General features: G+C 39.2%; 1 long non-coding RNA gene across 1 annotated transcript; it reads right to left on the reverse strand.

Annotated features, from left to right (window-relative positions):
* Window positions 1-18670: 18670 nt before the first annotated feature.
* Window positions 18671-48598, reverse strand: LOC107517282. The gene is made up of 5 exons (XR_004954707.1): window positions 48469-48598; window positions 44296-44452; window positions 38830-38956; window positions 33894-33957; window positions 18671-23834 (listed from the first exon to the last, which is right to left on the reverse strand). It is a non-coding gene; the product is annotated as an uncharacterized LOC107517282 (long non-coding RNA).
* Between the last annotated feature and the right edge of the window lie 23491 nt (window positions 48599-72089).

The following is a 72089-nucleotide window of genomic DNA, read 5'->3' on the forward strand; positions in this document are numbered from 1 at the left end:
AGTTGAGTGGCATGCAAGAAAATGTATGTAAGATAGTCCATGAAGTCTCAACTGGATAAGGAGAAAAGAGATGGCAAAGTAAAAGAATACAATGGATTGGAGGCCTGAGAGGGACCAAAGAATTATTATCAGAGTTGGATTCCTGGAGGGAACAGGATAGAATAGGAGATGATGGCCAGAAAGCCCTTCAAGTGAAGTTGAGACTTTGAGGTGGTGAGGAATGGGCAATACAAAGTCTAGGGTATGGCCCCAGGAATAAAAGGCTAATGTGGGACAGAGCATGAAATCCTTGCAACTGAGAGGCCAAGTGTTGGATGAATTATCTATATGGATATTAAAAACGCTGAAAATGATGACAAAAGCAGTGGTGAAAAGATTGAAATACAGGCGTTAAAGTTATCAACGAATGAGGGGGCATGAGGAGGAGAAAGGTAAAGGACAGGAAAGTGGAAGTAGAACATGATGGAGCAAGATGACATGTGTTTCAAATGAACTGGAATAATTTAGAGAATGAAAAGGACAAAGAACTGGAAGCAGCAGTAGGAAGCAAAAAGGAGACCTTGCCCACATCTAAGCCCAGAGTTTGAAGAAGGTAGGGGAGAAAAAAAGAAAGAAAGATTACTTGAGAGGGCAATAGCACATTTCAGTTGGGGCTGCAAGAAGATGAAGAAAATGTTCAGAAAATAATTTGAGGATCTAGGAGATTTTGCTGATGACAGATCATGAGTCCAGAAGGTATAGTGGAAGGATTTGGAAGACTGAGGAGGGTACAAGCTCACGTCAAAAAAGGAGCTGAAACAGCAAGAAGATAGGGGTGACATGGCGTGATCTGGGATGTTGGGTTTCTCATGGCTTCTGAGGTAAACAGGCTATGCTGTAGAAAGGGCATGATGGGAAATGAGACCGAATGGCTGACTGTTCATAACTGATGCCTCTTTTGAGACTGGGCGTCCAGTGCTGAGTTGGGGAGTGCTGAGGGGAAAGAAGTAAGGATCCCCCGAGAAATACAAATTGAAGTCAAAATGTTTCGTTTGTGATCTGAATTATTCAGGAGGTTTTCCTATTCTCAATTTCTCTTTGCTGACAGTGTCCTGACTTCCTGGCCTAGTTAAGCCAGTGTGAGCATCCAAGCATTCTGCTACTTGAACTGACTTTCAAATTTGAGCTAATCTTGGCACCAGCAAAATACAGTTCTTTCAATCTACCTAGAATAAACAGGCTGTGGAAATAAATATTTTGGGGACAGTTCTGGTTGCATTCTGCCTGACCTGACCCAACACTATGGGCTTTTCATAGCATGCAGAGTAAATAAAATTATTTGAGCTTTATTTTCACTGAAAATATTCAGATGCCCATGTATGACGGACAAATGCAAAGGAAAGAAAACACAAAATGGGGAAATATAACCAGAGGCCATGGTATTAATTTTTTTTCTAAAGAATCCCAGAAAAAAGCTGAGCATCCCAGATCATGTCTTTTTACCTCTCTCTGCCTTTAAGCAAGCTGTTTTGCCCCTGGAATGTGCTTATTTGCCTTACCTGCCCGAAGAATTCCTACTCAAGCTTTAGAGCCCAGTTCAAATGCCATCTGCTTTCCGAAGCCCTCCTAGGTCAGCCTCACTCCTTTGGCTAAGTCAATTGTTTCTTCAACATATTCCCACGTTGCTTTTCAGTTTGTTATAACGGGGCTCTTTGTGTCTCCAACTCATACTGCACCAGTCTGGCCCCTTCCTTTGGCTCATTCTCACCTAATCCTTTACAACTCCTCCCCAATCCTCACCATACTTCCTGGGCCAGCTCATTTTCTTATCCTTAAAGTTTCTGCTTATAAACCAGTCCTTCAAAGAGGCTTTCCTGGCCTCTTATTTTGAGTAGGTCCTCCCTCTTATTCTTTCTCAGTCCTCTGTTTGTTTTCTGCAAGCCCTGGCCATAGCTCACCATTGTTGCGTGCTCCACCTCCGTTGCAGACATCACTATTGACAGGGGTGCTCCTTCTGCTAAGTCCAGATGTTGTTCCACTCTCTTTCTCAACACAACATCCCACATAACTACTCCCAATTGTTAAATGTTGGCGAGGTAAGATCTTTTTGCCTTTTAGCATTAAATAAGTCTTAGGTTCCCTTTCTATAATTCTTTGATTCTGAGATTTTCTCTATTACTAATAAGTGAAAAATGACAATGGAATTCATAAGTTAACTTACAGAGTGTTTGCATCATTTTTTCTTGTTTCCTCACTGATGCTTACACGTTATAGTGATAACACTGACGAGTTAATCAATATTAAGGTAACCAGTCTGTGCTTATCCAGATACTTGGCCAATAAATTGTACTCTATTTTCTGGAATCGAGAGCTCATATACTCATTGTGATCATATTAATAAACCAAATCCATTATAAGCCTCCTATAGATAATAATACAAAATTGGTTGTTTGAATGGCAGAGAAACAAATCCAATCACAGCAGAAAAATAATGATAATTAACAATATGGTTGTATCTAAGTACATTTAAAGTTACCAAATGTAAAACAATTTTCTGAGCTTGAAATAAATTTCTTGAAAATTTTTTGCTTTGTTAATTTTGTTTATGAAGGAGAAGGGTATGGACTGTAAATTAATTTACCGCTGAGCACATGAGTAAAGAAAAGGTTTCACCTTCAGTTACAGCATCACACTTGTCTTTCTGTGTTCCCAGGATATGAATATGAAGAAAATATGCCTATAACAACAAATTATAATAAACAATATAATTGTGTGTATGCAAATTAATCAATAAATGGTACCTCCTGAAACAATTTCTAAGCAACATCTGATAACACCACATTACTTATGACCATAGTTTTAAGTGGTTAATCGAGTAATGAAAAACTGTTGACTCTCATTTTAAAAGTCTTCAGTCCTTTTAAAGGCTGAAGTTTTAAGAGCAGAGATTCTCAATGTCCAAGTTTCAGAGATGCTCAGGTGACAACTTCAGACTCAATCTTTTTCAGGTTTTGATTTATTTCAAAAAAATAAAATCAGAACCAGTCAATATCTTCTCATTACGTACACCAAGGAAGTGCCAGATACACTTAAGGCAGTGTTTCTCAACTTTGACTACACTTAAAAATTACCTGAAAAGCTTTTAAAAATTTAATGCTTAGGTACCAGTATAGAGATTCTAATGTAATTGGGCTTAGCCCTTTTGATGTAATTGCGTCTGGCCATCAAGAGATTTTTTTTTTTCAATTGCAGTTGACATTCAATATTGTATTACTTTAAGGTGCACAGCATAGTGGTTAGACACTTATATAACTTACAAAGTGATCCCCCACCCAACAAGTCTTGCACTTACCTGACACCACATGTAGTTTATTACAATATTATTGACTATATCACCTAAGCTATACTTTAGATTCCCCATAGCTATTCTACAACTACCAATTTATACTTCTTAATCTCTTTACCTTATTCACCCAGTCCCCAACTCCTTTCCCATCTGACAACTATCAATTTGTTCTCTGAATCTATGAGTTCACTTCTGTCTTGCTTATTTGTTGATTTTGTTTTTGAAATTCCACATATAAGCAAAATCATATGGTATTTGTCTTTGTCTGACTTATTTTAGTGAGCACAATACCCTCTAGGTCCATTCATGTTGTCGCAAGACTTCACTCTTTTTTTGTGGTAAGACTTCACTTTTTTATGGCCAAGTAATATTCCATTGTATTATGTATCACTTCTTTTTTTATCTATTTGTCTTTTGATTGAGGAATTTAATCTATTTCCGTTTAAAGTAAATATTGATAGATATGTGGTTATTGCCACTTATTGTTTTCTGATTGTTTTTATAGTTGTTTCTTATTCTCTTGCTCGCTTCTCCTGTATGTTGATGACTCACTGTAGGGTTGTGTTTGGATTCTTTTTTCTTTATTTCTTGTATATATCTTGTAAATTTTTGGTTTATTGTTACTATATGCTTCATATATACCAAGCTATGTTTATAGCAGTTTATTTTAAGTTGATGATCACTTAAGTTTGAATATAGTCTATAATTATTACCATTATTATTCATCCCCTCCATGTTTAATTTTTTGTCTTCTTGAGTGTGTGTGCATGTATCCCTTAATTTGTGATTACACATGGTCACCCTGTTTTTCCCTTTTAGCCTTTGTACTAACTTTAATGTTGTTTGATACATTGCTTTTGTTATGTATTTGCCTTTGTCAGTAAGACCTTTTTTTCTTTGCAATATTTTTTTATTTATATATTTTTATTTAAAAAGTCCCTCTAACATTTCTTATAATACTGATTTGGTGGTGATGAACTCCTTCAGCTTTTTCTTTTCTGGGAAGGTCTTTATCTCTCCTTCGATCCTAAACAATAGCTTTGCTGTGTAAAATAATCTTGGTTGTATATCCTGGGTTTTCATCACTGTGAATATTTTGTGCCAAGATCTTCTATCTGCGATGTTTCTGTTGAGAAATCAGTTGACAGTCTTATGGGAACTCCTTTGTGAATAACTAACTGCTTTTCTCTTGCTGTTTTTAATATTTGTTCTTTGTCTTTAACCTTTGGCATTTTAATTATGACATGTATGGTGTGGGTCTCTTTGAGTTCATCTTGTATGGGACTGTCTGCACTCCCTGGGCTTGTATATCTGTTTTCTTCTTCAAGTTAGGAAAGTTTTCCACCATTATTTCTTCAAATAGGTTTTCAGTTCCTTGCTCTCTCTCTTCTCCTTCTGGTACCTCTATGATATGAATGTTGGAACCCTCGATGTTATAACTATCCTCATTTTTTAAATTCTTTTTTCTTGTAGCTGTTCCAATTGAGTGTTTTCTGCTAATTTGTCTTTCAAATCACTTATTCGATCCTCTGCTTCATCTGGTCTGCTTTTGACTCTACCTAATGTATTCTTCATTTCATTTGTATTCTTCATTTCTGCCTGGGTTTTTTTGTTTGTTTGTTTTCTATGTCCACTTTTATGTTTCCTATCACTTTGTTGAAGTTCTCACTCTCTTCTTCCCCTAAGTTCATTGAGCATCCTATAACCAGTGTTTTCAAATATGTATCTGGTAGATTGTTTGCCTATATTTTTGTTTAGCTAATTTTCTGGAGTTTTGTCCTGTTCTTTCATTTGGGGTATGTTTCTTTGTTTCATCATTTTGACTGCCTCCCTGTGTTCATTTCTATATATTAGATAGGGCTACTATGTCTCATAGTCTTGGCAGAGTGGCCTTGTGTAGTAGGTGTCCTGTGGAGCCAGGTGGCACAATTTCTCTGTTCATTCAAACCAGGTGATCCAGGTTTGTCCCTCATGTAGTTGTGTGTGCCTTCCTGTTGTAGTTGAGCCTTGATTGCAGCTGACATGTCAGTGGGTGAGATTAACTCTCAGGCTGACTGGCTATGAGGACTGGTCGTGACTTTAGTGGACAAGTTTTTATGTGGAATTTCCTTTAGCAGGGCTCAGGTGCTTGCCAAGTCCATCTTTTGGTTGTGTCTTTTGTGGCACTAACTGGATGGTGTTCTGGCATGGTCTGAACCCAGCCACCTGTTTTGTTGGTTGTGGAGCCTCGTGGGAGGGTCTCTGGTGCAGGCCAAGATTAGCCACTGCCCATGTCCAGCTAGAGCCATTTGGTAGGAGATAGAAAGTGATCTTTAAGTTAGTAGCTGCCTGTGCGTGGCTTAGAGGCACCCAGGACAAGTTATGCTGTGAACTGGGCCCAGCTGCCTCTAGAGTATAGCTTGGGGCCACTCAGCAAGAGGCACAGAGCATGCAAAGGCCAGTTTCTGATTATTTGGGGTTTGTGGACCTTTAAGATATTTTAGGAAAGCCTATAACACAAGCCTGGGCTGGCCCCTTGTGTGGGTTAACCTCTGAAAGAAGTTCCAGCCAGGTCTGTGAATTGGGTGGGGTAGAGTCTCAGAGAATCACCAGGGTGAGGTGAGATCGATGTTAGCCAGGTTAGTAGAGACTGAGACTTGGCCCACACCTGTGCCTGCAGGCTGAGTGGAGGGAGGGCTCAACAAAGGAACAATGGCATCTAATAGTACCTGGGAGAGCTTCCCCACGAGCCCTTGCTCTGAAGCCAGACAATTCAGTTTCTCTCCATGTGTCCCTGACACTTTACAAGCTGCTCTTGCTTTTCTGGAGTTTAGCAAAAGTGTTTGTGAGTGAGTGAGTCTTTGCTTAAGCCCTTTAAGAAGACACCTGGGTTCCTACTGATTTTCACAGTCAGATCTTCCTGGTACTAGTGCTCTGGGTTGGTGGAACAGGTCTGGGGGTGGGACCCCTTGCTCTTCAGTGGGCACTTCTATAGCCAAGATATCCCTCCTGACTTTTAACCAGCAAACGTGGGTGTGGGACCAGCCCGTTTTGTATCTCCATCCCTCCTACCAATCCTGATGTGGTATATTCTTATATTCTGTATATTCTTATAGAAGTTCTGTTCAACAAGTCTTCAGATGGTTCTCAAGAGTGGTTGTTCCATAATTTTGTTGTAATTCTGATATAGTTGTAAGAGGAAGCAAGCACATCATTTCCTACTCTGCCATCTTGAACGAAAGTGGTCATCAAGAGTTTTAAAGTCTCCACCTGTGACTCTAAGTGCACCTAAGGTCAAGGACCAGAGTCTCAGGAAAACATCATCCACCTTAAAAGGAGAGAGGGTGACAGGAACAAAGACATGCTCTTTATATCCTCGTCTTTAATTATCAGTGCCCACTGTTATCTGGCTGAACTGAGTTAAAAACCATGAGGTAGGGAACTCTGGGGGAAAGAATGATAAAAAAAAAAATCCCAGCAATGATTAGCTAAACCACAAAAGCCAACACTGCAGCTCATCCTTTGTTCTAGCAGAAAGCCAAGGTGCTAGTTTTAGAACTTGGGGACTAAGCTCCAAGAGAAGCAATATTTGGATCCAAAAGGGTCAGAAATCCTTAAGGGGAGAGAACTCTACTCATCTATTCACTCACTCTGCTAAAATGATCCCCAAATGAGAGACAACTGATTCCTGTAGTGAGAGCAGGAGGCTGTAATGAAAGCAATAAATGGGAAATTCTGAAAACTGATGAACGAGTATGTCTGTTTATATTTTGTCCCTGAAACAGGGAAACCTTTGAATATCTTTTTTGCTCAAAGTGTCTGTTTTCCACGTGTCACACTAGAGGCTAAAAGAAAAAAGAAAATGGAATGTTAAGAAGTACAGGCCATAAAACCCTATTGATCAAATACCCCGTTTGCCTGGTGCCAGACATTTACCTTTCATGTAGTCATGGCAGCTTGGAATGAAAAACACTGACCTATAAAAATCACTTTATAGTTAACAATCCCAAAGGTGACCTTGTTGGAACAATTTTGCCATCATCTGGGAGCCGCATTTTCTAACCAAGCACTGAGTTAATTTAAAATAAATAACCACTTCAGTGTATTTGTGCCATAGAAGATGGGAAGTAATTTCAAGGGAAAGGTAGATGCTTAACAGAGCAATGAAACATATACTGAGCTGACACCTGTTACATACAAAATTTCTGGGATTTATGCAAATGTATCATTATGTTATAAAATTTGTTGAGAGTGAGTTTTGCCATACAAACAATCCTAGCTTCTTTGAGAATTTTTTTTTTTTTGATTTGAAAATGCATTAAAGATCTATGAGGGCAAAAGGAAAATGCCAAAATCCATCATAAAATGATAATTCCCAGGTTCAACATGGGGAAATAATAACATATCACTTTGTGTTTGTCTAGACTCTCTCCAATAAGGTTGCATGATTCTATAGCAATGTAGAGAATTGTCTTTGAATAAATAATTATCCCTAAGTTAGCTCTTGAACAAACAGTGGGTGAGGGGAGATTTTTCTGTGTCTTTACACATCTTTCCTCCTGACTCTTCACTCATTCTTCCATTCTCTTATTTTTATGACTTCCCATTAGAACCCACTTTCAACTAGATAGGGCAATATAACATTCCTTTACTATCTTTTTTTGTAAATTAATTCTTGTTTTAGGTACCAAAGAGGCACTGGTTCTCATTACTGTAAGAGAAAAATCTCAGAATAATCTTTGAGTTCAGACATTCACTTTGAAGCTGCAAACGACCAAAAGATTCCATTGTTGGACCTGATTCTGACCCCTTTAGGGCCATGAGAGCAATGAGATTACCAACGTACCAGTTCTTCCTTTTACTATTCAAGGCCACATCTCTCCGGCAATTTAGTTTGGCCAAGTATGAATCAGTGCAGTAAGACTTTTCATTGTCTTCCCTCCTTTGATTTGTCACTGGCTTTTGTCATTTCTTTCTTTGTGACATTGGCAAAAAATATGTCCTTGATTCCACATTTAATCCTACACTTCCAGCTGGGAAGGTAGGTGGACTTATACTTACCTAGATGTGTGAGAGGCCTGAGCAATCAACAATTTGATGATCCTTAAATATTTGTTCATTTATTTTATGGAAGTAAAGAGAAACTCATTTTCTATTAATAAAAATTGCATTCTTTTCTATGTTCAAAAATGAGAGATTAATTATTATGGTCTTCAGAATCAGAAAACACCTCAGAAGCAAATTTAACCATGTAAAGATAGAGACAATAAAATAAATCACTCTAAAATAAATTAGTTATTCTCAATAAACAGTGCCATATCATGTATTACTGAGTTTCAAAATAGCCAATCACTACAAATTTCAGCTTTCACAACTGTCTACAGGAGCTAGTTCCAGCTAGAACATGAAATTTACACATACATGTTGTAAAGATTTTCAGAGATGACAGTGCAGAGTGGGTCATTAACTTCTACTTTAGACCTTGCCTGTTCTAGTGGAAGTAAAATCAGTTCACATTAGACCAGTTATAGAAGGTGTTGTGGAAACCTGAGTTACTCTGCACCATATTTCCAAGTTTCTCATCCTCAGATTGGCACCTGGGCAGCTTCTCTGTCAACAACTCCCTAAATCTACCTCTGACCCCAGTACAAGCTGTATTCATCTACCGCGAGGACTGCTACTAATTTCTCGTCATTCACTTTCATTAGTGAATTGAAGTTCCTGCCTCCATTTTCTCTCCCTTCAAATAAATTCCAGTTAATCTGGAATTACCTTGTCCTGACTGTCATTCAGTCTGAAATCCAAAATGGGCTTCCTTGTGATTCATACAGTTTGTGAGGAAAGAGGTGATTTAAAAACCCAGCTCCCTGAACCAATGCAGCTGCCGGGACTTCTGTGGCATTTTATGAATACCTGGGATCCCATAACTACAAGAAAAGGGAACCAGCAATCACTGAAGACCACTCACTGGCTCTGTTGCCTCCAGGGCATAGTGGGAGGTCTTCACCACTGCAAGGACTCTATTTCAGTAGAAACAGGTACAGCTAGAGCTCAACACTCCAAAATGAAAAGAGGGTATATTAAGCTGATGAGATAATAATTTCATCTATCATATATGCAACTTGGGAGAAAAAGGAATGAGATCCCCTCTTTAACTGAGGTAAATCCATTAAGGGCCTCTCTGGGATGAGCCTACCTAAAAATAGGTCACTTGCCTCAGAAACACAGGCAAAGATTGTGCTGCATGAATTCCCAAGAGCCCGCAATATTGGCCAGAACAACAAGAAGAGAACTGAGACCTAATGCTGACTCTGACGGTTGATGGATCACCCATGGGCAGCCCACTTAGCCTCCTTGAGTGGGCCTTCTCATTTGTATCATAGGAAGAAAAATATTAATCATCTCCCAAACATGCATTTTAAGATATCGAAAAAAGATATATAATAAAATTTATATATATATGTTTTATATTTATATATTTAAAAATTATATATTTTTCTCATAACCCACCACTTTTAATTGGTACATCATTAAGCAAACTAAATTAATTCTCATTCAGTCTAATCACTCTAAGGAAAAATAATACATGCTTAATGCAAAAAGGAACACCACAGCTGGCAATTCTAAACAGAAAAATAATGTTTTTATAATAACAAAAACCCTTTGCAGGAAAACCACAACAAGGGCATAAACTTCCTTGTCTGTTGACTTGAACTCTCTACCCAATTCACTGTCACCTCCTTTGTTAAGGAGGTTTCTGAAACTGTTCAAATGTCGATTGGGTAAAGAACCATTTCTCTACCTGCTTCTCTTTCTTTCCAGTTTAATCAGGCATTAGCCTCACTTCCCACTGCACACCTGCTGCTGAGACAGCCGTTCTCTGAAGAGCTCCCTCCCCACTCCTTCCCCACCTTTCTATGGCTTAGGGGAGTATAGACAGCTATGCAGCACAGCTCTATCGAGCCTGCCTCCTGCTCACTGCCCTCCCCATGCCCAAAACTGGAAGTTAGGGGTTGAGGGGTGGAAAATGTTCGCTATTCCTTAAAAGCAAGAGCCCTTAGACCTTGTTCCCTTTTTCTCATAGGTCCTGCTTCTGGCTACTCTGTGCTCATAGGGCCTAGGCAAGGGCTGGCTCCTTGGGGCACACCAACTATCCTCACTCTCTCCTAGGCCAAGAGGCTGGATAGATAAGAAAATCCTCGGAGTCCAACAGAGGCCTCGGAATCATTCTCCCATTGCGTATGTACGCATGTGTCCTCACCTGCCCTTTCTCCTCCATCCCTATCAAACTCCCTGTTACTTGCCCCCAAACATTAATCCTGGCTATCCTAAATGTTTCTGTCTCTCTAGGGGGAAGCAATTTTGGCAGAGCATTAGATTAGGCTTTGCCACTTAGTAACACTCTTATGATTCTCTTTGAGCCCATGTAATGGGTAGGAAAGATGTCTCAGGGCCCTTAAGAGCAGCCTCCCTCTCTTTTCTATCTCACCCTTGCATGCATCTGGGTGACAGGTAAACCAGGGTCTGCTCTCAGGTCAACTCACAATCTCTCCCTCTCTCTTAAACACTCTTCCTTCAGGCATCAGTCAGTGTCTAAATTTGGGGGTAAATAGAGAATAGTACATAGGCCCCAAGCCAAAATGGCATGATCCCACCCAGACTTTACCAAGCTTCTTCTTGGGTTTTAGCTGGCACACTTATTACTTAAGAAGTTATTTATTCTCATTCATCTATTGTTTTCTTAGAAATTCTTTGGGTGTCAGGGGCAAGGGCTATTATTGGAGGCCAGAATCATACCGTATCATGTTGTGAGATAAAAGGCAGGAATTGTAGTGGACTGACATGCAGAGATGTTACAATTTAGGGAAATGAGCATGGCCTTTATAATAACACTGGTCTGAGTTCAAGTACCCCAAAGTAACTTAAATGCAGTTGATACATAGTATAGTTGTTTGAATTAATTGAGATATGTAACTATTTTCACATTCTAAGCATTCAGTGGCCTAGGGACAACAATGCATCTACCCCTTTAGGGGGACGGTAGATACCACCTAGAAAAGGGGAACTTTGATCAGCTTTTGTACTCCAACCTTTGGGCCATTTAGATCAGTGCTTCTCAAACTATCTCTGGAGAACCAGTGCTTTTGTTCTATTTATTTTATCTTCTGTCATTCCACATGCATATGTGGTCCTGCTGTGCATGATGAGTATCTACAGAAAACTTAACACATGGATTTGAGGACAACCAAACTAATCTAGACCTTGTTCAATGAAATGAGCCCACTGATCTATACTTGGATATTGTACCAATGTCAAATTGTTAAAGTAGCACTGCTTGATGTCATATTTTGGAGGAAGTAAGATTCCACACAATTTCCTTTAGGTATCAAAGGCGAAATTTTGAAGTCTGACTGTCATGTTTTACTTCGAGCCACTCTGAGAAGTAGTGGAGAGGTTTCTAGTGTGCAGAGGGGAAAAAAGAATACGAAGAAAAAAAGTCAGACACTTCCTGGTCACTCTCCCCCTCCACCACCACATCCATAACCACCAGGCAAAAAATCCTGGGGCAAAAATAGGAGTTTGCTAGTGATAGTGGAAATGTTCAGACACATATGGAGAAACCAGAGCACCGGAATGAGTGGCCAGCTTCTTGAGAACAGCTGGGGGAGGGGGAGTTCTGCAAGCTCTCAGAGCATTCTCACATCTGGCAGGGCACTGCATCCAGTTCGGCATAATTGCAGGGGTGTACCTTGGCAAAGGGAAAAGCAGGTGTGGTTCCAGGAGAAGAGGTCAACTGGAGACCCCTGACCTGATTCCCTTTTTGTTCCCATTCCTGGCTCCATTTTGCACCACAATGGGGGTCACGCACATTTCCACAGACCCTCCAATCTGTTGCCCCTTGGCCTCCCTGGGCCGAGGTACAAATACATTGGCCGTCTGGGAAAAAGTATGCAAAGCCCTGGAAGCAGCCTCAGAGCTGTTTGCATGGGGAATTTCAGGGTCCCCAATGTGTAATCTAGAAAAAGAGCACATTCTCTTGGCTCCATGGACTCCTGGCTGGTGGGAAGGGGCACAGCCAGTGGGAAGGGGCACATAGCCAAAGTGCAGGGCCCTGGGGTAGGGGCCCAGGTTGGCTGAGTCTGAGGGTAATAAGGGGAGGAGTCTGGATAGATAGCCTGAGATAGCACTGGTGGTTTTTCATGGCTGGTACACAATGTACAGGCATTTCAGAAGTTCCCATATGCACTTGGGGAGCGGAGAGCTCAGAGGTTAAAAGAGGTGAAGAAGACTGAAAAAGCCTGGAGTAGAGAAGACGAGACTCTCAAAGGCAGAGACCTTAAGACTGAAGGCAAAAGAAGGGCTCGTAGTCAGCAACCGCTGATACAAGCACGTGACCCAGAGACAGACAGGACCAGTGACACTAGCAGTGGACACGGTGAGTACAGAGCTGGTACACAGGAACAAGCAGGCCACAACGTTTCAACCAAATCCAGCAAGGATCCAAAATACGTGGGCTAACAAACCACACTGGGAGCCATCATGGAGTGAAAAAGGGAGAATGGGAGAAATGCTGAAGATCTGAGCATTCACATGAAAGACACTGAGCTAACTTGAAAGAGGCAAATTAAACTGGAAAAGACTGCTATATTATTACACCATAAATTAGGAAGCATAAGCGCACTTCACCCACCCTCCCCACCTTTTTCACCAGCAGGGTGGTCTCAAGAGAAAGATCAGTTTACAGCATGACTTCCAACTGTTTTCACATGATGGCACACAGAGAAAATGATAATGCTTGCATGAAACATGGGGGAAAGCAGACAAGGTGACTGGCAAGGGTGCCCCTGCCCCTGCCCAGCTGCCTGGAGCATAGACGGCCTCAGTATTTGTGCACCTCTGCAATTCACCCTGTGCCACAGAGTGAGAAGTCCTAATAAATAAAGTCCCAGAAAATAAAGAATCTACATGTTTCTCTGCACATACAAGTAATTGCTCATAAAAGTGTAGACTCCAGCTGCAGGAAGAATAAAGGACTGAATGAAATGAATGGACAAATTAATCTATATCTCATCACTTTCCAACTAACTTTCTGACTGAGTAACTGAGATACTCAACCTCCTAGTTTCCCTTGGAAAAGTAGAGAAAACACTCGCTACCTTTAAATACTACTTTGTGAGGATGAAATGAGGCAAAGTGTACAAAGCTGTCCCTTTGTGGGGGATTAGGGCCAGGACTGCCACAGATACAAACTCTTATGACACTCAAGCCCCTTATATAAAATGGCATAGGATTTGCATATAACCCATGCACAACCTCTCGTACGCTTAAATCATCTCTATATTGCTTATAATATCCTGATATCTGTGAGCCATCTCAACAAATCACCACTAAGAAAGCTCTGAGACTGAATATCCCTACACCATGGCATTAATGAGTGGCAGAAATATAATTAAGGCTTTTCATTTAACAATGAATCAACCAAAGTGCTTGGGAAAGATGTGACATTTACAAGAACATTCACATTTTTGTGCTAAAATGTTATTTTAAACTTCACACTGTATCACCAAATATAGTCCTGGGTGGAATTAAACACCTCATTTCATGTAACTCAGTATCAGGTTTTGTTAAACCTGGCATTCATGAAATGTCTGAGTGTACTGGAATCAAGGCAGGAAAGGTGGCTCAGGAGGGCCACACCTCAAACATGTCTTCAATCCTTACATGTCTAGCAAACCAGGGCCAATGTGAGTGAATTAGATGACCCAAATGACTGAACTGGACCCACTGCCCTGAGGATAACACACAGTTCGTTGGAAGAACTGAGACGCAGAAAAGTTTGCCTCCTTGACAAGAACATGGCTGAAGATCCTAACTAGTCAGTCAATTGCTTCTAAACTGCCCATCCCGACAGCTCATTACTTTCTTTCCTAAACATGCCATGTATTAGACTGCCTTCTCTGCGGCTGAGGAAAAATAAAGTGAATCTTATGAATTTTGGAGCTGAGCCACTTCCCTCAATAGATATCCAAAAGGATCATTGCTTAGGGAGCTCCTAGAGAGACAAGTGGTGGCCAAACTTGATAACGAATGGTGTGGGACTCACGGCCCCGGCTAGAATTGCTCCCTGGATTTTAATGCCTTGCACATTTCTCTTTTTGCTTTGAATTTATGACTTAAGCAAAGCAACTGATGCACATAATTCAGAAACCCAACTTTTCTGGGAGACGCTTTGAACATATAGACATAACTAATGTCTTATTTTAAACAAATTATTCCTAGTGAATCATGCATGAAACATGGAGATGTCTCCTTTTTAGAATCCTGAATTATATAGCATGTGGCTACCATTTTGTTCTTCTCAGTGGAATGGTTTGTTTCTGTGTTTATCTCTCTCACTTAGTTGAGGTGTCTGTCATGACCAAGTGTGGCTAACCTACTGCACCTGTGCTTCAGGGACCCTTTTTACTGCTTGATTTTCTTGTGTTCCATTTCTACTTAGCTATGTTATGTACTCAAATTAGATTACTTTTAACAAAAAGTTGGCAATTAAGTCATTATGTTGCAAGTCAAGTTTTCTTCCCAATCCCCCTTCCTAGAACCAAGTACCTATGGAAGATTTTTATAATGTTACTTAAGATTCTGAGGGACTATGTGTTACTTAGGATATGAGTTTAGTTGTCTGTGACAGAGAACCAGAACAATACTGGTTCAAACAAGATGAGAATATATTTCACTATCACATGAAAGTGGTCCTCAACTGTATGTCCTTGATGGCTTCATGGAGTCCTCATTCTAGCCAGTAGGAAGGGGAAAGAGAGAGGACTATCCTTCCATCTGAGGTTTATAACCTGAAAGTATCACATATCAGTTTTGCTTATATATCATGAGCCAAGATTTAATGACATGGCTACACCTGAATATGAGGAAATCTGGGAAGTGTAGTCTTCAGTTTGGAATAGCTTGCTGGATAAGGTACTTGAAGGCTACCATTACATCAAGATAATTTCCCACATGACAATGGTGAAACCAAAACAATTTTTGTCTTTGGACCAGATTCTTCCCATGAATTGTATTATGATGAGTACTCCCTTCATTTTACAACCCACGTGTGCAGGATGTACATAATATTCGATGCTCTATATTTTTTTATCTGGATTTCTTGATCCAAGGAAAAGTCAGTATACAGAACGGAGTACATAAAAAAATTATCCAGGTAATTCAAGGAAAAAGACATCAAATTCTTAGAAACAAGACTTCTTATTTTGTGGGGCTTAAATAAAAGTCTTTCTTTGGGCAGAAAAATCTATTTCAAGTAGCTGAGTACAGCTCCCTCAATTGCCTAATCAATGTTATGTGTTGAGAGAAGGAAGTGCTAGTTATATTGTGAATTCTGAAGTCATTGTGTAGTAACACAAATGTTCAGGAAGAAAAGGCAGCAATTTGTCATAAGTCACAATCTTGACATTAGCCTGCCTGGGGTCCCTGTGTTGGGCAAATGCTATCTTTGTCATTCCATGCAGAAAGGCCGTTTGCTGGCTGTTATTGTAAACAACACTTGGATAGGAACTTCACCTGAAAGATTACTCTTGAATTTTACCCCAAATTCAGGAAAAGATATCAAAATGGGGAATGTGGGATTCCTAGACTGCTGAATTTTTCTGTTTCCTGGCAGAAATTATTAAAACAGTGGTTCCTAACTCTCCCCATACATTGGATTCACCAGAGGAAAATTTTGAATGCCAATGTCCAGCCAGCCCCAGTCCCAGGGCTCCTGATTTGGTTACCAAGAGAGGGACCAAAGGATCGGCATTTTTTAAACTTCATCGAGTGATTCTAATGTGCAGCTAGGGTTGAAAACCAACAGTCTAAGGAACCTCCTCTCTGTTTTTTTGAAGTGAGCCCTGATTTAGTCCAATCATTACAGGACTGTGCAACCAAGATTAAGAGATTTCAAATGGACTGAGAAAGGAGTGCCTTTGTCTTCAATAGTTGTAGGCAGTTGTCACATACCCACGGCTCTGATGTTGAGCCCTGGAAAGGGTAGATAAAACAAATAAAGGGAAAATAACAAAAGGAGAAGAATAGTTTTGGTCATGCACCTTTTATACAAGGAATCCACTTAAAGCACTCCACAAAAGATGTAGATTTAATATAATTCTAGGTAAGGACCTGAAATGGATGTGGAAAATGAGATAATCCTAGGGACCAGCCCCTCTGTCAGTTTCTATCAAGGGCCTAATATTGAAGACTGCCTGCAATGTTGCCTGAACTATTTAACTTTCCCTCTTGTTTCTTACTCCTTCCCTACAGGAACCCAGCCTCTAGCCAGCTGAACCTCTCTTAGTTGCCAGTGTCCCAGCTTCTTCATTGACTCTTTTTTTATTTCCCCCAATAGATGTGATCTAGGTCTCTTCTTAATACAACATGTTGTATCTTTATTATGACACAAGTTATAGTCTACCTTATTTTATACTTACAGTTGACCCTTTAATAACACATGTTTGAACTGTGTGGGGTCACTTACATGTGGACTTTTTTTAATAAATACATTGGAAAAATTTTTGGAGATTTGTAACAATTTGATAAAACAGAAAAACTACGTAGACTAGAAATATCAAAAACCAAGAAAAGTTTGGCATGTCATGAATGTATAAAATATATGTAAGATACTAGTCTATTTTATCACTTATTACCATAAAATATATATAATTATGATAAAATGTATACAAATCTATTATAAAAAGTAAAAATTTATTAAAACTTATGCACACAAACACAGACCATACATAGTACCATTGGCAGTAGAGAGAAATATAAACAAATGTAAAGATGTAGTTTTATCACAACTGCACAAAATTAACTGTAGTACATATTGTACTACTGTAATAATTTCATAGCCACCTCGTATTGCTTTTGAAGTGAGCTCAAGTGTTGTGAAAATGTTACACGTGGATTTTTTACTGTATGAGTGCCCCTAACCCCTCTGTTATTTGAAGGTCAATTGTACTTGTACTTATATTTTAGCCTTTTCCTCTTAACGGTGAAAAAGCATCTTGCAAACAAGTCCTGTGTCTTACTCATTTTTGCATTCTACAGTTCCTAACATGGTTCTTTCCATGTAATTGGGCATAGAATAGACATGAATTTCTAGAAGTTTCTCCAGGTGGTTCTTTGATTAAGTCTGTTGGTCTCAGGAAAAGGTACCTCAAACTTTATCTCCTGCTTCTGAGCCATGAGAGTCTTAACAACTCACTCAGACTCTTAGAATGAAGGTTCTTCTCGGCCCACTCATAAAAGAAATCACCATACACATGCCATCTATTATTTATTCAGTACTACAGCAGTCTAGAATTCTAGATGGCTCTCTTTCAGCTACAGTTAGTCACTTGAAATTTCAAGCTAAAATAAATATCTCTTTTAGGCAAGAAAAAGTCCCACAGTTCCTCTTTAAAAACCTTAGGGTTATTGTGGGGAAAAAGAAATTAAAGAATGGGTGTGGGCGGAGTTCAGCGGTGAACACTCAAAGAAAGTACTTCCAATGACAACAGAGCTTTAAATAGTTATGGCAAAGGAAAGAATGCTTTCCAGGTGCCAAGTTGTTTTTCAGTTAAACAAAACTCCCCATCTCCAGGGACTACTGGGCCTCTGACTTGAGCTGCAGGGAAAAGGAATCAGGGGCAAAGGATTTTACTCCTACACACATTCCTGTTTTTTAAACTTGAAAAAGCCAGTAAAACACTGTCTACTTGAGAAACAGAAATAATAACTATATCCACTGACTTTGTGAAGATTGACTGATTAATATTATTGTCATAATAAAATTAGCATAATTGATTTTTACAAATGTATTTACATTAGTATAATTGACTCCTTACACTTTGCAAAATTTTTACATTGACTCCTTATACTTTGCAACATTTTTCTTACGCACTGTCTCACTTAAGACTCACAACAAGTCTGTGAGTAATAGGAATTATGATCCCCATTTTACAGAGCATGAAGCTGAGGTGCTAGTTGCTGGTGACCACCGCTTAATTCCAATCACACTACACCTGGTTAACGCACACGGCAAGGCTGAGCAGACAGATCCCTACGCAAATGCCTCTCGCTCGGCACTGGGTAGGCTCGGTAACTGAGGGCACCGGGGTGAGGGTCGGACGGGTGGAACCAGGTTATAAGTAACCTTGGGCAGGATACTTATAAACTTCATTTGGTAGCAGGCTCCTAATTTTTTAACGAGCATAAAAATACCCACAGGGCTTTCCTCAGAATTAAATGAGTTTTCGAAGCACTTAACACAGAGCTGGGCACAAGACAAACCCTTAACGAATGATAGTTGATATTAGTATAAGCCTCGTATATGAGCAATAGCAAAGTGCTCTCTCATTACGGCTTCTAGTTAAATGTGTGATTTAATGGAGAAAAAAACATCTGGGAGTTTTCTCTGGCTGAGAGTAAACACTAATTTCAAATGAGAAATCTGTGCTAAACCATTGTACCTCAAATGGAACTCCAATATTTTTTCAAGATTATGTATTCCGTTACCAAAGGTACACACACTAATCAAAGCTGTGTTTTATTTATTTTAAAACACCCTGTGTTTTAAAATTTTCACCAATAAACCATGTCCACTAGATTACCCCGTATTTCACTGCACATTTCAATAATATTTAAACATTAATCAACCACCTTGGATTTGCCCCTCTGTATTTATTGTGCCTGTATTTTATTATTTCCTTGGTAAACCTTGTGTTTCAAAGGCTTTCCTGAACAACTCAATCACAAAAATTTGCTTCTGGGTGACACTTAAGATATAAGGTTTTAACCCAGTGGTGAAATAATTTTAATTATAAAAACAAAAGCATGAAATGGAATCCTAGTGATAGTTAAACAAATTATTAATTATCCAGACAGCTTGTAATTCCCTTCTCTCTCCCTTCTCATTCAGTTTGCAGACCTGGATGTCATCTCATTAAATCAACAGCTCAGATATGCACATAAATGTCGTACACCAAATACACATTTCTTTTTCCACCTCTCTCTCAACCTCTAAGCTTTTCATAGTGGCAACATCAAATTAAATCGGGAGGGGTGGGAGTAAATAAAGAAAATCAGGTAGTCAAAGCAAAAACAAGCTACTGCAGCTGGTACTTCAGGCCAACAGTCCCCAGGTGTCAAAAGAAAATTATGTGAATGTAAATACAGTGTGCGCGGTCGCATGTGTGTGTGTGCGCACGTGCGCACACACGCATACTTATTCAATTCAATAATTATCAAATTTCTCCCATTTACTAAGTATATTTCCAGCACTAAGCTACATGCCTGGCACATACCAGTCTTAATAAATGTTAATCAAATAAATCAATGAATTACAACTATTCCACTGAATATTTGGTCTGTGCATGAAGTTATGATCCCACTTAGCATCTATATTTAAGAGTTTGTTTTAGCAATTAAAAGTTTTAACTAGTATACTTTGTTCAAGCCCCAAATACCATTAAGATTAGATAAATGTGCTTCTTGTACATTCCAATCCCAAGGAAACTCTTGTACTTCTTGTATCGGCTTCTATATGTCATCCATCCATTTTCACCCCTTACACCAAGAGCTTGCCAAAGTTTCTGCAAGACATGGAAATGTGTGTCACCGATAAAAGGAAAATGGAGACTGGGCTGGCCGATGTGTTCTGAAAAACAAACCAACTCTCTCACTTCCCTCACATCCATGACTTTGTGGAATGAGTTGCCCATGATTCCCAGCTGTAAGCCCTCACTCTCCACGAGCTGGGCCTAGAGAAAGGAGCCCAGAGCTTATGCCTTGGGAATGGCTTGCAATAGTAAGAAATAATACAAGGCATTTGCTTCTAGGAATTTTGGTCTCTGATGCTCCAGGGAGTCCTGAGATGTCATTGTGGGAACAGACTCTCACTGAGGAAATAGGAATTGGTCCCAAAGTCATTTAAAAAATACATTTGCTATTGAAAAGAAAAATGAATCTAACATCTTTCTCCTGGAACTGACTTGCAGGTAAGTGGGAACTTTAGTGTCAGGCCTGGGGTTGCTTCCAACTACTACACAGCTGGAGTTGCTCCTTATACTCCTGTACAAAACTCATACAAAAACCCAAAGCTATTGTGTCATTCACTTCTCCATTTAATTATCAGGCTTTTTTTTTTTTTTTTTTTTACTTTTAATAACCTTTCATTCTCACCATCTGCAATTGATACCTGAGAGGTGTTAGGATCTTTAATATCTTCCTCTGAGTTGGTGAAATTAGAAGAATTTCTTTAGGATTGGAATTAATTTGGGAGGCATGGTTTCCTTTAATTAAAGACTCAAACCAGAATTTTTAATAAGCAAAAGAATTATGTTCAGAATTAGAGTGGTTCAGCCAGATTTGGTCCTTTTGACTTCCTGAGAATATAAATGTGTCCTTTCCTCACTGTCAGAAAACAGATGGATGCTTGCTTGTCACAAAAGGGCTCTAGTTGATATCAATTTATTAACAAGCATGTTTTGGGTAAATTGTCTGTGCTCTGATCTCTGGATATAAATTAAGAAAGAGGCTTCCTTCTCACCATAACAGAGACTGGAATGAGCCCTGCACGTGTGGATCAATGGGGAGGTGGGTCAGTTAGATAAAAAGGCTCTGACCACGAAAGCAGGCAACGAATATGGCAGATGATTAAGGAGTTGCAGGATGAGCTCTGTTGTAAGAGTTAATCTGGCAACAGTAAAGAGAGAAGGTGAAAATGGGAAAGTATGGAGCCTCCAGTGGAAACCCTGGCACCAACGTGTCAGGGTCTGGCCTAGAGAGTTGGCAGTAGGAAGAAAGGGTGAATGACACCCCCGTCCCGACCCCCCGCAAGGGGATATTCTAAAGAAATACAACAATTGGGACTTGTCAAGGTTACTGACAAGATAGAGGTGAACCTAAGGCAAGCCTGAATCAATGCTAGAAATAAAGGAGTTAGGAAGTGAGTAGGCGTGAAGGGTTCTGGCAGACTAAATTCCAGCAAGCAACTGAGACATGGCAGAGCCTCACGTCAACTTATTAGTAAGTATTTCTGGGGCGAATACTTGTTATGGGTTGAATATGTTTCTAAAAAAAAGATATATTGGAGTCCTAACTGATAAAAGCACCCAGTCCACCAGTGGTTGCCTCACATTGTTAAGCATGGCTCCAGGGAAAGTGGCTGGCCACATTCCTTTTGAGGGGTTCTGCATATCTAACAGCATTCAAAGAGATACAGAATTGAAGCCACTGCTCTGAAGAAACAGCTTTTCAGGTAGCAGCCACCAAGCTACCCAACTTCCTCAGACCTTCCAGTTTACGTATTTTAAGATAGATTTCTCTGACAACATGGCACTCATCCAGAGAAGAATAACCAATGTAGGAAAGTCCTTGAAGCCACTGTTTTAAAAAAGCTGTTGTCTATAAAGAGCTATCATGTGGAGGAAGGAGGGATTATTCAGAGAACCAAACAAGGAGAAAAAGGTAGGAGCTGCAGGGGAACCAATGTTGATTCATTATAGACTTTTCCTTTATTTGGAGCTTGCTATCATATCTGTCAGAGTAAAGCATTCCCTAGATATGTTCAAATTATCATAGAATTATTGGATTAGGTTAGTACAGACTATGGAGCCCAATTCTTCATTTTACAAAAAACAGAATTTCAGCATAGAAATACTACAGGCACATCATTGGTCCTGGAGGTTAGAGTATGGGCTCCTGCATTGAAGGGGGTGTTGATTGACATGATCTTCAAAGCCCCTTCCAACATATGAGCCTCTCAAAACATAATGCAAAATATGAACAGAGAGGCAGAGTTTCATGGAGGCTAACCACATTGGCTTTAGTCTCAGGACTGGGCTCAAATCCTGGCTTCACCATACAGCAGCTACGTGACCCCGGACAACCTGACACCTAACTATATTGCAGCCATCATGCTTCCTTATCCACAAAATGGGACCAATACTGGTACCTACCTCAAAGGACTATTGTGAGGTACAATGAGAAAATATGGGTTAGCTATTATTATCTTAGCTTGGCCCCCATACCTGATTTATACAGGTGTTTCATCGGGTACAAAGTATACTTTAACTTATTGCTGCTACATTGAAAAATACTATACTAAATGTTAGGCCAATTTGCATGAACCTAGCTATCACTTTGTGGAATTCAATCTTTTTAGAGCCTTTGGAGTTTTCTGTTATGCCAAGTTTCTCTTAAGAAAAGTGGTATCTGAATAAATATATATAGTCAATCATTCACTTATTGAGAAACTACAGTATGCTATACCCAGAGCTACATACTGGGAATAGAAAAGTAAATCAGACACACCTTGCCCTTCATAAAGCCAACCTAGAGAATAATATAGAAAATAGATGGGTGCTTTTTTCACAAAAGACTTCAGTTCATATCGACTCATTAATGAGTATTTTGAGGTAAACAGTTGTTATAAATCGTATTGTACCCCCCCCAATAGAAGATATGTTGGAGTCCTAATTCCCAGAACCTCAGAATGTGACTTTATGAATATAGGGTCTTTTATGTAATCAAGTTAGAAAGAAGTTATTAGGGTGGGCTCTAATCCAATATAACTGATATCTATATTTAAAAAAAAAAAAAAAGGAAAAATTTGGATATGGAGAAAGACACACACACAGGGAGAACTCCATGTAAAGGTAAAGGCAGACATTGGGGTGATGCTTCTAAAAGCCAAATAACATCAAAGGTTGGCAGCAAACCACCAGAAGCTTGACGAGAGGCATGGATTTTCCTTCACAGCCTCTGAAGGAACTAACCCTGCTCATACCTGGAAATTGACTGTCTAGCTTCCATAACTGTGAGACATAAATATCTGTTTTTAAGGCACCCAGTTTGTGGTACTTTGTTACTGCAGGCCTAGCAAACTAATGCATACTCTATGCTAAATTCTCTGCTAGGCACTTTGGGAGATATAAAATAAGAGATGAAAATAAGGGATACAACTGGTTGTAACACAGTATCATGTTGCAGTAGCATGATGAAGAAAGTATTAAAGTAGCATGGAATAGAAAGTGATTAATTCAGATTAGGGAGGGAAGAAAGCAAGAGAGTCTTTATTTAAAAAATATGACATTTGAGCTAGCTCCTAAAGGATGGATATCATCTCATGAGGTGGCAAGATGGGGAAAGGATACTTTAGGCCAGAACGGCATAAGTGAAGGCAATTCAAGGACATGGTATGTTCAGGGGAGTCCAGTGCAGATAGAGAGGGGGCCAGAGACATGAAGTGATTGAGGAAGACACCATGGTCAATCTGAGAATGTCAGCCTAGTGGATTTTACTGTAATTCTATCAACAGTAGGGGATCATCAACAATTGAGGAGGCTGTGTTATAATTTTCAAAATTACAATTTTTCCCCAAAGTGCCTCCAAATTGACACTGACCTCATGATGAATTCAAACATCTTGTCTTCACAGGGAACTCATTAGCTGAGGAAACCACTAGGTGGGTCTGGATCCCCAAATCCTTGACCAATAGCTGAAAAAAGAAACAGGATGCATATCTAGCTCAGTGCCAGATACAAAATAGGTGCTTGTTAGCAGTTGATATCCATGTATCCATGCAATAACAATTTAATGAGTACCTATTATATCCATTCCGGTGAAGAGACTGGTATCTAGGCAAAATGACAAGATGGTAAAAATGACAAACAAAAGTTTTCCCCTTTGTTCTAGCAAAAAGAGGCTTAGAATAAGCACATAAACAGATGAATACATTTTCAGATAGAGTGATGAGGAAAATAGAATAAGTTAAGCACTATAGAGAATAACAGAGGGTTAGAAGGGTGCTGAGCAAACAAGTCCTCTAAGGAGGTGACATTTTTGTTGACTACAGAATGATATTAAGAAGCTATTCATACAAAGATCTAGGGGAGATTTCCAAGCAGAGGTGGAAATGAGTTTGGAGCTTCAATAAACAGAGAAGCATGGTGTGGTGGAAAACAAGGGCTGGCACACTTAAGGTCTTGCAGGCTACCTAAGAAGTCTGGATTTTATTCTGACTGTAGTTAAACTATTGTGAGTGAGCCCAGTAGTTAGGAGAGCTCTTTGACGTTTACTCTTAAAAGCACAGGAGTAGGATGAGAAAATGAGTTAAGAGTTGTCACAATAGTCCAGGTGATGGAGGGAGGTGACTTGTCCAGGTGGAAGCCATAGCGAGGAGTGGTAGAATTTTTTAGACATTTTTAGAGGAGAATCACAGGGCTTGATGAAGAATAGTTCACGGGCATAGTGTGTTCAGAAGATGAGAACTGAGTTGCATCACTAAATTGGTAAATTGTAGTAAATGGTGGTGTCACTAAATAAGAGGGCGAGGTTGGGAAAGAACAAGTTTGATTGGAAGAGAATAAAGTCAAGAGTTCTATTTTGAATGTTTTAATTTTGAAGAACTTATTAGACATCCAAGTGGAGATTTCTATTACCTGTACCCAGGATTAGGAATCATCTTATTGTGTCTATTTAATTATACTCAGTCTTACCTAGAGGCCACACAAGCTAATCATTCTTGAATTTTAAGTAGTCATTGTCTCAAGGCCTGATGTTCCCAGTGTAATAAATAAAACCCTCTGAGCTCCTTATCCTGCCTTCACATTCCTGCCTCTCTGACTTACAGTTTCATTCTCATCCTTCCTTCAGGTCATCTGAGTTGGATGACTACTCAGTCTGTCTCACTGCTGCAGAATTGGAAGTATAGGTTCTCTGTCTAATAGCTGGGATTGGATTATGGGTTAGCAGTTGGTAATTTCTTGCTCTTGGAATTCTGAAGGAAGGGCTATAGAGGAAGAGCCTGACCCTGGAGTGGATTCAGAAGCTCCTCAAGGCAGGCAGAGGGAAGTAAGCTATCACTGGCCATCAGAGATGAGGGAGTCCCTGCAGCTGGACTCCATGAAAGAGATGTGCTGAACATCTCCACAGCCTTCTGAGCTTCCCTGAGGGATCCAAGCACACTGGAAAGCAGAATGGAAAATTACACTCATAGGTTATTCCTTTAAAAGAAGTTTATGAAATTGATTGGTACGTTGTGATAAATTCTGGACTCACAGGATAGGAAAAACATAAAACTAAGCTTTGTCAGTCTGGAAGCAAGGAAAAATTGTTAAAAAAAAAAAATGTAAAACCTGCACCATGCCCTAAGCTATTCCAGGAAATCAACCCTGATTCACTAATTCAGCTCCCCCCCTTCTGAGCCCCCTTTCTCTCTTGCTTTCCTCTTTCTTCCTTCCTGCTCTCTTGCATTAATTTAATTTTTCAGAGGAAATGGTTTATGCACTTGATGAGTTGTTAAAGTGTTTGCTGATGAGCCAACTGCATTCTCTCCTGTTGTGTCAGACTCTGATTCTCAGGGGCAGGAGGGATGAGTAGAGTTCTTCCAATTACTAGGAACAGCCTCTATGCATACATGTTGGGTTTTGAGGGGCTAATAAATAGCATCCCTGTTCACCACAAGAGTTCTGAAACAGTTCAGAGGTATACACAGGAGTCTGGCAGATGAAGATGAAAATATTATCTTCAATATAGATGAAAAGCTCTATCTGAAGGCATAGCTTTGGTCTGTTGTTACTGCCACTCACCAGTGACAGGTACAGCTGGAAAATGACAGGCTCCTTTTTGGAGACAATCCTACAGAACTTTCCTCATAACCAAGAACAAATGAGACATCATTCTATCTAAAGGCTCATCCCTTAAGTAGGACCCTCCCTCTCAGGGAAGTGTAACACAAAGAGAGAAAGGCCAAAGTGGTTTGTCCCTCTAAGGAAGGACCCTCTATATAGAGGAACCACCAAAAGTGGGAGAATATGTGTCCCCCCTGGCAGTTCCCCCTACAGAAAGAGGCTCAGGGAGATTGACTCCTAATGCTCTTCCCAAAAGAATAATAGTAAATGTAAAATTTCAAGCACTGGTAGAAATGTTTGTGGAAATTTTTGAACAGTTGCCTCCTCCCATGAAAAAGTTGGTCCACCTTGGATTTCATCTCACTATTATCATAAATCAAAAAGGAACATGTATCGTCAATCTCAGAAACCACTTATAAGGCACTAGAAAGCATTTGGAACTGAGCTTGATTATATCTTCTCCAAACTCTCACCAGGGCTCAATGTGCTATGAGATAAAATCCAAACACTCTAGGCTGGTAGGGAAAAGTCTGCTTATTTTCCCCTACTAGCCATTCTTTTTTTCTTTCATTTTTTTAAAACAACCTTCATCACCCCAAGGGATGAGGCTGTTCAGCTAAAGACAACATGTCCCAGCTTCCCGTGTGGCTACTTTCCATCCAATGAGATATGAAAAAAGGCAATGCAGGCAATATCTGGATTTTCATCTTAAGAAAAAACTGCTTGGCCTCTACTTTCTCTTTCTTTCTTTCCATGCACCAGAACAGAGATGTGATGGAGCTGAACCAGAATCCGCCAAGTAGACATTATCTCAGGGGACAGCATCACGAGATGGAGGTATATGGGTTCTTAGATGACTCTGTGAAGCATAGCCAACCGCCCCTCCAGACAATGTACTTACTTGGACATTTACATGATTTAGAACTAAATTTTCTGCCTTGGTTTCTATTAAAGTGACCAAATCAATATGCTAATGCTGGCACATAAAGATCCATAAATTCTGCTCCTAATCATCCTATTTCCCCTTCTAGCCCTACCTGAACCTGTAGACACGCGCCTGAACTTACCACATATGTCCTTGCTCTCTGTCTTTGGCAACTTTATACTGGGAATATCATCCTCACCTTTTCTTCATCTGTCCAGGCTTACCCATCTATCAAGTTTCAATTCATACTCAGTTCATTTCAGTCATTAAACAAATATTTATTAAACACCTACAATGTGTCAAGCACTGAACAACTTTTTCCTATAATCAAAGGGCAGCTATTGCTAAAGTCACCTGTTAACATGCAACTCACCTCTCTCTCAGATGTTAGGGTCTCCATTTGAACTTCATGCTATGGACTGTATCCACCAGATTGAATTCCTAAGCCAACTACATCCAAATTTAGATTGAAAGCATTTCCTTGCAGTTAAGGCTTTGGCTGGCCTTTATTCCCAGTTCTTAAAAAGTAGCCTGTAAGTCCTTAAAAAGTCCCAAGTGAAAGGAGTGTCTTTGTTATTCATGGTGGGCCTTAATAGTTCATGTTAATGAGGTGACTCATAGTGGGCCCCTAGATACCTTGTGTTAATAAGATAACTCAGGATTGGGCTAGCCTGACCAAATAGATGAATCGTGTGATTAGAAGCTTGGTGTTCTGAGGCTACCTAATATCAGCTGGCCTCTGTGGAAAGGAAGGGCTGGAGTTTGAATTCAATCATGTGGCCAGTGATTCAATCCATCATGCCTACATAATGGAATTCCAGTAAAAATTCTAGAACTAAAGCTTGATTGAGCTTTGTTGGTTGGTGATACTTTTTGTATTGTCATACATTGACATGCTGGGTTGGCCATACAGCCTGACTTTTCAGGGAGAGGACATGGAAGCTTCATGTTTAGGACTCTCCCAGACCTCAATGCATGGGTCTCTTCTTTCGACTTATTCTAATTTATCTCCTTTTACATATATAATAAAACTGTGTCATAAATATGTATAGCATTTCCTGAGTTCTTTGAGTGGTTCTAGCAAATCATCAAACCTGAGGGCATAGTGTGAACTCCTAAATGTGTAGCCAGTTAAGAAGTGAGTGTGGTGTGGGGACTCCCAAACTTGCAGTGGGTCTCTAAAGTGAGGGCAAACTTGTGGAGGGCTATGTCTTTAACCTATAAAGTTTTGTCAACTCTGAATGCTTAGTGTCTGAAGGCATGGCAGTATTCTTCGTGCTTGGGCTGTGTATCTGAATTGCCTGAATGTGTCCTGCATTCATTCAACCAATGCGCAAAAAGGTATTGAGAGTCAACTATGTGTCAGGCACTGAATTAGTGTTTGGATAAAACATAGATGAGTTAATTACAATCTCTACCCTCAATGAGATTGAAATATAGTACAAAAGGAAATACAATAATATGATAAGCATGCATAGAATTGTGTGCAAAGCATACCATCAAAAGGAGACTCGATTATAACATGTGGAGAGGAAAGTTGAAGAAAATTTCATCAAGGAGGTAACCTCTGAGCTGGCTTTTGAAAGATGGATAAGCATTTGCCTCAGGGACAAAGAGAAAAGGGTATTCAATTTCACAGTGAGTGTAGAAGCGTGAAAAGGTACATCTAAGCCTATTCATATTGTTGGAGCACAGTGTGGAAGTAAGAAGAGGTGGGTAGAAGACACTAGTTCTGGAGAGGTAAGAAGAGACCTTATGTTCCATGCTAAGCAGTTCAAATTTATCCTAGAAGTTTATCAATGTGTAGCCTAGGGTCCAACTGGAAGTAAACAATTTTTAACAAGTAAGCTGTTTTAAGAACGATTGTAATAGGCAATGAGGATTAAATTGCATAAACTTGCATTTTGAATGACTACTGTGGCCTTCTAGTACCTAGAAAAAAGTAAACTAGTTTACACAGATCAACCTTCTAGCTGAAATGAAATAAAAATTATGGATAAAATTATAAAACTATAAAAACACTGAAGACCTGAAAAAACATGAGGAACTTCCAGGCCAATTTTTTGATGAAACCCTGCAACCATAAAGGTAAGCCAAAAACGAGATCTACAAAATCACTTTTGACTCAGGACATTTGCCAGTAATACAAGTGCCTATGCTCAGGTTGCCACCAGCAGACATAGAGAGACAAGATTTGGGCTCAAGCCCAAGGGTAAGAGGTCTTGGAAGATCCTTCCTACATTGAGCTGAGGCCCAACAGCCTATGTACTCTCAAGTCAAGATTAACCAGATCTTGTCATCCCCCCATCCTCAGAACTTCTGGAAACTTCAAAAGAGGACTATTTTAGTGATAAACAAAAGGGGAAAGAAAAAAGGGAAAGAAGAGCATCTATTCTTGAGTATTTTATGGCCAATGGCCAGCCATCTCAAAAAATTTGCACTTTGGTCTATAAAATTTGAATTGTGAGCCAGTAGTTCTCAAATTTTGAACTTATTCTGAGATGTTTCAACTAATAGCTCATCTCATGAAAAGGCATATCCATCCTAGGTCTCGAGAACCCTCACAAATAATTTTTCAAGAACAATGAATAGCCAATCAGCAGTCAAAGATTACCAGGCATATAAGAAAGCAAGAGAACCTTAACACAAACAAGAACAATCAGAAATCATAGACCACAAAAATAGTCCCATGCATATTTCAGATACTAGAATTATCAGACCCAGATTTTTTTTTTAAACTGTTTTGATCATGTTGAAAGAAATGACAAACATGAAAATATATACAAGGAATAGAAAACTATACAAAGTGATAAGGCACATTTGAGAAAGAAATGAACTTCCAAAATGGAAAAATATAAAAGCCAAAACATATAGTAAGTCGATGGTCGTATTTGGCTGCAGAGTGGATATATCAGAAGAGAAAATTAGTAAACTAGAAATAATTTTGGACATCCTTCTGAGTCAGAGTTTCACTTTCCAGGACTTGAGGGCAAAAATTTTCCCAATTTTTTCAACTGCATTATGGTAAATTTCACACATCGAGCTGATCTTTTATAGAACAAAGGTGAATAATTATTACCTCTGCTTCCTCACAGAAGCTTTGATTCTTGAAATACTTAATGTGGTGGTTGATTGCACCCATATCTTTGGTCATCAGTTCAAAGAATGCTATGATTCATTTGCCTGTTAAGTAGACATCCAGTCTAGACACTCAACCCAGAACTCTGAAAGAGTGGAATTTGCCATCACTGGCAGATAGAATAATCAGTAGACACTTAATGAATACCTAGTATTCATTATCTTAATCTTTTTTATTAAGAACCAACATTCTTTTATTGCTCCATATCACCAATACCCTGTGTCTAGGGTGTGGTACTATTACAGAAGTCAATGACCTTCCCCCCAGCTCCATATGGCACCTGAAGGACTGGAGAGATTTATCTGAAGTTTCCACAAGGAAAAGCACAGAAAGGACCTCTTTGCCCTTTGTTAATTAAAATCAAGTACTCTCTTTTGGAGAGGGACTCGACCCTCTGAGAGCTGCCATGGAAATTTGCTTACTAGAGGCTTCAGCAACAGTTCACACATTTCCTTTCACCCACAGCAAAATCTAATCAAGGCAAAGAAATATTCACAATGTGAAAACATTTACTAGCAGGGGACTGCATGTGCATCTTGCCAGGTACAGGCCCTGCTTTCTTTCTCTTTGAGGACACCCAGCTGGAATCTCCAGGGGGAAACACATCTGAGGAGCATCATCACAAACTAGCTGTGAAGACTGACCAAGAAGAGCATGGTCCATTCCTGAAGGAAGGGGAAAAAAAGAATAAATTGTTTGAGAAGCCACCTGCTTCTTCTCCCTAAAGAAATAAATGGAGAGGCTCAGGTCAGGATCGGGCCCTGAGAGGATTCCAGGAAAAAGCTCATCTCTGACTCACCCTCTGCTCTAGTAGCGAAACCTTCCATTGATGGCTGAGATTTTTGAGTCATTTTCCCAAAACAAAAGGAAGCAATAATATTTCCAACTCAGAGGAAAAACAAAGGATAAAAAGTGGAGGGAGCAGGGAAGTCTCTTTGAAGGGGAAGGCAGAGCTTGGGCATCTTTTTTATTATCCCAGTTATCCAGATTCCAAACCTTCTGGCTATGTTACTGTAGCATTTAGAGCTGGAAAGAAAATGTGCAATTGTTAGCCCAACACTTTTACATTCCAAGGGAGGAACTGAGATCGTTCTATGTGGATGAGTGATGTGTCCAAAGTACTTAGTGACAAAACCAGACCCAGAACCCAGGCTCCCTGATGTGACCACCTACACTGACCACACACTGTCCCTTCCTTGCCCTAACTTCCCAGCACCCATCAATCAAGGAGTTCTATTGAGTGTCATTTTCCTGTGCTATTTCTTGTCAGTGCTACCACAAAATCACCAGTCAAGACTAAAGAAGAAAAATAAGATCAGGTTCTGTGCCAAACACACACTCAATCCTTACAGTAAACTGATGAGCAACAATTCCTGCCTCTCACATTTTGGAACAGAGGCTTGGAGATTAAGAGAGGTAACACAGCAATCAGGTGACAAAATTAGTCCTCAAACCCCTCATTCATCTGATTGCAGGACACATTTGTCACCTCATCATGATACTGCCTCCTTCCACTATTTCACTGGCTTCCAATTTGGACCACCCCCCACCCCACTTGTTCTCTCCCCGTTTCAAACTATCCTATACTCTAAATCCAGATTGTCTTAAAACTTTTTAATCATGTCACTTTCTTTCTCAAAAGTCTAACTCCTTATCTTGTCATTTGGAAGTGTCCATCATATAATCCATCATATAATCTGTCTTCCAAGGCTGGTACTTGCTATTCTGTGGGTGTGTTTTTGCATGCCTAATTTCCCTCGCCTAGAGTGCCTTCCCCCTGCCTTTTCTTCTCCTCAAAATACCATCATTGGTTACTTTATTTCCTCAACACAAGTAGAAGCCTATTAATTACTCTACAAGATTTATTGCCAAGAGGCCATATAGTTCAGTAGGCAAAGCACAGACTACAATAAGTTGCCTAATTTGAATCTCGACTCCACCAGTTATTAGCTACATGACCTTAGGTAAGTTTCTCAATTTGTCTGTGCTTCAATTCCCCAAAACATAGAATGGGGATCATTATGACTTCTACCTAGAAAATTGTCGAGAGGATTAAATCGGTAAGTACACATAAAACACTTGGAACAGGGCATGGAACAGAGTAATGATTCAATAAACAGGAGCTAGTCCTAGCAACAGTAGTAGGTACCAAACACTGGACCATTTGCTGGGATACAAAATTGAATAAATCACAATCAGTCTCTTTCCTCACAGTCTGGTGAGCAAGGCAGGCATGCCACCAGTAATTACAACCCACAGCTCTAAGTGCTACAACAGAGGCCAGTACAAAGGGCTGAAAGAAAGGTATTGAATGTCTGAGGAAAGGTAGAGTTTCAGAAAAGAAATGACTCTTTATCTCAAAATTCAAGAAGCATAAGGGTTCCTCCTAGATGCTTCTGAATGAACATGGCACAATCATGCTGGGCTGCAGGGAGATCCAGTGGTTGAAACATGAGGCCTATGGAGCTACGAATGAAGCTGGAAAAAGTAAACAGGGGCCTGATCTCATAAAGACCTTATGCCATCCTAAGAAGTTTATCCTTGAGGTTGAAAGCAGAGAAATGTCCACCCCACACCATAACGATCTCAGATGCTCCTGGACTGGTCTAGAGCACTCATGGCATGTTTTACTAATAGGACACTTATTTGCTGTCTTCTATTATTTCTGAGTACCAAGCAGCCCACACAAGCATTTTCTAAGACTCTTTACTGTGCTGACCCTCAACAGGATTGATGTGTTACACTAGGTAGCCCTGCTATGGCAGCCACAGCTGATTGGACCAAGGATTAGCATCTGACCTAAAGACAATTAACTACCTGTGGGTTGGCCAGTGCTCTGGGAAGGGGACCAGACCCAAAGGTCAGCTCATTGGTACTATCCCATCCTGGATGCTGACTGTCCAGAGTTACTCTCTTAGGAAGTCTGAACGTGAAACATGCAGAGAAAAAAACAGACGTAGGGGCAACAGAAGCAGAAAACTCCCTTTGAAAAAAAAAAACAGTAAGCAGAAGCCGCGAATAAACCAAACCTAGCAGGTAGAGATTGAGCAAGTTAGTAATATCAGAGAATAAAAGCTTAGACAGAAATAGATGAGACACTATAACATGACATACTAGCTGGGGAATGAATAATGAGATAAGTCATGTCATATCCTGAACCATTATCTAATTCTCAGATACCGTTCCTGTGTTTTGTGAGTTTGGCAGTGCAGCGATTAACATAATTTTCCATTTGTCTTAGTTCCCTGAGCATCCTCAGAATAAACCCCAGAACACTCTGGGAAAGCTTCTTTCCTTTGCAACCTGAATGAGTCTAATGTAGCAGGGACGTGTCATTTCTGCCCAGCTAGATGGCATGTTCTACGAGCCCCTACTCACGGAACAGCCTAGGGATGGCAGAAAAGTGAGAATAAGCACAACCTATTTAGACAAATTGCATTCTCCAATGCCCAGACAAAGGAAGCCCCCACCCCACCAAAAGAACTTATCCAACAGTTATTTCCCTGAGATAGAACACATACACACAAAGAAGACCCAGAGCTGATGGTGGCTTTTCTGAAAGTGTCTGTGACATGGGACTTTCATTTCTCTAGGGAAACGATATCTGAAGGGATTTAATGGGAAAGTCACTTCATGAATATCTTACTTATTTTACCCAGGTCCAAATCTCACAAATGCATGCTTCCTCCTCAAGCAGCTGGACACTGGAAGTGTCCAGGAAGACTCTGGCTACCAGAGATGCCCCAGAGAACCAGGACTCATGGAACTGCAATGAGAATTCAGGACGGGGTGACCCACATTCCAGCTTCCAGGACCCAGCCTCCATCTGCCAACGCACTGTTGCCTCCGCTTCATGCTTACCTGCTCTTGCCTTCTCGTTGATGCCTTCAGCTATCCCTCTGTGTTCACAGCAACAGTGGTTAGGCTGCCGATTCAAAGAAGCACAACTTCAGAGGAAAGAGATGGCACACGCCTCCACCCTACTCTGTGTTCCAGGGGCTATTTGTAGAAGTTCTTCACAAGAAAGAGAGGAAAGGCCTTGTGTGTGCTTCCCACTCACATCACGGTGAGGTTAATCAAGGCTCTGTGTGCAGCTTCTTCCACCATCTGTTCACACTGCTTTCTCTGGGAGACTTGGCAGGGAAACGCATGCTTTTTTTCATCATAACTCAAAGACATTGAGGTTTTTCATACCTGTGTGGGAACCTGTGCAAGTTGTGATTCAAAGGAGCTTCATGAGATGAAACAGAAAGAAAAGCAGCGAAGGCGCCAAGCTGTGAGTTATAACAAGCTTCTGTAACGCTGTGCCACAAGGGCCATTAGAACGAAGAGCTCCATTTCCTTCTTTCCCTTACTGGCTACCCTGTCAAATTCAATCTAACTCCAACCCAAACTTCTTTTTAACTAAATGAGTGTTTTTCAAGCTCTAGCTGATGGCAAACTGAACAGCAGTACTCTGTAAGAGCCTTGTGGTTGGTGCCTTGGCCTAAATTTTGCTCTTGTTCTCTATTCCCTTTTCCTGTTCCTTCCTTCCTCCTCGCTTCTTTCTTTCTGGTTTTTAGTCTTTAGTAAGTTCACTTTGGGGCCTCATTTCTGCATCATTTTCTAGATATTTTTTCTCCTTTCCTGCTACCTTCTCCCTCAGTTACCCTCACCTTCTCTTTTGCCTCTTGTTTCTTCCTTCTCTGCCTCTCTCTCTCTTTCTTCTGCCTTCCTGCCTTTTCTCAGTCTTTATGTTAAGAACTACAGTCCAAAAGCTGGAGTGACAGTCCAAATGTTAGCAACAGGTACCACACAGACACAGACTCATCAGAATAAATGCTAGCTATTGAACTAGACCACGACCCATAAGGTTCCCTGCTCTGCACTAATCAGGTGATTGTAAAGTTTGGATGAGGAGCAAGGAGGCAGGGGCATGAGAGAGTCCTCAGAAGGCTCATGGCAGTGGCTAATTACTAGCACATCAGGAGTTCAGAACTATTTTATTCTTAATGATCAGGATGGCTGCAAAAGATGTACCAGATTGAGAACAAAAAAAAAAACAGCACCTGGCATCCAGGAATTGGGCTGGTTCTAACTGCTAGAGCTTGGTGTTGTTAGAAGCTGGCATTGGCATGCAGAGCTAGGCCTGTTAAATATAAATGATTTCATAGAGCGGCCAGCATCTAAAGGCCACTCTATGGCTATGATAGATCAAAGCAAACACAAGACCACTCTATAATCATATCTGAGCACACACAAAAATATGAACATTGTCTAAATCACAAAAAATGACCAAACATCTCCCATTCTGCTAATCAGTGACCCCTCGTCTTTACCAATTATAGCTCCAGCCTTGATTCATTCATCCTAACCCTCTAGAGAAGACATGCTAAGATACTCAAACATAGAATTACCTCTACTTTCTTCCTGAAAGTATCCAATCATGATATTCTTGAACCCTCCCCAAATCATCAAACACAAACCCAAATCCTATAGTAGCTTCTTCCTAACACCCTTTAATGGAGTTTCTCCATGGTTCACCATGGTGTGTGTCACCCTCATTACAATAAGCAATAAACCCAACTTGTTCAACCACAGGTGTGTTCCTGGTGGTCTTTGGCTGGAGGTCATTGACAAGATGCATTTTTGTCCTGACCAAAGGCGTGAGATCAACTTGAGGAGGGGATCCTTGACAAGAACCTAAACCTCCAGGGAGGGCTGCCAACTAAGTTCCCTGGTGAGGAAGAGAAAGGAAGACCAATTCCTCACCCTGCCCCCCTTCCCACTGGTAATTCTGGGAAAACTCTCAAGAGAAGAGGATGACAGAGAGGGAAGTCTCCAGTGACAGGAAGGACAGCATGGTGGCTTCCAAATCTAGCAGGTAACATCCTAACCTCTTGGCTGGGGAGTCCTGCCTCAAGGCATCAGAGAGGAAAGCACACAGTTTGGTACAGATGAGTCCCTTTGCCCGCTTGAGGGTGGATTACCTACCACCCACTAGGGACAGTTCTCAACCTGTCCAAGAATAACCATAGAGTATCTGTATTACGTCTGCTTCCTCCCTCACCACAGTCCACTTCCACTCCAGAACTGATCCTACTTCCTCCTTATGACCAAGTTTTTACTTTGGTTCAGGAGCTCCAGCAAGTACTATTTTTCATTTCAATATTGCTTTCAACTAACATGAGAGAAAGAGCTTAGAGCAAATAGAAGACTTATTAATCCATCAATATTGATGTCAGGAAATAGGATACTTGCCTTGTAGAACACAAGTTGACCTGAACATTAGCACTAGATTTCCCGAAACATAAATGACCACACATGCCCAAGTTCATGTAACAATGAGTCTTGTTACAAAGCAGTTCTTTCCTACTTTCAGACACTTGAGTAAAATATGCCCCTTCAGAAGAATGCATAATTGCTAGACAACAAATTAGACACAAACCAAGGATTGCTCCCTAAATTATTCAAGATGTTGGAAAAATATATACACAAAAGAAATCAATCAAAGAAATCAAATGCATACCCTGCAGTTTAGAGACAATTAGGTGAGAAACATTCTGCAATTTAACACCAACAATTCTTTCTCCCACTGAGTGGTATCAGAAAACTTGGAAAAATTGAATGTGATATCATATTACCAACCCACAGTGCAGAAGTTGTCACCCTGAGTGCTGGATATCAGTAAACAGAATTATAAAACCTAGTATAATCACAGAACAAATGCAAACCCGAGGGGATTACCATCTATTTGGATTACCAAATAAAACAATAATTATCTCCATGTGCGAGATTACCACTGATGGGGGTGCTCCTGATTCAAAGTTCTCAAGGTCTCAGAAGTAGCACCTAGGACCGCTGGAGCTGAAGGGCAACTCTGCATCCCACCGGCACCCCAGACACCCATTAGTGAGACAGTTTAACCCAACAGCATAAAACCTCCGGAAGGTGTAGGGAGCCACTCGCCCTGTGCTCATCAAAAAGGTATATATATTAGGATAACTTAGCTGCTATAATGAATTAAATTTCCAGGGTTTTAATAAAATAAAGATTTCTTTCTCTCTTAAGTAACATTCCAACTTGAATGTTCCTGGCCAGAGGGTAGCTTTCTTCCCCATGATGATTTCCTTCTCATGGCCCCACTACCCCACCAGAGCAGCAGTTCTCTGCCTAGTGATCCTCTAGAATACTTAGGAAACTTTTAAAACTCCTGCTGCCCCACCACACCCCAGACCAATTTAATTAGCATATGAATGGGCAGCTAAATTTTTTTTAGACCTTTCCTCCTGGTTCCAAAGAATAGGCAAATGTGGAAACTACTTCACCAAAGCCCCAGAGTCTTTCACTTCAAGCTTGTGGAAGAGGAAAGGAGCACCAGAGAAGGCATACCCACTCCCCTGAATCCCACCCTGAAATGACAGACATTTCTCTGTCACATCCCACCTTTGGGAACCTGTATTCAAGCAAGGGCAGAAAATGCAATCTCTGTCTGGCTTGCTTCCTCCCAGTTATGTTCCTACTACGTGGAAAGGAGAGGACACATTTTTGGAGGTTAGCTAACCGTCTGGGTAGAACGATGAGTACATGAGAGGGGCTATGCAGAAGAAGAGGAAAAGGAGAAAAGAGGTGAGAGGTAAGAGGAAATAAAAGGAGAGAGAACCATGACAGGTCAAAAGCCAGATATCCTGTGCCACCTCATGGCATTCGGTGCCACATTACACATGGAATACAAGCTCCACCTCTCACTTCCTGTCAAGTCATCTTTTCCATACTGGACATACCACTTCCCTCTTGGGACCAGTGTTTTGTTTTGGGTTTGGTTTTATTTTGTGATTTGCAAAAAGTACAGTCTCACTAATCAAATGAATGTTTGTGAAACTGAAATTCAATCCAAAGCACAAACACTGGAAGACACACTCATCTCCCTACTTGTTTGAGGACCCCTGAGGAATCCCAATTGTGTTATGTGATCATCTATGACCATTTCCCCTTCCATACCCACGAACCAGCATTGTTTGGGGTAATTGAAGCCCACTTGCATGTCCTATGGTGACAGTGAAAGTTTGAAAGGTAAATGGTAAAAGGGAGAACTTTGGGAGCCAAAAAGATTGCTGAGTGGAGTTCCACTGTCTGGGAGTTATAATAGCCTCTGCATTAAAGACAAAAAGGAGCAATTGCTGTTTGGCTGAAATCTCTAAGTTACTCTTTTTACCAGATTAAGCAAGGGTGAAGCTCCTTCCCCATGACAGGGTACAGCAGAGAACATAGGGCAGAACCCAGAGGCAGTGGAGCAGAGCACAGCAGCTCAGGTTGGAGCCGAGGGCAAGCCCCTCAGCTTTGGGGAAGACAGCCTTTTGACTACCGTGGTCAGCAGGAAGCCGGCATTTTCACTGAACGTGTTGAGGGGCATTGGCCTTCTTTATATTCCATTAATGTCGGCTCGGACTGAAAATGAACTTGGAGCAATGGCAGAAGGGAACTGAGAATTCTCTACTAAGAACAAGACACAAGCAATCGACAGTCCCACAGAGTGGTTTGGGACAAAAACAACACAGGCCACATGACAGGATGTGGATGTATAAGAAAAGATGCCTGCATCCAACCAGAACTGAGATGGTTTCTTGGCCACACCAGGAAGTTAGGAAGTGGACAGGAATCCCACACCACCACTGGGTGGTATTTATGATTGTCACAAATCATCAAGCTTGGGTTACCCCTGGGGTAATCTACCTACATTCTGATTCCACTGTGGGAGTTCAGTCATCCCCAGCATACCCCATTTGTTACCTTTATATAATATAGTATAACATAATACCTTTCCAGGTATTAATATAAATAGACTCCTATGCCTCACTAGATTCATACAGTCAAAGTTCTAGTGTCCAAAGTGAGGCATTCAGGCGAGCCATTTCCTCCACAGAAAACACAGCTGGCAGCAGCATCTGAAAAAGAAAAAAAATAGAATGAAAAAAGGAAAAAGAGAGGAAGCAAAAAAGGGAAGGAGGGAAAAAACTCTCAGTTCTGGGAGGAAATATAGCGAACTGAAAATAATAGACTCCAGCACAAAGAAAGTATAGAATGCAATTCAGGCTCTGGTAAAAACTAATTTTTTTATCTTGAACAAGTCCCTTAGCATGTCAGGGCTTCAATGTCCTTCTGTAAAATGAGAGATTTGGACTAGAAATTGTAGGACCCCGTCCAGCTCTACAATGCTTTTATTCAGTGAAGATGATTATGGAAAAATGAATTTACCTAAAATCAGCTTGGTTTCTTGTAAGAAAGAACTTTATATAAATCTCTAGTCATTTCTAAATGACTTATGTAAAAAAGTCTGAGTTTAGAAGTTCTGCAGGCTCCTGCTTTCTCCCTGTCCTTTCTCTTCCTGCTACCCTTAGCCATTACGCTGCTCTTTAAAGGCGACATTAGATGAACAGCAGGAAAAAAGAAAATGAGCTAAAATTCAATCATTTGCTTTTCCTTACTTAGTAAAGAGCAAATCTCAAGCAACAACCAGCTAGAAGGTACCACTGGGGACTCAATACATCATAGAGAAAGGAAGTAGAGAAATGAAATGTAAGCATTGATTTACACAATCATGCTTTGCTTCTCTGCCTTGGGTATGCAAGGAAGACTAGCACATAGAGACCATCTTTCCTTGCTGTCTGCAGAAGAGACCCATGAATGTGTGTGAGCATTAAATTGGATGACTTGTCATGATAACTCAGATTGATGTAGATTTTCCATTAAAGCTCTGATCTTCTCATTCTTACAATTTTGTACTCATTCTATTTGTGTTGTTTTGCACCGCACATAAAAAGGTAGCAATAATTATATGAATCTGGCCATCTCACTACCTAGGTCAGTTGGTCAGTATAGCTCTGGTGATAAGGTCATCTTCTAGGACTTTTGTATTCATAAGGTGTTGAAGGCAGCCCGTATTTCCTTAAATATATTTATACTCAGCATTGCACACCTAAATATGGTCCACAGCTACACAGGAGCATGTTAAACAGAGGTCCATGGTTTCCCAAAAGTCAAACCTCTACTTGATCATTGGATAAATGAGGATAAGCTAAGTGGCCCTTACAAATAGCTGCAAAAATTTAGGAGTATGAAGAATAGGTTTATTTCTTTCTCCTGTAACAGTCCAGGTACCCAGGCTGAAAGGCTCTGGCACCTTCAGAAGGCAGCTACCAGTTCTCCCTGGCACTGCCATCCAGTTAGCCAGAGAGGAAAGGAGAGTGAAGGAACCCACAGGGAGGGGTTCGGGACTGGCAAGCTGCAGTCAGTCCGACAGCCATACCGATTACTTCCACTCACATTCCACTGGAGACTACCTAGGTACAGGTTATTCCTAAATGCACAGAAGGCTGGGAAATGCAGTCTTTTTCTGTGACCAGAGAGAGAGTGAATGGATAAACAGCTGGTGGTCTTTACCATAGTGTTTTTTATTGCAGTTTGCAACTCATTAGTGTATCATACAATCAAATTAGAAAGTGAAAATTAGCATTTTTTAAAAAAATGGAATGGAAGAGAGGAAAAGAGAAGAGAAACAGAGAGAAGGGAAGGAAGAGAAGAGAAGAGTGGGAAGGGGAGGGGAGAGGAGACACCAGAGTATTATTGCATGTAGTAAGTAAGGTTAAGTACTATTTAATGAACTTAAGTGTGTTAATAAGTTGCAATGTAAAATGAATTTCTTACTGTGGGTCACATAAACATTTGAAAGCTACTGGCTTAGTCTCTACTTAAGTTTATTGTTTAAAAATCTAGGAAGGTGAGTTTTTTTTTCTCAGCCTATAGATATGTTTCATTACAATATAACACTATTCATTACTCACTACAGAGTGGAATTCTGTCTTAGACACCACAGAGTGGTGTAAATGTGCCTGTTTATTCACTCATTTATTCATAACAAAACAACTTCTAGATTTAGAGTCAGAAAGCCAAGATTCACATCCCTGCTGCTAGGCCCCTTCAATCATTCATTCACACCACAAATCTCTATTGAGCACCCACTGTGTACCAGTCGCCCTGCTAGTCATGAAGATAAAGCATTGGCAAATAATCACAGTCTCTGCCCTCACTTTTAGTTAGAGAGACAAACAAGAAACAAGAAACAAATCAGATCATTACAAAGGGCAAGAAGCATATCCCGTTAACCTCTTAGTGCCTCCATTTCCTCACATAAAATAAACATTATATAACATACACTTCAAAGTCTGTGAGGGTGCTTTGTAAATGTGTATACCTAGGTGAGGAATTACTTTATTTATTCAATGATGATTTGCTGAACTCTGATCCTGTGCCTCAAGTGTGCTAGAACCATAGAGTTTAGTTACTAACAAATCAAACAACCTTGTTATAAAGGAGCCTCACCTGATGTGTGCCTTGAATTGTGTCTCCCCATAAAGACATGTTGAAGTCCTAATCTCCAGTACTTCAGAAATGTGAACTTATTAAGAAATAGAGTCTTTGCAAATGAAGACAAGTAGTTCAGGTGGGTTATAGTTCAATGTGGCTAGAATCCTTATTCAAAGGAGAAATTTGGGCACAGATGTGCAGAGGGAACACCTTGTGAAGAGGAAGGTAAAGACCAAGATGCTTCTTCTACAAATCAAGATATACCAAAGATTGCTGGCAAACCACCAGAAGCTGGTGAGAGGCATAGAACAGATTCTCCCTCACAGACCTCAGAAGGAATCAACCTTGCCAACACCTAGGTCTTGGACTTCTAGCCTCCAAAACTGTAGGAGAATAAATCTGTTGTTGGAGAGACCCAGCCTGACGGACTTTGTTAGGGCAATCCTAAGAAATTAACACACCTGGAAAACAAAACCTGGGATAGCCACATCGAGGGTCTAGACAGTTCTGCAGCAGAACTTCAGATCATTCCTTGATGGTTGGATGGATGGATTCTAGGGCTAAATGCTGTCTGCTGAGTGAAAAACTATGGGAATGGGCTATTCTCATTCATATGCTCCTTATTTTCTTTTTTTCTTTAGCATTTGCTGGAATAAAGAAGTTGTAAAAAGCCTAAAATGCCATTATTAACATCATCAACAACAACATATGTATACAAATCTTCATGAGAATCAGATTTTAATGTTTCCTTACACTCAGTGCAGGTGCCAGCTATACCCAGCTAATTCATGGCAACAGAACTGGTTAAGCCTATGTGTGATTTATTTTTGCTTCTATAGAAAGTTGACACTTTATTCATTAAACTATTCCCTTTAACACATTTCTAAATCGTTGCTTTCTGCTCTGATCTGGTCTAGTTTTCATTTCTGAGTTTCAGCTGGAATGGCTTTCATAATGAATTCTTTTTTTACCTGACAAGAGAAGTTAAAACCTCCCCCTACTGAACATTTAAAAGGGAAATTCAGGTCCCTTTTTGTCAGGCTGTTTATCATATCTCGCAAATACTCAAATCCATTTCTTTTGGAAAAGGTTTGTCTTTCTGTGACAGGCATATAAAAGGTTTTATTACAGTACTCTATTCATTGGAGCTGCTCTGCCTGAAGATAAAAAGGAATTCATTTTCTGGATTTTCCTTGAACGTCAGCCATATAGTTTCCTTCTATTATCAGAATTCTTAACCCAAGAAAAATGGAGGGGAGGAAGAATTCAAGTAATGTACAATATCAAGCCCCATTATTGACTAACACAAATATTAGAAATTCCAAAATAAAATCTGAATTTAAATTAAAGTGTTAAGTAAAGACAGAAAAATGTCTCTATATGTATTTAAATAGCAAGCAATCATTGGATTTACTTGAAACACTATGCATGCTGCTTGGCTCCCCGAATCTGGAAAATCACTTAAGCGTCATTTCTTAATTCCAGTCTGATCTGTCAGTTATGTTATAGACCAGCACTTCTCAGGCTTTCATGTGTATGTAAATCACCTGGGGATCTGGTTAAAATGCAGATTTGCATGCAGCAGGCCTAGGTTGGAGCCTGTGACTTTGCATTTCTAACAAAGTTCTGGATGACCTGGTTGCTGTAGGTCCAGGACAACCCATTGAGGGCCCATGGTATGGAGCTAAAAGGCCAAAGCAATGTATTCCAGGCCTGGATGGCAACATCAGCTTCAGTCTAATCTTTGATATCTGTCTGAATAATAATCTTGAAATTCCATAACAGCTTAGGGTCTCCACTTCATACCAATTTGCACCCAGTTCCAGGATTCACTTGGCATGTCCGACGCTTTGATGGGGAGTCTATGTCTGACTCTGACCTAAGCCAGACCATGAATTCATGTCTGAGGTCTTTGGAAAGGCTACAAATAGAAGCCAAAGATGCTATATACAGGAAGGACTCTAGGAGATGAAGAGACCCAAGCAGGAGAAGGGGCATGTGCTATTGCATCCAGTATAGCTTCACCTCTGCGTGGAGCAGAGATGATTTAGGTGCAAAAAGCTACACAGGGACTAGGCACCATGGGCACTGTTAGGGTTTGCAATTTGGGAGTTATCAGGAGATTGCACAAACCACAGACATTGACCAGAGGCTCCAGAGTGGAAACACTGCTCAGGAGCTCCTGTGAGACAGCCCCAAAGGCTCCCAGAAATAACTTGGTGGAAATGTGAACAGGGCTGGAGGTCATTCATTGCACAGCTAGTGGCATGAGCAGAGTTCTCTTATCTATGTAAACTCTGAAGGCTTAAGGAAATTCAGATTACATTTGCTTCTAGTTTCTGGGAGCTCAAGGCAATGAAGTATGGATGACTTGTTGCAAGTCAATCTCTATGACCAGGAAAACAAGTCAAACACAAATGGTAAATCTTTGAATAATAAGCCCCTTAGCCGGAGACATCTCTTACTTAATAAGCCACTGAGACGTCCAACCCCCAGGTCATAACAATTAAGTATTGTGTGGGGATAGAAGAAACTAGGGGAACAGAGCAGGAACCATCAGTTTAATGTCTATAGAATCAAATTTGGGGAGCACTGTAAGTTCAAGTGAAGTTCAATAAAGGATAAATGATAGATATCAGTTCTCATTCTGTCTTGCTAAGCCAAAAACATATTCGATAAACTTCTGTCCCTGAACCTGGCCACATGGGTCCAACTTGTGAGCATCTTTGTCATCTGGAAACACTGCTTTTAGTGATCTTTATATTCTAATGGTCGATGGTCTTGCCTGAAAAATGTAGAAAATAATATTGGTAACAGGAACCAAGTAATATAGAAGAAACTGAAATTCCCTCCTTTTATTTCTTGTTTATTTATTATAGCAATCAAATGAACAAACCAAAGACACTGTCTGTCCACCTACCTTTACTCACAGGTAATGTACTAAAAGACTTTCTACTCCATAGCCCCAGAAGGTCGGGGCTTTGGCCAGTGAGATCCTCAGACCGGGGAGAAGCAGTGAATGAATTAGTTGCAGTAGAAGGCAGAACAGCAACCTCAATGGTACTCCTGGTTGGCACCTATGAATGAGAAAAACCACACATTTTGCATGATCTGAGCATACTCATGACCAGTTATGAAATACCCTGAGGTTAGCCTTTATGAAAACTGGTATATATTCCTTGATAGTATTTTTAGTCATTCTGATGGTCAGTTATAACAGCTCAAGCCCAAGTGATACCTGATTCCCAGCACCACCCCTAGCTTCATTGTATTAATTATGTGACTTTGCCTTGGTTTCTTCTCCTGTGAAATGGGAATGTAAGAGTACCAGCCTCATAGTGTTGTTAGGAAAATAAGTTAAAAATGCATGGAGAAGACTCTGTGCAATTCTTGGCATATCAGAGGTGCTCAATAAATACTGCTGCTTCAGTTTGTGCCCTGCCTTTTAATGCAGGAGACAGAATAGTGTAGTTTAGAAACATAAAGTAAGGAATTAGACTGCTTGGGTATGTAATCCCATCTTTACTGCTACCCATTGGCAAGTTATTTAACTGCTCTGTCCCTCCATTTCCTCACCTCTGAAGTGGTGATTATAATAATGACTACCTCACAGGCTATTAAAAGACTTAATGGGATAATCCATGGAAAGCACCTAGCACATAGGACCCGAGACAGAGTGAGTACTCAGTACATTTTCCTAACAACACTATGAGGCTGGTACTCTTATATTCCCATTAAACTGATGGTTCCATTATTATTCTTACCCAACATCTTTAAAGAGAAAGTCTTTAAAGAAATTTGAGATTTGTATAATATGTTACAAACCAACACATTAGCTCAAGCACCTTGGCACTCAGTCATCGGTGCCATACCCCTATTCATATCATTTTGAAAGACACAACTTATTAGTCCCAATGGAGAGAAAAAAATAAGTCTCTCTGGCTGTATTTAGCTCATACTCTTCCCCAGACAGAGAGCTATCATCAAGGGAGGAGATGCCATTTTCTGAAGCCTTGATTAAATCTTTAGTTAAACCTTATAAACACTGCAAAACATTTTTTCAAGACTTGAGTTTTCCCCACCTGCCAGCTCCTCACAACTTGTCTAAGGAATGAAGACATACATTTAGGTAAATGTAAGAATTTTAACAAAAATATTCTGCCTCTTTTGCTTGTTGGTATAAAAAAAAATTTATTTTCCAGACTCCTCTAACAGTAAACAGCCTTCTTTGAGATTCCCTTTCAGTTAGAACCTGCCTTCTCCAGGTAACATCGAGGGGGTTGACAGGGGGCTCCCTAAAGCTAGATAATCTTCTAAGAAATGTGAATCAGCAGACATAGGCCACCACACAGAACCTCAAATATCATTTGAGAAGTTTGTCCCATTATAAGTTTTTAGCAATTACTAAAATTAGTAAATTATGAGTAGGAATAGACCAGTTATAGCTGGCAGTCGAGGCTGACTGTAGGCCATGCTTGTCTTTGAGACCCTCTACTCTCTGTCACCCTTCCCCCAATGCTTTTCAGAGGCCTCCTCCACCGCCACACTCCAGCTCCCAGTGTATACCCACATTCCATATTTCTAATACCAGGATCTGTGATAGAGATCCTAGACCTGTTCCTCTTCTCTCCCTTCATCAAAACTCGCCCATGCTAAGTCCTACCTCACCAGGTCCCTGCTCTCTTCTGTCAAAAATGAATCAAGACACTGGCGGCAGCTGGCATCAGTATCTGACATGTCCTCTTGAGGCAACTACAAGCACAGCCTGGGTGGCAGCCCTCTATGGAGACTCTTACCAGGTGGCCCTGGAGAAGCGCAGGCTGGGGCTAAACTTGGCCTGCAGCTAGACCCTTCTCAGAACTGTGCCACTGAGCCCTACAAAGCCACAGTCCTAAGACCAGGAGACTTAGGAGTGTTACATAGGACACAGAAACAGACACAGAAAGGTAGCCAAAATGAGGAGACAAAGAAGAATATCCCACATGGAAGAAAAGAACAGAGTTCCAGAAAAATATCTAAACAAAGTGGACTCAGACAACTTAACAGATGCTAACACTGGTTACAAAGATGCTCAATGAACTTAGGGGAAGAGTAAATGAACTCAGTGAGAACTTTAACAAAGATTAAAAAAAAAAACATAAAAATGGAGATGGAAATTATAATAGGGAACAAGTTAGAAATGAAGAATACAATATCTGAGATGAAGAGCATATTAGAGGGAATCAACAAAATGGACCAAGAATAAAATAGAATCACCAATATAGAAGATAAAGTGACAAAGGACACCCAATCAGAACAGCAACAAGAAAAAAGAATCCAAAGAAATGAAAATAGTTTAAGAAGCCTCTGAGACAATGTCAAGCGTAACAACAATTTTCATCATAGGGATACCAGAAAGAGAAGAGAGAGCAAGAAGTTGAAACCCTATTTGAAGAAATAATGATGGAAAACTTCTCTTACCTGGTGAAGGAAATAGACATACAACCCCAGGAAGCTCAAAGAGTCCCAAACAAGATGAACCCAAAGAGGCACATGCCAAAACACATTATAACTATAATGCCAAATTTTAAATACAAAGAGAGAATCTTAAAAGAAACAAGAGAAAAGCAGTTAGCTACCTATGAGGGAGCTCCTATAAGACTGGCAGTTGATTTCTCAAAAGAAATTCAGCAGGACAGAAAGACTTGGTGTAGAATATTCAAAGTGATGAATACCAAGGATCTACAACCAAGATTACTTTATCCAGCAAAGCTATCATTCAAAGTCAAAGGACAGATAAAGAGCTTCCCAGATAAAAGAAAAAAAGAAAAAAAAAAGCTGAAGGAGTTCATCACCGCCAAGGCAGTATTATAGGAAATATTGGAAGGTCTTCTTTAAGAAGAAGAAAAAAATATGTACCAAAAATATAAAAATAATGGCAATAACTACATATCTATATATAGATACAAATTCTTCAAATGAAAATAAGTGTCCCAATCAAAAAAAAAGATGGCTGACTGGATAAGAAAACAAACCCCTTACATATGCTGCCTACAAGAGATTCGCTTCAGATTAAAAGATACACATAGACCAAAAGCACAGGGATGGAAAAAGATATTGCCTTGAAGAACCTAGAAGGTATTGTGCTGAATGGAGTAAGTCAAAGAATGGAGTAAGATAGAGAAAGATAAATGCCGTATGAATTCACATACATGTGAAATCTAAAGAACAAAACAAACAAACAAACAGAAACAAACTCATAGATGCAGAGTTTATTTTGAGGACCACCAGATGGGAAAGGGTTTTGGGGGGAAGGGGGAGCGTTGGTGAAAACAGGAAAGGGATTAAGATATACAAATGGATAGTTACAAAATAGTCATGGAGACACAAAGCATAGCATAAGGAATATAGTCAATAATATTATAATAAATATGTATGAGGGCAGAGGGGCACAATACTTATTGGGGTGTTTACTATGTGAGTTATATAGATCTCTAATCACTGTACATTACACCTGAAACTAATATAATATTATATCCCAAGTATAAGTGAAAACCAAAAAATTTTATTTAAAAAAAATGGATCAGAACTTATCTTACACTAAGGCATTAGAGGCAATTGCTTATATGATATGATTTAAAGCACTGTTCTTGGCCCTCCACACTAAACTGTTCCCCCTTACAACTCCCACAGTACTTGAGGTAACATCATTTGGGTTTTGCTCTTTTGGATTCAATCTTTACCATTTCCATGAGTCCTCCGTTGAATTAGAGTAGCCCTTTGCTTAGAATAACATATGAAGTCATAACCAGGAATAGCAGGCTCATAGAGAATGAACCAAAAGTCAAGAAAGCTATAACAGAAAAGTAGGGAGGGAGAAATAAGTCTAGAACATAAGGGATCGATTTCTACAAAAAGAGCAGAGAAGGTCTTTGGGCAAACAGGGGATGACATAAAGGACCTAAGTTATAGAGAAATGGCCAAAATAGAAAAGAGAGTGAAAAACAATTAGGAATATATGTCACCCATTTCACAGTTGGCTTAGCTCCAGCACCATAGTGGATCATAAGTGGAATAACAATTGGATAAACTAGTCCTAAGTTCAGTGTGTTACCTGGCCAACGGGTTTCCTCCCACTGTCTTGCCCCCATCAGTTTCCCCTTCTGTTGTTCCATCCAATGAACATCGCCCTTAAACCATTCAAGATGTGTACTTCACTTTAAAAATGGCATCAATGTGGGAATCAGGTCCTGCAGCAAGAGAGTAAGGAATGCATTGCGTCAGGGCAATGGGGACCTTTCAACAGGGTTCTCAAATCATTACATTATTGTGGCAGCTTGTTTCATTCTACATAAAATTGTGTTGGCTAGTTTTATTCTATTTGTGTGCTACAGGGCCTAATAATTAATTAGTTAGTTTTTTCACTCATTCTTCAAATATGTATTGAGTACCCACCATATGCTAGGCACTATAATGCTCTGTAGATCCAAAAAGAAAGCTGTATTGCTGACTTCAAGGACTTCATGTGCTGGTAAACCCACTCTCCAAAAAATTATAACCCTGACTATGTAGCGTTTGCCAAATTCTGATGTAAATATTCCTACTACGGCCAATATCAAGCTACCCACAGTTTAACAACTGGAAGCCAACACTACTGAAAATGTGACAGGTAGCTCTCCCCTGTTGACAGTAGCAGGCTTCAGTATAACCATTGGACATCACAGTTGTGAGAGGGAGACAAGAATATCAGAATACAGGGACAGAGAGAGAGTATAATGGAACCACAAGAGCAATAGACAAATTCCACTTGCAGAATGTCAAGGAAATCAGAAAAGAAAAACCATCAACTTAAATTATTGAAAGAGTGAGTTTGATTTTTCAATACCCTACTAGACCATAAGTTGAGAACAGAGCCTATGTCTTTTTTACTACATTTTTCTTGTAATGTCTTTCAGTGGACTGTTCAGTATATGACATACATGTTTCTTACAGCTATTAAACTGAGATTTCTAAGTAGCTTGCTCCTTTTTCCTGGTAGTTTTCAGATTTTACAAAAGAAAATCTTGCCACTGCTAAGTGCACCCTGAAAACTCATTTTATTATTTTTTGACTTCAGTTTTAATTAACGGTACATATGACTGTTCACTCATTAGGGTCATATGGCCCAGTGGTGAATGGATCTTCCTAACGTATGGGCTGAGTTAGCATGCGCCTTTGGGATTTGGTTCTGTGACAAGAGGTTATGAAGGAGAAATTCGGGAAAGGTTACAAACTCAGGTGCCAAAAGCAACTGCATTGGCTCTTCCAAAGTCAGAACACAAGAACAGTCATAAAGAAATGTTCCAAGGTAACAAATCAAACCCACTCTGGAGCAGAAGTTGACCAAGGACCAATCAAGGCCACTAGAGGGCTGGATGGGGGCTAAAGTGTCTACAGATTTTAAGACTTGGAAATTTTCAAAATCAGAATTCAATGGCATGCCACTAAATCCAATAGCAGAGAATGCCCAGTCACCTGGAAAATACCACTCCACAGAGATGCAAGTCACCCTGACAACCACTATTTTTGCTACCAATAAATCTTATTTTTTAATGCAAAACTCAAATAACACCTAGTGGAAAAAATGTTTGTAACCCTAATAGGTCACATGGCTTGCTGCCTTCCATAAAAGACTTCTTTTCTGGAAAGTGTAGGTTTCCATGTATTTACTTAAAATTGTATACTGAAGTTTGTCTATTACTGCCAAAACAACAAGCCTATTTATGTTAATTGGAAAAAATCCATCAATCCATTATTGATATTGTATAGACAAACAGACTGTCAATTCACTCAATTTTCAATTGGCTGCTAATAAAGCACTAAAATAAAGATATCACCCCAGAACATACATAAGAAACAGGAAAATACTTAAAGGTAACTAGCAAAAGCTTCCAGCATCCTAGATTATCAATTATAAAAAGTCAATTACTATCAAATTTTCTTTGATTCCTTATGGAAATGAACGACTCTTTACCAATCGCTACCAGCCAACCTTAGCTCTTCCTCTTTAGATAAAAATCTTTGCACAAACTCTCTTAAATTCAAATTTTCTACAACATAAATATATCATCAGATTGTGCCAGGAGCACCGCAGACATTTTCTTAGTAGCAAAAGTACTATTGTAACTAATATCTCATTTACTATATGTTGAGCATAAAATGTTACTAGTCTGGAGACCCCTAAAACACCAAAAATATTTTTGAAATCATTGGTATTTCTCTACTAAACAACAATATTAATAGTTTGTATTAAATTATATTTATTATTTGCATTCCAGCTACTTCAGAAAGTATTTGAAGTGGCTTAGATGAGAGACACATATACTTTCAATCATAAAAATAAGGATAAAACATTGAAAGCATGTACTTGAGAAGAGGAAGATTATTATACCAGTAATCTAGGCAAAAGAGCATTACTATTACCAAGTCCTAAATTTTCTTTAGATTTTTCTAGCAGCAAATAGGAAATTTGATGAATTATGTAATTCCCACTCATTAAAATAGAAACAAATTTGTTTCCTTGGCACTAAAATCTGAAAGAAAATTATTGCATAAATCTTTATGTAAAGAACATTAAACAACAATAATAAGCAATTTGTAAAGCAATTTAAAGATGTAAACATGTACTTCATGTGAACATTTCTTATATTAAACCTGAAGGGTAGAATATTAATATTAAACCATAATTTTATGAGGGCATTGCGGAGAAGTAAACTAATGTAGTCCAGGTATGTGTTTTTCTGATGCTGTGATTTGATGCAGAGACAAAGCCCAGAAAAGCCAGGTCATTAGATAATTAGAAATTCTGTTAGATTACCTTCTTCAAACATAAAATATCATGGCTGAGGTTTTGAAAGACAACTCAAGAACAATCTCTCTTGAGTGCATCTATAGTTCTGTTGATGCCTGAACTCAAACCCATGTGCTTTTAGTAACAGAAGCCCAGGAAGCAAAATGCCATTTGGTTATGAAAATCAATGAGCAGTACAGTTAATCTCAGTCATTGTACCTGCCCTTGTAGAACACATTTGCTGAAGGGGTTATACCACATGTATCTGAGCAGAGGTAACTGAACCAGGGCAGTCACTTGACTTAAGAGCCAATAAACTGGAGGCTGATTAGAAACTCATGATCTGGTTTGGCTTGAAAGCATAAACTTCTCCATTGTAATTCTCTCCCTTCATCATCTAAGCTGTGAAATACTGAGATCGGGGCAGTTAACTGTGGAAACAGCCATTGAAAGATGACAATATGCACGGAAGCCAGAATTCACATTGCTCCATATGTTAAAAAGAAAAAAAACTAAGAGAAACATAAGATATGAGTCAGAGAAGTGCAAGTATGTTGAGATAAAGATGAAATGACTGAGCAGAGAAGATCAAGGAGTAGATTTGCAGAGGAGTCTGAGGCACCTCAGTCTCAAAGCTCTAGAATTTGGATTGTTCCATGGTCTTGCCCTTTGCTATCTGGTTCTTGCATTTTCCTGGTTTCCTTTGTGAATGTACCCTTAAAATAAATGGTGAAGTGCATGAAGTAATACTCCATGTCATTCTTTCTGGTCCAAAAGGGATAAATTAAAATGTGTTACATTATCTGTGGAAAGAAACTTTCACCTCTGCAATGGACTGATTGTGGGGTTCCTTAAACCAGAGGCATAGTGTACTCAAGCAACATCTTCTTAGTGGTCCGGACAAGGTGAAATCAATGAAGCCCCCAGATTTTACCATGAAATGTAAAACAAACAACCTTGACCTAGGAGAAAAATTTAAGAGCAAGTGTTACCAGTATTCTGCCTTGTGTGTATGTTTTTTTGGGTGCAGCAGTTGGAGAATGTTAATACACTCCCTTGAATATCTGATCTTACGTAGCATTGACTCCTAGCCAAGGCCAGATGCGGATGAGTTAGCCCTAGGTAATTTAAAGCATTTTCTAGTGTAGTCCATCTGAATATTGAAAAATAACCCAAAATAGCCATTTCGATTTGGTAGAACCAATAGAAGAAAAAAAAGATTGTAAAGTTGATTAAAAACATATTTTCTAAAAACGGACAGCCTGGGCTTGAATCCTGACTTCCAAATCTGCTAGATATGGAACTTTGAACAAATCACTGTGCCTTCCTCCCATCTGTAAAACAGGGTCATGATGGCACCTCCCTCATTAAGTAATTATGAGTTTTAAATGAAATGATCTATAGAGATCACTGAGCACAGTGCCTGACACATAGTAGGCACTCAATAAATGTGAGTGCCTATTACTATCCCTCCTTTGGGTACCTCGCTTTAGTGATTCCAGTCACTTTACTCTCAGACACTGTACTCAGGAGTCACCGTTGGGAAGTTTCAAAGGAACACAATAAAAAAAGCAAAACATAACTAAGGAAGGTGGTCATATTGATATAATTACATGAAGATTAAATGCACGATTTTGAAGAATGAATGTTCCAAGAGCATGGCTGAAGATGAAGAAGCCATTTTATAATAGTGAAGATTCAAATGTCCATTCAAAGTTCTGGCATCCTGTAGGAAAATAACTATTTAAAAAATAAAAACTAAAATAAAACAATTTTTTAAACACCTGCTATTCTTTTATTATTTTCACATTCTCTATTATTGAGGCTAGGTTCTTATAAGCTTGCTTCAGTAGAATTTTTTAACTTCCTAAAATACACTTCCCTGTCTGAACATTTGTAGCTGACACTATCAATTTCCCAGACTTATCTCTTATCCACAGACTTCTGACTGCAGGTATCTGCATCTCTGTGCCAGCCAGCTTCCCATGGAGCCAAAGGGCTACTCTGCTTCAAGTGGCAGAAGAGAAAGGCTAGAAAGAAATACCCTTGGGAGCAGCCTTCAACCAAAGATCATTGGGAGTCAGTATTCTAAGTACCCCAATTCCCTCACTCTTCAGGTAGGTTAACTCAAAGGCAGCTATTTACCCTACTTCTCAATTTTCCTGCAGAATTAAGCCTCGGTCATGACAATGGCGGCTGGGTTAATAAGACACCCTTATTGGCTGTCTTTTCTTCTCAGTATTACTTTTCCACCTCCCCCCACTGATGTTCCTCGCACCTCTCAAATAAACTACTTGCCCTCGAATCTTTGTCTCAGGGTCTGTCTCTGGGAGAACCCAAATGAAAGCAGCATCTCTGTAAGAAATCTTTTCCTTATTAAGCAATCTAAAGTGTCCAAGAGAAGCAGTTAAAGCTCTCAACCTGCCTTCTGCATTGATTTTTTTCCCTTTCCTCCCCATAGATTTGCCAAACAGTGGAGAAGGTGTTTGTCAAGGCTTCCCAGCCTAAGACCTGGGAAGCCTCCAGTGTGTCTGTGATGAAAAACACCAGTGCACCTCTGCAAAGGGAAAGCCTCGCTTTTTCATGAGTACTGTCTCGGGAGACAGAGACGATCTCGGTGGTTGCTTTTCATCTTCACTCTCCAGTACAAAGTGGCTGTATCACCTTTGCCAATGTTTCAGTTTTCCCATGGTGAGAACTGCCAGGCAATTAGGTTCTTGCTCTCTCCAAATTTCAGCAGAAGCACAGGAGTTTTATTTTTAACAGTGCAGAAAAGTGTTGCCATGGTAACATAATGAACTCCAAGAGCAATTTGATTGATGGTGTTGTGGTGAATGAGGATTGATGTGAAAGACAGTAAAAAAAATCATACTGCATTATCACCTTGCATTGAGTTTATAGATCTTGGTTATTAGATGCTAATACTATGTGATTTCTGTTTATCCTTATGCAAAAGGAAGCAAAATGATAAAGAAACGAGTGAATTGACCATCAGGAAAGTGCTCTGGTCTCATGAATTTAAGAGACACATGGTCAATGTAGCTGAAAGAACATAAAGTTTGCTAGGCAGGCTAGGCACAGCAGAGCATTCAGACTCCCCACCCACCAGGCCATTATAGGGAGCATTCTGGTACTCTCTGCTTCAAATACATTTCACTTTCAATCATCTTCTCCTTTCAATTAATCTTCCTCTTTGTAGTGAGGATAATATATTTGAAATAACCCTCTAGGTATTTTCCCTCTTAGAAAATCCAACTTTTTCCTTACAGTCCAAATACTGTTCTTGCCCCCCAGGGAAGGTAAGTGAGAATGCCAGTCAGGAAGGAAGATGTGTCACAGAAGCATTTCCCATCAGACAGGCATGAGGTGGGCAAAGAAAGCCCTTCTTGTAGTGTAAGGAGAAAGTTCTAAAGCAGCAGTTTGCAAAATGGTCCAGATCCTCTTGTTTTCCTCAAGATCCTTTCAAGGGGTCTATGATCAAAACTATTCTCATGATCCTACCAAGATGTTATTTGCCCTTTTAACTCTTTCAAGCAAGTACAGTGGAGTTTTCCAGAGGCTACACAATATATGATATCACAGCAGTGAAGACTAATCTTCTATTAGAGACATGCTTAAATAGATAAAAGCTGTCTTCTGTGAAGCCAGATATTTAACAAGATTTGAAAAAATATATAAAACTACTTTCTTTACTATTTTTTTGTTCTAGAAAATATAATTATTCTTTATTTTTAAATGGTTTTATATTGATATGTAATGAGTTTATTATTGTTTTAAATGTATTAATGAATATTTAAAACGTTTTCTTTAATTTCTAATAAGTAAATGAATATCAATAGACATAACCTACTTAAGCAAAAGCTTTCTGGAGTGTCAAAAATACTTTAGAGTATAAAAGGGCTTTAAGACCAAATATTTTGAGAGTCATCAGAAGAGATGAAACTAAGATAATATATTACTAAACTCCCTGAGAAAGGACTCAGAACTCCAGCCTCTGCCCCACTTCAGACCTCAGGCTAAGATGTGTTAGGAGGAGTTAAGGAACTTCTTGCCTTCCTATGTGAAGCTGGGAAACTTTGAGAGAAGATATACATTCATTTTGGCACATCAGTTGAAACTATTGCTCAAAGCTGTATGAGATTAACCTCTTTTTTTTTTTTTTGACACATCCAAGTCGTAGTGTTTACATTTTGACCCCAGCTAAATGTTCTCCATTTTCTCTATTTTTCTCCTATAGAAATCTTTCCCTTTATCATTCTTTCGCCTCCATTATAGTTTACTATTCCTTCTCCATTCCCTCAGTTTCCCTCATCCTTCTCCCTCTTCTATTATTCTTTTTCTTTGTTCTCTGCCTTAGCCGAGTTGGTGATAGCCTAAAACCACTGCACTGATGCAACAGTATTGAAAGCTGTTTTCAAGACATGTCACTTACTGTAGGCATACTATAGCACCCTGGAAACTTTACACAGAAGATTTTATTTAATTCTCACCATAACCTTACAAGATGGATTTATATTTGCTATTTTACTGCCACTCAGAGTAATTAGGAAATTTGTCTAAGGTCATACAACTGGTTTTGTGTCATGGCAGAATTTGAAACCACATCTGTCAATCTCCAAGCCCATGCCCCTTTTACTCTATCAATCAGCCTCCTCACATACAATATTTTACAAGTTACATCCCAAGAGCTATTTATACCCCAATCTTATCTGCCTTCTCTTACTCTTCCCTGTGACGTATGTTTCTCCTGTGCCCACACTTTTCATGAGTTAATGATGGTCGACAAATCATAAAATGGGGAATAATCAGACACAAAATTGTACCTAGGTTATCATCTAAGACTGAAGTGCAGAAGTACCAGCAGTGGAACCACAGTTCATTTCCCTCTTCAATTGAATGTTCTCTGAGAGCTGATGATGTGCTGGAGGTCATGCTGAAGTCTGAGACTGCCAAAACTCTCAGGGCTTTATTAGCTATGCTTTTTAAATTATCTTTAATTGAGCACTTACTAGGTGCCAGGTACACAACTAGTTATGTGCTTATATATTATCTCATTTAACTCTTGAAACAACTCTGTGTGACAGACTTTATTAATCTCCTTTTAGGGATTAGGAAATTGAAGCTCCAAGGGTTTAAACACTTCCTTATAGAATCACAGCTAGTAAATTCAAAATCAGGTCAATTTGATTCTAAAGCTTAAGTTCTTTCTACTCCTTGCAATGATCGTTTCACTGATGTATTACAACCCTGCAGCTAGCACGTGACTTAGAAATATTAGAACTGGGGTGGGGGGGGGGGGGTGGAGCAGGGGGGATGGGTTAATAAAACTTTTCAGATTCCATGTATCACCTCAGGCAGAAAATGGCCACACAGATATGATGCACTGGACCAGGAATATGTTTTCTAAACCAGAAACAAATCAGTTTATCTGCTTTTGTATTGCATGGCTGTCTTTCTTCTTTTTAAAGTTCTCCAGAGTGATGAAGGCATTGAAAATGGCATTCGCAAGCTAGTTTTCTTGGTTACCACCACTAGTTTGGGGTGCCCCTGCCCCTTTTATGAGAAAATAGTGAACTAACAGATATTGAACCAAGATGTAGTTCAAAATTGAAATGAACCTCATGCTTTTTGAACGCAATTTTTCAAATACTAAAATGAAATAGAGGATGGGTGCTTGGGAGACAAGTGACATCAGATGACATCAGATTTCACTGAGGAAGCACCAGAGGAAAGGAGATCAAATCTCGTAATCAGAATAAACTTTTCAAAGGGATCCGGCCAGCATGTATGCATTGAGGCATGAACTCCAAACAAGTGAATAAAACGCAGTACAGAGTAGTGAGTTTGGTATTATCTGTGTTAAAAAAAAAATATAGAGCTGAGAAAAAAATATTTACAAAATGGATCATAGAACTAAATGTAAAATGCAAAACTATAAAACTTCTGGAAGATGACATAAAACATAACCTAGAGGACCTTAGCTATGACAATGGCTTTTTAGATATAATACTAAAGGAATAATCCATGAAAGAAATCATCAGTAAGCTGTACTTCATTAAAATTAAAAACTTTTGGTCTGCTAAAGACAATGTCAAGAGAATGAGAAAAAAAAAACCACAGACTGAGAGAAAATATTTGTAGAAGACACAGCTGATAAAGTACTACTACCCAAAATATACAAATAACTCTTAAAATTCAATAATAAGAAAGCAAAAAAACCCAACTTAAAAAATGGGCCAAAGACTTTAACAGATACCTCACCAAGAAGATACACAGATGGCAAATAAACATATAAAAAGGTGCTCTACATCATATGTCATTAGATAAATGCAAAGTAAAACAATAATGAGATACCAATATACATCTATTAGAATGGCCAAAATCCAGAACTCTGAGAACACCAAATGCTGGCAAGGGTGTGGAGCAACAGAAACTCTCAGACATTGCTGGTAGGAATGCAAAATAGTATAGCCGCTTTAGAAGGTATTTTGGTAGTTTCTTTAAAACTGAACATATTCTTACCACATGACCCAGAAGTTGCACTTTTTAGTATTTACTCAAAGTAGTTGAAAACTTATGTCTACACAATAACCTGCATACAGATGTTTATAATAGCTTAATTCATAATTGTGAAAACTTGGAAACAGCAATATGTTCTTTATTAGGTTTATAGATAAATAAAGAAATGGAATATTATTCAGTACTAAAGAGAAATGAGCTATCAAGTCATGAAAAGATATGAAGGAAAGTTAAAAGCCTATTACTAAGTGAGAAAAGCCAGCCTAAAAAAGCTACATACTGTATGATTTCAACTATATAACATTTTGGAAAAGGCAAAACTATGGAGACAGTAAAAATATCAGTGGTGCCTGGGGCGGGGAGAGGGGAAGGGTGAACAGGCTGAGCACAGAGGAGTTTTAGAGCAGTAAAACTACTCTGTATGATACTATAATGGTGGATACAGTCATTATACATTTGTCCAAAACCATAGAATGTTCAACGTGAAATGTGAACCTTAAAATAACCTATAAATTTGGGGTAATTATGATGTATCCATGTAGGTTCATATATTCTAACAACTGTACCACTGTGGTGGGGATGTTGATAAGGGTAGAGACTGTGCATGTGTGAGCAAAGGGGACATATGGAAAATCTCTATCTCTTCCCCTCAATTTTGCTGTGAATCTAAAACTGCTCTAAAAAAAAATCTATTAAAAATTCATAATAAAAAACACACAGGAAATATATATACACACATATATATTTGTATACTCACACATATATGTGTATATTGATCAGCCAAATAAATAAGACTTCTAGGTAATAGCTGGTTCTTCCTCTCCCTGTAGGTGAGATCTCGAGCAGCCTATAACCTATCTGAAAATTCTTAGATAACAAAAAAGTCCTCTAATAACTTCTAGTCACAAAATAACCTCATTTTGGTAGATACTGATTCTTGTGCAGCAGACAATGATCCAGACTTTATTTGAAGTTAAAATTGATTTCCTCTGCCATCCTAGGCTTTATGGGATGCAACAGTGGAGCAGAAGAAGACATGGTGGCATATTCTACATTTACCTGTCTAGTGCCCCCACCCCCCATCCTCCATACACTATGTGGACTCTCCCTCCAGAGTGGAAGAGCAGAAGGAAAGACAGTTAAGGGCAGGGACAGGTCTTACCTTAGAGGTGCAGTTGTGTTTTGTTCTTGGGGCTCTTTGGATTCTTGTTTGTGATAGATTCACCAGAGACTTCCCTGGCCATTTCCCACCCAATCCCCTTAAGACATCAAATGACAAATATAGGAGGTTAGGGGGAGGGTGAAGTGGGTAGAGGGGATCAAATATATGGTAGTTGAAGAAAACTGGACTTTGGGGTGGTAAACACACAATAGAATATATAGATATTAAACTGTAATGTACACCTGAAAATTATATAATTGTATTAACCAATGTTACCCAATAAACTTAATAAAAAAAATTTTTTTAATAAAAAAAGACATCAAATATTCCCTTCAGCCAGTCATTTATGACTACCCCACAGCCCCCTTTTCTGGCAAGCCACTGCAGAGATCCTGTCCTTTAGGACCCTGACACCCCTCCAGGTTACCCTCTTGAAGAGTCTCTAAACTTGCTCCAGGCTGTGGTTCACACTGGATCTGTTGGAAGTAATAACTTTTTGCCTTTACAAACTGTAGTGCAGGCCACTCCTTAGGGTACCACTTTGTTTAATGCTCTAGCCACCATGGTCTTTTGCATTTAGGTTTTTCTTGGTGGATCTGACTCCACAGTCTCCAGAGTTATCGTGTCCTTCCCTCCCAAGTCTTCTCTTCTGAAAAGGCAGTATCGTTAGTTGCTTTAACAATTATTTATATGGTGTGCTGTATAACAACCCAAAACTTAGTGGTATGAAAAACAACCATTTTCTATAGCTCATATGACTCTAGGACAACTGGGTGGCTCTACTTATCTAGGAAGGCTTAGCTGATCTGAGCTAGGCTTATACATGTATTTTCAGTCAAATGTTAGGTCAGCTGAAGGGTGGCTGGTCTACAATATTCCCCCTTCATGTGTGGCAGTTGGCTGACTCTCAACTGGTGTGATGGCATGACTAGGTCATGTTTGGCATCATTTGGCAGGCTAGCCTAAACTTGCTCACATGGCAGAGTCATGATTCCAACAGAAAGCATGGAAATGTGCAAAGGCTCATGAAGTCTAGACTCAGAACTGTTTCACAAACATTTCTGCAACATTCTACACAGACCAAAGAAAATCACGAGGCTTTATTCAAAGAGTGGAGAAAGAGACTTCACCTTGAGATGGGAGGAGATGTATGTTCAAATTGCAGAAGGTATGAAAACAGTGAGGAGGTTCAAAGATTGGGGAAATTTTTACAATCAATCTACCAAACAAGCAATTCTCTAATCCTAGTCTTTATAATAAGTTCTAGGTCATTTGGATCCCCCTTTAGTGCTATTTCTATTTGTCTAGCCTATGATGGACAATAACTTATAAGGAAAGCCATAAAGAAAAGTTTGACCAAACAAGTTTTTTTCCCCTTTTCTCCTAGTACTGCTAAGCCACCTGAACTCATATAGCGATTTTTTTTTTACTCCTAGTCCAGGACATTACTTATGTAGAGAAAAACTTTCTCTATCTTCCTATGTTCACTAGCTGAGGCCTGCAAATTAAACTGACAAAAGGCAGATTAACAAAAGAAAAGGCATACATATTTTATTAATGTTATTTTTAAAATTTTACATGCATGGGGAAGGTCACAGAAAGGAGCTAAAAATCTCAAAGAAGCAGTTAGACTTGGAAACTCATATACAATTTTAACGAAGAGTGATGAATTGCAAAGAAGTGACTAGCCAAAGGAAAGGAGTTGGGCTCTTAGGGGCAGAAAATTATGGAAAGTTAAATACATGGAGAAACAAATGGTAGATAAGGGTTTTCTAGTAAGGTTTGTTATGCAAATCAAGTTGGTCCCCTCTCCAGTGATAAGAGTTGTCTCAAGTGATTAAAAGTCACCCTATTCTTCTTAATACATAAAAGGGGGACACCTTTACAAGTGGAAATTTACGTTACCTTTATAAAAGGGGAAACTTAGGCCCTGCTTTTAGACAGAAATGGAACAGGCAGAGAGTTCCTTCTGTGTCTGCTGTTTCTTAATTGCCTTCAGCTTAAAATAATCCTTATGTCAAAGTGCCATATTTGGCCATGCCATATTCTAATCCCCTTCATATCTGTTAAATTTATCTTGTTTGTATAGGCCTATTTCTTCATCCCCAAGAAATCTTTGGATTTCTTGGTTGAGAAGCCTAAGAATGTAGTCCAGGCTGTTTCCTGTCAGAGAGTCCAGAAGGTCTGGATCCACTCAAACCTGAAAGTTCTTGGTCAAGCCAACAGCTCACTCCACACTTATGAGGCTCCTCTGACCCGATGCAGCAGCTCAGAGGGGAAGTGGAGAATCCGGAGCTGTGGTCTCTGTAGTGGAAGAATTATGGTTTCTGTTAGAAAGACCCTCCTTATTCGGTACAAGCCCATTAAGATCCAATGTAGATGTGCAGTTCAAGTCAATCCAGCAGTTCCCTGTGGATGTAAGCCTAAAACAATTCAGAAAGCAATGCAAGAGGAAAGAAAGGCAATCAAAGAGCAGGGACAGTGAAAGGATAAATCAAAAGGAAGAAACCAGAAAAAGAGAGAGAAATTATCCAGAGACGAAATTCATTTTTGCAAGGAGAAAAAAGAAAAAAAAAAGCATGTTGGGATATGAAACAGAGAAAAAGAAGTGGGACAAATCTCTGATGTATTTCTGGCATTTCTTGAGAGTGAAAAAGCTATCGCCTATTTGGAAGATGACTTTACAAGGCCCTTCTAATTCCAATCCCAGCAGGTAAACATCTAAAGGGTAAAGCTGTCTGATCAACCGAGTGAATTGGCAATATTTGGAGGCTTCTGGGGAGCCATTTCCATCTCTCTTCTAAGAGAACCAGTTACTGTTCTATCACCACAAGAATGCATCCTAAAGACCAATGGTCCAGACCACGCTAAACTAAACTGGCTCTTCATAGGGAGCCTTTATAAAGACAAAGCTGTTGGTTTAGCTCTTAGGGACCTCTCTGTTAGGTAAATATCAGACAAAGCTTGGCATTACATTAGCTCTTTTAGAAGCCATATCTACTACTGATGCTGAATTAGCTTGTCTTCTGACTTCCTAAGACATTTCTTCATGTGTAAGCCATACCTCTACCATATTATATATTAACTGCTTTTCTTTAAATCTTTTTCTTGAAAAGGCTTTCTGACTAGAAAAAAAATGCATGCTCATGCATAGACTGAACAATTATAAAACAAAAACTATAAAGATAAAAGGAATTACAGCAGAAAATCTGAAACTTTTTGTGTTTATATCATAGAGGCAGAAGAGAATTGAATAATGGAAAAAGTTGAGTGTGTATTACTTTCCTGTGACTGCCATCACAAATTACCACAAACAGGTGGCCTAAAACAACAGAAATGTATTTCCTCACAGTCCTGGATATTATAAGGCTGAAATCAAGGTGTTGGAAGCTCCATGTTTCCTCTGAGAGTCTGAGTACACTCCCTCCTGCCTCTTCTAGTTTCTGGTGGTTGCTGACGATCCTTGGCATTCCTTGGTTTATGGCAGCATAACTCCAATCTGTTCCTCCATTTTCAAATGGCCTCCTTCCTTGTGTGTCTGTGTCTCTGTGTCCAAATTTCTCTCTTCTTAAAAGGAACCAGTCACATTGGATTTAGGACCCACCCTAATTCTGTATGTCTTCATCTTAACTTGATTACATAAGCAAAACCCTCTTTTCAAATGAGATCACATTCACAGATTCTAAGTGGATATGTATTTTTGAGGGATACTATTCATCTCAGTATGGAGTAAATAGCAATTTCTTCAGCTTTGCTAATTGAAAATGGATTATGAGGAAATAAGCTTAAACTAGACTGTGAATGATTAGGGTTTTTTTAGCCAATGGTGTAGTGAACTCACTGCATGGAGTACTTTGGGAGAAATAAGAGAAATCAAATTCTTCTTTCATGCCTTCAAATAAAATGCCTTAAACAGAAATGTACACAAGTACCTCCCTTGTGTTTGGCCTATGTTTAAGGTGTATAAAGCTGGATGAAGCATAACTTTCACTCCAACAACATGCAAAATCCAGATAAACTGAAAAATCACAATTTTTTTTTAACCAATTTGAGAGCAGAGGCCTCAGAGCCTCCAAGGAATGTGAAATCTAAGGGAAGAAAAGCCCCTCCAAGGAGACAGCATGAGAGCACTGGCTCATTTGGGGCAGAGCATGGGAGAAAAAGATGCCAGGGGCTCCATACAAATGAGTAAGAATTCAGCTAAATCTTTAATAAGTTGCTAAAAGCCAAATGTGGGCTACAATGAACATATAGACCCCTTGGGAGCTGCAGCCACAAAAGGAGTTTATGTTCACTGGCAGTTTATATTCACAGGTAGCTAAAAGAAAGGGCAGGGTAGGAGATTGGAGAGAACCTTTCTTTGTGGCAAAGGAGTGTAGGAGGGGAGCAGGACCCCTGTGAGATAAACAGACGGTTCCACCTGAACCTTTAGACCCTGTGTAACAAAAGCTATAAGCCAGTAGAGGAATGGCAGCAAACCTGGTACCTCCAAGGCACAGATAAAAATCCACTGTTTTCCCCTGGAGGAAGGGAAAAGGAAAACTCCTGCTCTTAGAGAAAAGGCAAGAGCATCATGAGCCTAAAATAATGTAAGTTTCCTGCCTCTGGGGAAATAGCAAACACTCTCTGCAGATCACCCACCAGATACAAGAGAAACTTTGGCCTCCACAGGGAGGAAGAGCAGGATCACCAAAAAAGCCTGCTGCAAAGAACCAGAAAAGAGTGGACCAGGACAACAGAGAATGCTGTCCTCCAACAGTCTACACGTTCAGAAAAACATAAAGAGAGACCCTTCTCAGGCACAGGCACTTGGGCAAGTCCAAAACAAAGAGTAAGATAGGAACAGTGAAAACGCCCTTTAGCAAACCAGAACCAACCCTAAATGCAAATTGCTAAAACATATATTGCTAAGTAAAAGTAGCCAATCTAGAAAGGTCACCTACTATATGATTCCAATTATATGACATTCTGAAAAAGGCAAAACCATAGAGAGAGTTAAAAAGATTAGTGGTTGCCAGGGGTCAAGAGAGGGTGGAAAGAGGAATAAAAAGTTGAGGCATGGGGATTTTTTAAGGTGGTGAGACTGTTTTGTATGATACTGGAATTGTGGGTTCATATAACTATGCATTCCGTAGTCAAAACTCATAGATCTTCACAGCAGAAACAGTGAACCATAATGTATGCAAATTTTTAAAAGATCATTCAGAAGGTTGGGAAATTCCAGAATGGAATGCAGAATCAGATAATTGGACGGTAGATGGCAGGAGCCAGGTTTCTCACTGATGAAGTGGGAGGTTATAGATAAACAGGGGAATGAGGTTAGAATCACAGATTAGAATTGATTAGAGTTCATGCATCAGTATGAACTCATGTTTAGCTTAATATATATACTGATGGTTATATACAGTTATATATAAATATATTTGCTTGCTCTGTCAGCTGAAAGGGCCTGTAAGAAATGATTCTCCAATAGCATCAAGCACAGAAAAGAGGGAGATGGGGAAGAGTAGCTGAAATGAAACTAGAATGACAGTTCTCTAACCCTATCCTTTTTTTGTAGCTCTAACTCTTAAAATTATAGTAAAATTTCACATATACATCACATATTTCCCTCCTCAAAAACTAAACAATTAAAATTAACTAGGATGTAGGGAAATCCAAAATGGAATACAAGTGAAAAATTGCCCTCACTGTGTTACAAATAAATAACATAACCACACTGACAGGGGTAGGGGAAAAAAAAAAACTAACCTAAGGAACTTTTGAAAACAATATCTTGACTAAATGCCATAGGCTAAAGAGAAAAATAACACTATTAAAATGTTGTAATCTGGTTATTAAATTTATTTCTCACAAAGGTATGGGTTAGCTATTCTGAATCACTTTATGCACATACTAGAAGCAAACAAACAAATAAATATACTGTAGATAAAGTGAGGTGTATTTTTCACTGTTAGAGAAAGAATTTACAAATAAAAGAAGGCTAAAACAAACCCTCTAGTGTTGGATTAGAATCAGAGTTTTGGGATAAACTCATTCATATTTCTGTAACTGTGTGTGTGTGTGTGTGTGTGTGTGTGTGTGTGTGTCTATAAACAGAAATATGAACATATGAGTTAGAATACAGACATTTATTTTCTAGCTCTGTCTGCTAGCTCTGTCTGCTAGGAGGGTCTAGAAGCAAAAACATGCAGTAACACTGAACATATCTAATGCCCAAATTTTTATTTCTAGTTACTATTCTCTAATAAAAAGAACCAGGGTTCATTGGAGAAGTAAATGATTCTGGAACTGGGTCGGGAAAAATACAAGATCCATATATTGCAGTAGTATAATAAGGGAAATTACTAAAAAAAAATGATGAAACTTGTCAAAAGAACTTAAAATCTAGCCTGATAGAACTCCAAATAGCTAAAGATAAAACAATTTGAGCAACAAAATAAATAATGACAGCATTGAGTTTTAATCAGTAGAATAAATGTCCATAAGTTCATACTGATACAAAAAATAATCAAACACATAAATTAAAGTGAAAGAGATACCTCTTACCTATAGAAGAATTCCAAGTAAAAATTTCAAGAGAACAGAAAAATGAAAAATCACTTTCCAATAAGAACTACAGTAAAAACTATTGCATACATGATCGACTTACAAATGCTAAAATTACTTGGAAAAAATTAGAAGGGAAAAGGGATATTTTCATAGTCTCAGAATGTCTACCAAGGACATTTATAACTGCAAAGGGAAAAATAACTACAGTGAAAAAACTTCATCAGACAGCACCTTAATAAGTGGTCAAGGTTAGCATCACCAGCAGTGTGATTTGTTAACATCATGAGTCCCTTAAATGATGCACTGAAGACACAATATAATTTGTGTGGCATTCTTGACAAAACACACAACTTCATTCTAATTGTGAGAAATCTTCAGGTAAACCAAATGGAGAGACATCTTATGAAATAACTGACCAAGGATCGAGGATATGAAATGCAAGGACAGACAGAAAAATTATCATGATTTATAAGAGATGAAGAGAAAATAAAATGCAAATTATTCAAAATAAAAAGAATTTTTTAAAAGAATCCAATGAAAAATATTGACAAATCATTTGAACACTCGCTAAAATAAAAATAAAAATGTTCAACATTATTAATTATTAAAGAAATGCAAATTGAAACCACAATGAGATACACATCTATTAAAACAGCTAAAATAAAGACAAGTAACAATACCAAGTGCTGGTGAAGATGCAGGGAAACTAGATCTGTCATACATTGCTGGCGGATATACAAAATAGTAGTCATTTTGTAAAACGGTGGCAATTTTTTGTAAGGTTAAATATATACTTACCCTATAACCCAGAACCCTCACTCCTAAGTATTTACCAAATAGAAATTAAAACTTATGTTTATGCAAAAACTTATGTGCAAATGTTCATGATGGTTTTATTTATGATTGCCCCAAAATGAAAACAAACAATATCCTTCAACTAGTCAATGGATAAACAAACTGTAGCACATTCACATCCATGTGTTTCCAGGGAAGATTATGAAAGAGGACTCTGTGAGGTGTTTGCAAAGTTGACAGGAACCAACTGTACACATACCTAGAAGTTAGAGGATAAATAAACATACATCTTGACTGCTCCCATTGAGTCATCTTTTGGGGCCATATGAAGTCCATTTTGGACAGGTTCCTGGAAGTCTCTTTTCTCTTAACCACCATCCCTCTGACCCATTGCCTCTAGGTCTAGACTACTCTTTCCTAACACCTGCAAGGTCAAGGCCAGAGAGACCTCCACTGTGACTAGAGGATAGTCACTGTGACTAGAGGATAGTCACAGAGGATAGGCAGTCATTAAAATGATGTTACAGAAGACTAAGGAATGAAAAGATAAAATTCATAAAATAGCATTTAAACAAGTTAGAAAGCAATATGTCCTCTGTGAGACTGGGGTCGGGCTTCCCAGTTCCCTCAGAATAGAGCAACCAGAAGGTAATCAAGCAATATTGTTCTTAACATAATTTCACGTATACAACTAGACATTTATTGAACATTGACTATGTGCCAGGCATTGGGAAACAAAAAAACAATAATAAAAAATTAAAAAACAACAAAATAATTTTTTTAAATGTGTCTAATAAAATAAATTCCTGTCTTAAAGAATAATAATTTTTAAAAAGAAAAAGCTGACAAGGAATCATCATTCTTTATCTTGAGCAACATGAGGACCTGAAGGAAAGGAAACAAGTTGGGTGGTTTGCTTGGTCTTTTGTCAAATACTATGCTTACTTATTTCCCTAGGACTCTTAATTTTGATTTTTGAGATTCTCAAATATCTTTCTGTTTTTTAACTTTTAAAAAAATAACCTGTAGAGGACTCTCAAATTACAAACCATATCAAACATTTTAGTTAAGAAGTTCTCTAATTTCAGGAAAATTATGAGTAACTATTAATGGTGACACCTCCAGGTTGGTAGGATTGGGAGGTATGAGAAAGAAAGAAGACCCATTTTTCACTAAGTACCCTGATATGACTTGAATTTGTATCATATGTGTGTACTATTTTCATATTATGAATAATATTAAGGATTTTTTAAGTTTTCTTCTCTCTGTGTTTCTATGACAGGAAGATTTGTCACTAGTACTTTCTCCTAAACTAACAATATATGAATTGAATCCTTCAAAAACTCTTGACTTTTTAAAAATTAGACACCAAGCAGAAATATCATTTTTAGAAAATTTTCCTGCAGAGCATATCGATTTGGAATGTGGGTCTTGGAGTCAGACCTAAATTCAAAATTAAGCTTTGCTATATTCTACCTATGTGATACTCAGCAAGTTACTTAACCTGTTTCTACTAATTTCTGTCTCAAATACCTACCTCATTGTTGAGGATTAACTGAGACGATGCATGTAAAATTCTCAGCCCAGAGCCTAGCACAAAAGAAGTATCTAATAAATGGTAATTATTGTCATTAAGGAATTAGTCACAGGAATGGCTAAGTAGTTAGTATGGTATAGTTGATAGTGCTTGGAAAAAATGCATATTTATACCACTAGAACACTAGATAAATAAAATGTGATCTATACAATGAAATAGGCAGTCATTAAAATGATGTTACAGAAGACTAAGGAATGAAAAGATAAAATTCATAAAATAGCATTTAAACAAATTAGAAAGCAATATGTGCAACATAAACCTGGGTTTTAAATAATACTAATATATGTGAACACATATTGTGCCAAAAGAGAAAAAAATCAACAATAAGTGGCTCAGTCATTTATTCAACAAATATTGACCACACCTTCTCGGTGCCATTTCTAGGTTCTGGGGATACAAAGTGAACTAAACAATCAAAAATCACTGCCCTCATGGAGCTTACCTTCTAGTGGGTGGATACAGGCAATAAATATTTGAAAGTGAAATATACTGTATAACTGATGGTAATAAGTGCTACGGGTACAATAAGCAAGGAAGAGGAGGATGACGGTTAATGGAGGGAGGCATTTTTTTCTTTCAATAAGAGTGGTCAGGGAAGTTCTCACTAATAAGATAGCAGCTGATCTTTGATGCCAAGTTGGTGATATCCATAAAGATATTGGAGAGAAGAGCAACCCCGATTGAGAAAATAAGTGCTTAAGTTGAAAGCTGGGAATAAGCTTGCCATGTTCAGGGACCAGCAATCGAGCTGTTATAAAGTGGTATGAATAGGAGACAAGGGGTAGAAGAAGGAGTGAAAGAGAAAGCAGAGGCCATATCACTTAGGCCCTTGGGAAGGATATTAAGAACTTTGGATTTAACTCTGGGTGAAATAATAAGCCAATGGATGGTTTTGAACATGAACTGATACATTTTAACTAGCTCATTCATACTAGCTGCGTTAAAATAGATCGGAAAGAGCAAGAATAGAAGCATGGATACAAATTTTTTAAATGTAATAATTCAAGAAAGATATGATTGTGGTTTAGAGCAGGATGGTGATAGCAAAAGTAGTGAGAAATAGTGAGATTCTAGATATATTTTTGAAGATAGAGCCAACAGGATTTGCTGACAGATAGGATATGGTATAAGAAGGAAAGAGAAGTCAAGGATGAATGACAGGTTTGGGGCCGGGCAAATAGAATGACAGAGTGGCCATTTACTGAAGTAAGAAGACTACAGGAGGAATAGATTTAGAGAAGATGGGAAATTTGATGTTAGGTATTAGGTTAATCACCTAAATGGAGATGTTGAAAAGGCTGTTGAAAATATGTCAGTCTGAAGGTCAGAGAAGGTGTTCATTGTCGTCAGGTATGAAAAATATTTAAATTCACCCAACTATATCAGAACCACTACATTCAATTGTTCAGGTTTTTCACAGCGCAGTTTCATTCACATTGTAGCTTTGGTGAGTGATGTCTCCTGGAATCAGGCAATGCACATACATGGTTTACATAAATTAAGCAATATACATGGCCCTAGAGAAAATTGCCTAAAAAGTGAAGATTGATAGAGAAGAGATCTGAAGACTAGGCTCTGGTGGTCTTCAACATTTAGAAGCCAGAGAGATGGGTTGGAATGAGCAAAGAAGACTACAAAGAAGTAGGCTAATAAACCAGAAGGGGAACCATGAGACTATGTTATCCCAGGAGTCAAATGAAAAATATGTTTCAAGAAAAAGGTAGCAATCAGCTGTGACAAATTATTTTTAAAAGTCAAAGAAGATGAGGGATGAGAGCTGATCACTTGTCCCCCCATTAGACCCAAGTAAGTAGAGCCCCTACACTATGCCCCACTCCAGAAACGTCCCCATGTTTTGAATTGCTTTCTTCAAATTTTTCTAAGTCTCCTTTCTGTGCTTGAATTTAGCCAAAGTCATTTGTGCTGTCTGGATAAGGTGCCCCCAAGCCTGACCTTCATAGCCTAGTAATTACCATAATTGCCCTCTTTGACATTTTCTAAGTCTTCCTTCAATGCCTGGGGCATTGGCCGGGGCCAGCAGTGGCAACTGGACAGGAATCCCCGAGCCTGGACAGGACCAGCATAGACTCTAGTTTCTCCCCTTCATGGCACTCTCCATCACTCCATCCCATATGTGGAGTCAATTAGATACCCCAAAGAGCTTCATGACCTATAACTGTGACAGAATTTTGGGGACCCATGGTTCCAGTTCCAGGAGAGCAGCCTAATGAATGGATTTCTCTCACTCACCAGAGCAATATTTATCTTGTAGGACTGTGCAAGATTAGGCCACTAGAATGGTGTTGATGGATTGATTTTGGATGACTCATATAGAATACAGGATGAATTCAGGAATCTAGGCTACCGATAGTCTACCACCAGCTTGGCCTGTGTACATGGGCCTGTGTGATAACTCTTGCTCATCTGTGTTCTAACAGCAATGCCATTTTGAGTTCATAGCAGGAGGTGGTGACAGGCACCTTTTACCCTGTAAGTCCCTGCAACTGGCACACAGGGAAGTCATCTACTCCCTTTGAGGCTCCACTCCTTGGGTCACAAAGTCTTCAAAGGGAACACACTAATCTCCTCTAAGGTATTTTTGAGACAGTTGCTCTACAGCACCTAGACACTTCCAACTGATGTCCTCTCTAGTCTCCAATAAATATAGTAATGTCATGTTCTCCCAAGTTGACTTAAGTTATGTGGGATGGTAGGGGGTTGTTCCTGGGGTGAATGAGGCCACTCTTCCTAATTCCACCCCTCTTCTACCCTTCCTCCTGGATGGAATTATGTGCAGGGTGAGTGTAGGGTCAACATTGAAAGAAATTATAACTAGAAATGTAGTCATTACACCCTACAGTGTCTGAGAGAAGATGATGTTATTCTACATTCATTCAATGAACTTATGAATGGTCAATTTAACATGACCAAAAAGGAAAGTGTCGTTCACATATTCCTGCATGCTCTGGGCGAGACTTTTATTTCTGGTAGTCAACAGTGAAGCACAGTAATAATCTTCGAGAAAGTCATTGGATGTTAGCATTCATGAGCAGCATAATGATTACGCAGCTTCATGAGTAATAAGATACTCAGAATTAAATAAATAATATTAGGGAAGTGCAGAGACAAAAAGAATGATGCCATTTTAATACAAACAGGTTAGGAAGAGCTCTGGAAATGTAATTGCAGCCTTGCTACCTTTTGTTGTGATGAGATGTAAAATAAGCCAGAAACATCACATTGAAAATAAGGAACACAAAGAGATAGTCCGTGGAACTGAACACAAAGAGAGATGGTACCTGGACATTATGCAGACTCTTGACCTCCACTGATGGGACAATAATTAATTAATTAATAAGATCCTCTCTACCCATTAATCTAAATCTTCATAAATAAATAACTCTATCTCACATGGGTCCATGAATTTATGATACATTTCTGATCAACATTCTTACAAAGACAGGGGCAACAACAAAAAAAAATTGCAATGCCCCTGAGTAGGTGAGAGGAGATGGGAATTTGTGTTAAAGTGGAAGTGCTGTTCATAGTTGGAGCATAGAGCCTTCATCCATAGAAGAGGGCAAGCAGAGTATATATACACAGATGCAATTAGGTGGGTAGATAAGGTGATGGAAACAGGTGGAAGTTTTCTTCTAATTCCTTCTATTCTCTTAGTGACATAGGCAGCAAGCTGAGAGTAAGGATTGTGGGAGAGACTTGAGAAGAGAGAAAAAGACATGAAATTGCTCACTCAGGAAACAGGAGAGGAGAATAAATGGACTAGGAAAACGTAATGAGATTGCCAGGCAGCATTAAAGACCCACTTGGGGTTAGCAGCCATGAATTGAAAGTGTCTCCAGGCAGTCTGATCATGAGTTTCTCTCCCACTGTGCTCAGCTGAATAGACATAGAATCAGAGAGTTGTATTTAAATAGGATTTTGCCAAAAGAGTCTGATGAAGGGAGAAAAAAAAGGGAAATCAAGAGTATGTGTAAGAGAGTGATATAATTTGGACCATGGACTCTAAGTAAGGCAAGGAGTGAGGTGAGGACATGAGAGGGTTAAAAAACTGTGAAAAGGACTAGGACCTCTGGATTGTAGATGCCAGTGATGCTGAAGAACTTTAGTCATTGAGAGAGCAAACTGAATAAAACTGATATTGTGGATGTGGTATGGTTATGGGTAATGGCGAGAAGGGCATGACCTTGAAGCAGAAGCTAAGATAGAGTAAACAAGATCATTGGAAGAGAAAAGTTCAAAGTATTAGAATAGTTATTTATC

The sequence above is a fragment of the Rousettus aegyptiacus genome, unplaced genomic scaffold (genome assembly GCF_014176215.1).
Source record: "Rousettus aegyptiacus isolate mRouAeg1 unplaced genomic scaffold, mRouAeg1.p scaffold_m13_p_15, whole genome shotgun sequence".
Classification (NCBI taxonomy): Eukaryota; Metazoa; Chordata; class Mammalia; order Chiroptera; family Pteropodidae; genus Rousettus; species Rousettus aegyptiacus.